General features: G+C 42.7%; 2 protein-coding genes across 2 annotated transcripts; both read left to right on the forward strand.

Annotated features, from left to right (window-relative positions):
* The first annotated feature begins 10,795 nt into the window (after positions 1 to 10,795).
* kbtbd8 (kelch repeat and BTB (POZ) domain containing 8) lies at positions 10,796 to 18,174 on the forward strand. The gene is made up of 5 exons (XM_047583406.1): positions 10,796 to 10,862; positions 13,272 to 13,479; positions 13,602 to 13,908; positions 14,040 to 14,859; positions 14,976 to 18,174. The coding sequence occupies exons 1-5, from the start codon at positions 10,847 to 10,849 to the stop codon at positions 15,437 to 15,439; spliced, it is 1,815 nt and encodes a 604-aa protein (XP_047439362.1). The 5' UTR covers positions 10,796 to 10,846; the 3' UTR covers positions 15,440 to 18,174.
* A 516-nt stretch (positions 18,175 to 18,690) lies between these two features.
* LOC125006902 (monocarboxylate transporter 2-like) lies at positions 18,691 to 35,871 on the forward strand. Its single transcript, XM_047583407.1, has 5 exons — positions 18,691 to 18,784; positions 19,793 to 20,013; positions 26,037 to 26,180; positions 28,976 to 29,764; positions 33,608 to 35,871. Exons 2-5 carry the CDS (start codon positions 19,797 to 19,799, stop codon positions 33,865 to 33,867), a joined length of 1,410 nt encoding a protein of 469 aa, XP_047439363.1. The 5' UTR covers positions 18,691 to 18,784; positions 19,793 to 19,796; the 3' UTR covers positions 33,868 to 35,871.
* Positions 35,872 to 72,089: the final 36,218 nt, after the last annotated feature.

A 72,089-nucleotide genomic window follows, 5' to 3' on the forward strand; every position in this document is an offset into this window, starting at 1 on the left:
ACCCGCTGAAAAGACACATATCACCACCTAGTGAGGAGGAGGACATTTTCCCGTCAGTTATTTGATTTTCTCCACTGCATGTAAACTGGGACAAGGACTATAGTCAGAAAGTCAAATTTTGAGCATAGCTTGATTAAGCTGTGCATGTAAACGCACTGTGTAACTGTGTCAGGCTGCATTCTGCTGGGGATGGTTGCTGATATCAAGGAGTGTTATTGCGATGAGGTGGGTGTACCTGGTCTGGTCTAGGTGTGTGGTACATGTCTAAGTAACAGTCGCACGAATGCCAGCGTATGTATTCAGGTCAACAATAAAGATTTCATTGTTTCAAAGCATTCGTTTTGACCCTGTTTTATTAGTTACATCATCAGGGACTAATCTGTGTCGACTTGACTTTTATCACATAATAGTTGACTTTCAATAATCTGAACTTGTAAACGCCCAATATACACACATACTTCATGCATAGGTGTGTTTAGGCACATACCTGCATAGTCTATATGCACCAAACGAAGCAGAGAGTTTATCTTTGGCGCATTCCTCCTGAGCCGTCACTGATCAGTTAGTAAACTGTGTCTGTTGGTCTAATTTTGCTCATTTAGGATGAAAAGATGATCTGGCTCTTTGACTGAAAAGGTCACTTTTGTCTTTTTTCCCCAGTTGCATATAAAACAAACCTTTTTATTTTTTTGTACCTAAAAACAATTGTCTTTTTGTCAGCGATAAACATCAGATAATTTCACTTGTTAAATAAAAGTAAAACATTGACTTCGATACAAAGCCCCAATGGGGAAAAGAAGTGTATAGAAAAACAATACACATAAACACTGACAGGCAAGAAACCACAAAAAAATCTGTTCAGGTCTGGTTTAAAGCTTACACTGCTTATTTACACTTACACAGCACAGACAGTCAGTGACTTTGAGCTAAATTAAAGACAACACAGACTTAAATCATCCAGAAAAATGATTAGCTTTTATTCGAATGCCTCCGCGCACTGAACAGACCCCGACACGTCATGTTCTGAAATGCAAACTTGACAGAGTGCATTTTAGCTTTTAACAGTCCCGAATAAAACAAACCTTATTTAAAATCAAATCACTGGGAGGACTTGTCATGATTTATTCATTAAAATATCGCCACAACGTTTATTACGATGGCACAGTTTAAAAACACAACTGTGCACTCGCAAAGTGCGCTCTTTTCTTTCATATTGAACATTAAACACAGACTGGAGGTGAAATAAATGAGTGCGCAGATGTTCAACAATCAGTATCCAGAAAATACACAGTGAGCGGAGTTTGCCGCGATTTATTTTTAGCATAAATAGCATGTGTTCCTTTTAAAACATGTCCCATAAAGAGCGCCAGCCAAGTTTATTTATCAAGCCCGCTTTTGGATATATCTCCTAGTTAAACAACCTTGCCCCTACAGTTTAACCAGCGCTGTTATGCTTTGCGCACTAATTCAGTGACTTGGCCCGCAGTCATGGGATTAAAAGAGATAAGCACTGGTGAATATTCCATTGCTTGGAATGGAGGTCCCCCATTTATCACCCACTGAGACCAGTGAATAATACATGGGCTTGTCCAGTCCACACACAGTAAAGCAAGGGCACTTGTGGTAAAAAAAGTATTGCCCTTGTCTAACTAGTTAGGCCTCCCCGAGGCTGATTCCGACAGGTCTATTTGGAACAGACTTGTTTGACCTCTCCCTATGTCTTCCCTTGGAGCCATGCGTGCAGCCGATCAATCACCAGATAATACACACACACACCCCCCCTGTTCATTTCTATGCATCTACACACTCCTCTTTTCCCCCTTCTTCTCTGGCTTTGCTCCTACCACTGTATTTATGTCTGTTTCCTATCAAACGTGAACTCCGTGGCTCCGAAACGTGAAGAGGTAACGCCTGGCGCACATGTGAGCCAGTGTCAATAAATCTCCACATCGCTCTGATTCGCCATGCATGGTCCTCCTCAGCAGCGCAGCATTGATCACACTAGAATGACTCTGATTGCCGTGCACTCCTCGGGCGAGGAGATGGGATTCATGAATCCAAATGCTTCAGCAGGTGGCAGGATGTAACGCCGCGCCCAACTGTGGCCCTTTTTCCGCATGGGATGGAATGACATAAGCACAGGTCTGAGGCAGCCGATCTTCAAGTGGGAAGGGGAGAAAAAGATGGAAGACCAGAAGCCTGTAACCATAGGGGGATACACAACAACACGACCACCGTCAGGGATCTGGTTTCATATTGTGTGGAAAACCTTCTCATAGAGTGCTGCAGCAGCTATGGGTGAGATGATTAAGTGCTAAAGTTGCATTTTCTCCTCTGAGCAGGCAGCCAGAGGCCAGAGAGGCTGCATGATTGCCTCTGTGTGCTACATTACATTGACATGATGGAGAATACTCTCCTGGGGCCTGAAATAATGTAAAAGGAAAGTGGGAGGGAGGCAAAAAAAAAGCCCATCCCAGCTTTTTGCGCCAAGACCTAAGAATTTTCTCCATGCAATCGGATTTGCCGATAGATCTCCCCGCGCCACCGCCTCCATACTGATGACAGACAGAGTATTCGCACATGGGTGCATGGCAGCACACGCCGGGGGAGTCCTTTAATCCGATTCCGTTATTAGAGCCCCGGTCCTACCCCCTGGGTGTCTAGAACCTGCAGGCCACTCCGGCTCTGGCTGACTCAGACGGAACGCAGCCACGCTGCGAACGCACAGGTCTGTGAAGAAGACCACAAGAGGACGATTTAGAGGGAGATAAAAAAGAGTCTTGTCAGAGTGGACAAAATGTGTGCAGTGCGCGTGTTTTTTTCCCTTAACTAATTAGGGAGAGGCTAAAAAAAGCCAAATTTTATAAAACCAAATCCATCAGGCGGACAAGTGGAACAAATGAGTCGACCTCGCAGTGGGAGGCAGCGTAGCCTTATTTGTTTGCTTTTACAACTTGAAGGGCAGACAATGCACGGTCACACAGGAGCGGCTTATTGGAACTGTCCCCGAAGTTTGGAGCCAACGCGAAACTCTGAGGCCTACTGGGCTCTGCGGTATTTGGCAGTCGGATCAAAGGAAGCGAGCTTTGATCCGAGTGTTATCAGCTCCGTTTCATTTCTTACACGGCACCAGCACAAGAAAAGAGGATATTTCCTTCTCGGGGTTCATCTCTGTTAAATGGAGTGTGTTCTTTCCATCTCTACGCCACGAAAGCATGAACGGTTAATTTCGCCAGAGGATGTGGACACCCGCTACGTTTGGATAAGACTGGACGATATTCAGGCAGCCTCCAAAAGACTTGAATATTTGTGTAATTTTAACTTTCCTCAAATGAACTCAGTGCTGAAGAATACCTAACCGTGGCTGAGCGGGGGTAATAAATTATAAATCTAAGCATTTATCTTGCCCCTTTGTTGCGAAAATAAAAAAGTAAAAAAAATGGTTTGACATTTGAAGCATTGACTTATTTGCTGTTTAGCTGAGAGTCAGATGAAAAGACTGATAACACTCTGGTCCACTAAATATGAAGCTACATTTATAGGACAAGCTCAGTACAGGGGCATGGATTCTGAGGGGAAAAAGGTAACAAACCTACCTAACAGCACAAGTAAAACTAACCAAGAGGTTATGCCAGGAAATGAGGACTCTAGGAAGTAAACAACTGGTGAAACAACTCATTTGGAACAAAATCCGATAAATGATGCACTCATTGTGTTTACCGTGTTCATGAAAGGAAAACATGTCCCATGTTACCAGAAATGGTAACATGGGACACTGAACTTCATTTGTCTGTGAGTGGTAAAGTTTTAAATTCTGCCAGAGGAAAATCTTGACATTTTGAAGCAGCTTATGCCTTTGCATTTCCTACATTGCCTCTTTGTTAGTTTGCTAAAGAGTTAGTCTCAACGGCTTCACAATGGTGTTCTTATCTTAAGCTCGCGAGTACAAACAGCAAGAAGGGTGAGCCATTCAAAGAGTGAACGGGGTGAGGTTGGGGCCATTCGGACCTTGCATTAACATCCGTCCTGGGCAACTCAAGCTTTAAGTACCTGTGCTAACACCTGACATTAAAATGCGTCTCCATGTGCTCCTTGATGCAGTACTTGAGGTCTGATCTGTTTTGTGCTCGGGATACAAATGAACGCCAACTCTAATTGATCTCTCTATCAGAACCATGGATGGAGCAGTTTACTCTGTGTCATGACTTGGGGAGATGATACGTATTTTGGACCAGGCTGTGAAGTCTCTCTCACAAAGCTCAGTTCATAACTCAACCCTGTAACCTCCCAGATCACCTCCAAATGTGGTCTGAAATCAATAAGTCATGGGTGTGTTCACACCTGTACTTGAAGCTAGCCATTTGCGATCAGATTGCCCCGGACGGATGTTAATGAAAGGTCTTAACAAGGCCTTGGTTGTAGGGATTTAAAGGTGCACAAAGGGACAATTGTTTTTATCCCGTTTTCCCACTGTTTACGCTAAACTCAGCTAAGCCGAGCTAAGCTAAAGTAAACTAAGCTGAGCTAAAATATGCTTATCTGCTGCTTTAGTTTTATTTGTAGCATATAAGAGAGGGTAATCAGAGCCATCTAAGTCTTCACAAGAAAGCAAATGTGTTTATTTCCTACACATTTAAAAGCACGAGCAAAAGAAACTTCCTCTCTTGTGCTTCCTTGCGAAATGTCCACAACAAAACCATAAAAATGGCAAAGCCTTGAGTTATTCCACCAAACAACAGCCATTAACAAACAACGCTGTCAGCAGTTTGAGTTGCTAGTGCAGGATTGTTAGGAAATTAAGGTGCTTTTGGGGGAGGCTCAGACCATCTGCTCATCAACTCCTCAGGTGGGGTGACTGGGAAGAGGGAAGGAGCGATAAAGGGACTTTTTAAACGTGGAGAAGGACCTCCAGGCCTGTATTTACAGCAGCCTCCCATTGTGCTCCTATTTGTCTCCTACTGAGTAGAGGGGTGGTGGAGCCCTTCATGACATCTGCAGGCATTCTCCCACAGGCCCCCAGAGGCACATAATAGCCCATTACCTCCGTCTCTGACAAAAACACATATTTAAACTATGCCCCCCCTCGCCTCATCTTCCTCATGCATTCCATCTCATCTCCTCTTCTTCTGCTCTGCAATTCAATCGCCCCATTGCCACAAATAAACCCTCTCTTTGCATTCACACATATCCCACAGTACATATAAATGTTAAAGTCTACAAAAGATGACTATATATACATTTACCTCACTTAGAACCTACTAATGACTGATATGCTTGGGATAAAATCACCGAACAGCAGTTTCTGAACCGGAAGGTAAGCACAACAGACGACGCTATCTATCACTATATATTCTCTTGAGACACTTCTCCTAATTTCATTGGCTGCAGCCCTTACAGTTTTGCAGGCTGAAACAGTGACATATTGTAAATGCACACTATAACAATAAATCTCTCTTTCAGAGTGCTGTGACCAGAAAATTCTGTGCAAGACGGGGGGAAAATAAAAAGTGCAGACATCAGATGATCAGTTTCAATGCATCAAAGAGGGACATCTGTGAGGGGGTAATCAGAAACCAGAGCTATCATCAAATAACAGCGACCCCAGGAAGCCTTTTTCTCTGATTCAACAGTAGCTAGGCCCAATTTCACAGGCCGCACTGAGGCTGAATGGGAAGAAATTGGAAAAAAAATGTGAAATCGATTGCTAAGATTGCAGTTGTACTTTTATTTGTCTCTTCGTCTGTCATTTTATAGTGTTACGCAGCTTTGGAGTGCATTTCCAGGCTGCACAGCACTGATGATGGCACTGCAATAAAGGTGCTACCTTCGTGTTTTCAACCGTCTTGTGCTGCATTCAGAAAGGACTGGTAAAAGAACAGGCCAGGTGGAATCGGTGTTGGAACGAGGTTGGCTTTTGATTACATTTTTTTTTTTTTTTTTTTTAGAAAATCTAGTACATAAACACTATTATCGTTGTCAATTTTATTGAAGTCATAAAACACTGATGGGAGGCCGTTGTGGCTAATTTGGTGCCGCCTGTTCTGTTTTTGCAAAGCAGTTAATAAAGCGAAAAAAATCCTTGTATAGAAGAAATACATATTATATTTTGTTCAGAGACAAGAACTCTGTGCTTATTTTAAGAGGTTAGCCCATTGGGAGATTTTTTTTTAATTAATACAAGATGATTTGATTGAATACAAGAATAATTTTTAGCTTTATTCTAAGACATAAGTTTATTTTTCACACATATGGGAAATTACCTTGTCACAGTAGCGCAGAATTAGGTTCGAAATATTTACGAAAAAAACAAACAAAAAAACAGTAAGAGACATATCAACTTTAAAAGACCATACAAAATATAAAAGAATATACAGCACTCTGACAGTCAGTATATAGAGGGTGGGCAGAGAATTTCAAAATCGCTATAAAAAATGGGAATATAATACAATTGCTAGGATAGTGAATGGGGAAATTGAGGTAATTGGTGCAAGATAGTCAGTGCAAAAAAGCAGATAATTGTGCAAAAGAATCTATAAAAAGGACAAAACACAAAGACAGTCTCAGTTGTGACTTAGTGTTATTGTTATTCTAGTAATGCTGTTTTTGCAGTGCATCTATATTTGGGGAGTCGCGCCTGATTACAGTATACAGAGTTCACCTAAACAACACTTAAAACAATACGAATGCTCCGATTTAAAAAACAGAAGTGCTTCTGAAAATGTGCAAATGAAGTTTCTAAATTGATGAAACTGTGACCAAGTTTAAGAGGCAGCTGAGGTACTACACAAAGTTGGAACTGCTTTAAAACTGAATGTACTAAAAGCTGTGTCAATGCATTACACAAAGCTGTGCATGAGTACTGAACTTTGCGGAAGTTAAAAAAAGATTTGAGGCGTCATTTCACAGGAGGTAATTGATTTGGATTATTTTTGTATTTAAACAACGAGATTATTAGACAGACATGTGTAAGTCTCCTTCAAACTCCAAAATAAAAGACTTCTAATTAAAATTAAATGATGGTACATTAATGCTTGGGGATTACATGGCAATCACAGCGTTCAATAAACAGCAATTAGTGTATTTCTCTCGACAGCGTGAGGTTGCAGGTGCCGCCACGTGAATGTCAAACGACCCACCGCAGCACAGGTAGAGCGCTCAATTTGCTGTGAATTATCAACTGCCTCTGCCAGCAAGGGCATCGCCTCATTATTGTTGACACCGCGCGAAGAGCCTGAAATACGCAATCAACGCCGTAATAGACGATTGAAATGAAATATTAAAGTTTGACTTAATTTGTAAATGAAAAATGCACATGTCCCCCAGCGACTATTAATATTTAACCGTGAATGTTCCCCCAGGATGTGGAGATTTATAACGCTTGCTTGTTTATGCTAGAACAAAATCTTTAGTCATAAGTCACTCGATAACACTATTGTATGTTTTTGAGTCCCTGAACACAACTGACAAATTAAATGGCCTGAAATTGGCTCTGTTATATATTAATGGAGACTTTTATCTTGTTGGGAGGTTGAATGTTTGTCAGTATTGTTAAGCTTGATGCAGGTTTAATGTAAAGACCCACTTGGTTAAATACAACAAATATTTCTTTAGTATCCAAGACAATGATCCTTTTTCCTTTTTCTTTCTTTTTTTGTGCTATCCCTGAGCTTAATTGTATTAATAATGTGCAACGTCTGGGCAAAATGTAGGCACGGCATCATTCTTTTACCAAACTATTTAAACCTTTAAACCATGGGTCTTCAACAGGGGGTCTGCGACCCCTAGGGGGCTGCAGTAGTACTGCAGAGGGGCTCACAAAATCTTTGGTTGATTAGACGTTTTTCATATATTTTTAAAATTTTCCCCTCAAATTTTGAATTTGTTTAAACACTACACATTAACATAAATCCAACATATTTTAGTAAAGGGATAAATGGAGGCAGAAGAGGTTTCCTTCATTCACCACTTCACTCATTCAATGATACCGGAGCTGTCTCAACAGTGCACTGTTTCACACAGAGCGCCACACTGGACCTGTCAATCTAAGCCTCGTGTACACGGTAGGACCCGCCCCTATCGCTGCTGAGCCAATCACGAGGCTGCATATTACACAAGATTTACTGTCCCTACTATATTTAGCTATGTTGAACGGGAAAGGTATGTATGTATCTTCTGTTGCACATTTTTGAAATCTGAACATGTATTATTTGAATAGCTTAATACTGAATGCAAAATGATAATAATAAAGTATATTTATAAATAGCACTAGGTCGAGTTTAATATAGAACACATATAGTAGGTAGGGGGTCACTGCTTAATCTCCCATCACCTGAAAAACGTTAAAGACCCCTGATTTAAACTACTATGCGTAGTAAAAATTAGTGGGGGTGTACACACAGATACACAGAGACACGCTACCTTATGAACCCTCTTTACTCAACGTCTCCTGCTTTGTTTCAATTTCCAATCCAAAGTACTGGAGTACACAAACACAGCAACAGAACATGTCTAAATATGTACAGGCAACACAAAATCCTGGTGGTTGCTGTTTTGTGTCGACAATATTTGATTTTCTGCCATCATCGGGCCTCAAAGGCATAGTGGAAACCGAAAAGAGGATGGAGGTCAACGGGTTGCACAGTACAGATAAACAAGGATGGCCTTTATGCTGCCTTCGGATGTGACCCGTGAGCTCGTGGTTACCACATGGGAAGCTGTATACGCAAAATGTTTAGTGATCAAGTGACAAAATTAGTGTTACATTACAGCGTAGCAAGCAACTGGGCAACTGATTGTAGGAAATACAAAGATTTAATAAAACGATGACACCAACAATAATGTCAACAGATTCCTCAGATTCATTATAACATTAAGAAGAAAACCCTTTTGAATTTAATTTTTTTTTTAAGTATATCACCAGTCCCTTCAATGATTTAGAAATTAAGAGAAGAATATTACAACACATAAAAAAAAAGATTTATTAATTAGCTCGAAAAACTAAGAAACTCAGCTTTTCAAACCAACATAATCCCTAAGGATATAAGGTTCATGGTTTGATAATATGACTTATATGAGTATATAAATATATAGCGAAAAAAAAAGTAAGAACTGTGATAAGAGACGTTCAATATGTTGAACAAAATGTGAAAAACTTTTTGGACATATCACCAAGGTTTTATTGCTGTTTCTATTAGACCCTTTTCATATTACATTTTAACCAACAAGTTAAAACACTAAGTCAATGCACAAGGCTACAGTCATCAAAAAAATGTATTAAATGGGAAGAAAGATTTGACTAAAAAAATACAATGACTAAAAAATGCAAATTTATCCTTGGAACAAAGCACCACATTTCATTTATGTGGGAAATTTAATTTCTTGACCTGTTGAACTCTGAGCCGTACTAGTGATAAAGTGTACGCACATTATCTGATTTTATTAGACTTTTATTTAACTTATGTAATAGCAGAGTATTAAAACAACATGGATTCCTTGTGCAATTCTGGTTTTAATGTCGATATTGATCATGTTCCCTGATTTATATTTTTTATATTTGAAATATAACATTAAGGGGCTTGGCCATCAAATAGTAAAGATTTGGACCATTGTTGCATATTGTCATAATCCTGTCGGTCTCTAACTGTTAAAAAACATACATCAAACATGCATCAAAATTTATACAAACATTATTACATTATCCAAGGTTGTCTTATCACTTATCTGCCACTGCGTACCATTCTTCAACTTTGACTTTAAAGTTTAATTCAGAAACGAAACTTTGAATTGGATTTTTGGGTGAGATTTCACCCAATAAAGGCAAAGCAGCCAAAAAAACAGAAAGTAAATACAATGGGGAGCTATTTCCAACTCTGCATTACAAATTAAATTCTGTCACATGTTTTACAGCAGATTTTATGATGTATCACGATGCATCACAAGGTGAGAAGGATGCTTAACCAGAAAGTGGTTTGATAGATGAAATTAAGTTAATTGAAAGTTGTTTCCTTCTTACTCTCTGGATATTGTTCTACAGCACTGAAGTTTGTAAATTGAACTGGAAAATAATCTAAGATACAAATGATATTCAGGCTAATCGTGTGTGTGGCAAACTGGTTCTTCCTTGTCGTCACGTGAGCGTCACGTGGTGTGAATGACATGCTTCGAATGTAAAGGTTTAGCACTAAAAGAATCGATGAGGGGACTTGATAAGCACGAAGGCTAATGATATTGGTAAAATGAACTAGTTAGTTGAATGAAGTCGAAATAAAATGTTGAGAAAAAAGTCAAAATGTAGAGAAAAAAAGTCAAAAGTTAAAACACAACACACTTCTGAGTGTAGACAACAGCGTGTGACACTATCCACACTACTGTTGTTACGCAACAGTATAATATATGATATAATATAATATAATATAATAAATATATCAGCAAGGTATAATCACAATACAATTGTATATTCTTAATTATTAATGAAGCCCAAATACTCTTCAGTAGGCTACCACCAGCTTAAATGTTGACTTTTTTCTCTAAATTATATTTAAACTAAAGTGCATGATTAAAAAAAATCTTCCTCCTCTCAGTTTTTTGTTCTCATGGGTGGCCCTAAAACTCTTCTGTATGAAACTGGGGTGTATGTGGCCCCCGAACTGAAATGAGTTTGACACCCCTGCGTTAGCATGTATAATTCAGCATTAACTTTTTTTTTTTTTTTTTACTGTTTCAGATAAGAGGGATGTGATTGGCTGTCAGATCCGTGCTCCTCTCCTGATTGGCTAATCCTTGTTTCCGGGGCTCCGCTGTGAACTCGCTGACGTTTCTCGGTCTGCTTCGAGACAGACCGGAGAGAATGGCTGCCAGTGGAGGTTAGCAAAAAAAAAAATCTTCATTGTTTCGTGTGCTCGTCAGACCTAAATAACGCTTTTTAAAGTTGTAATCTGCGCCTTTGGGTGTTCGCCGAGTGTTGCCGCGAGTGTTAATTGAAGAAGCCGTGACATGTTGCGTTCTCGGTGTGAGAGGTCAGGCTCTAAAACGACTCCTCAAAACTGTTGGTTGTCGCTAGCATTAGCTGTTAGCATTAGTGGCTAACTTCTTTTCGGCCGGTTAGCTCGCTAGTATCCACAGCTGATTGTGTAAACACTTGTTTATGACAAGAGACAAAGGTTTGGCAAGTTGCAGTGATAGATTCGGTTACCAATGAACAAATGCATCGGACATCGCCTTTCCGGACACGCTTCTGTATAATGCGAACGTTACACCTGCAAACATTTGAGGTTTTATCGCCTTTTACATCTCGTAAATGTTGTGTCAAAGAAAGCTTGCTAACATTAGCTCGGTGCTTAGCTGTCTGCTAAAAGTTAAGCTTGTATTGTGAAGAAGGTAACCCTACAGCGTTTCTGTTTTGTTTTGTTGTTTATGATAATTAAATAGAGGTTAAAATTGACCTTTATACAACCTCGCTGTTAAGTAGTCGCTTTCCTGTGAGTTTGTTTACCCAGACAGTTAAAATACAACCACCGGGCGATACGAGATATTAGCGAGCTAGCTACCACCTGGCGAGACTGTAGTTTTCTGTCCCCCCATTTGCGAGTCTTTGTCCTGTCAAAGAGTAAGCATTGCCCTACACGAAGTGTGTTTTTGGGAGGAAAAAAAGTTTTTTGTTGTTGCTCGGTAGAAGTTGTGAAAATGAAGCTGCTGGTCTGTTGTGCACACTTGAAACAATCTGTTTGCACTGTACTATGTACCGAATATTCAACTAATAACATTAGGTAGCCATTGCTTATTATTTACCTACTGTTTACCTACTAACTTCATTTAATTTATCATCCAGTTTATCGTCTGCCACTTCCTCTAGTGTAAATGATGTTGTTGCTCCCGTTGTTTATAGTCTACTTACATTTAATGCACCAAACCATCTGTATAATATGTTCAATCATTGTGTACACCCTGCTCACTCACCTGTACATATGGCCTCACCTGTACATAGGTTTCCATCTGTAAAAATTCTCCACATGCTTTAAAAACAACCTGCACTGTACCGCTTATATACCAAACTATTTATACCACATGTACTTACTGCTTGTTGCACTTTTGGTTAGATGCTAAACATGCATTTTGTTACTCTGTACCTGTACATGTGTAATGACAATAAAGTTGAATGTAATCTAATCTTATATATTTATATAAAGTTGGAGTGTCACTACTGTAACTTGTTGTGACACCTCTGATAAGAAACTTGTTTACTTTGCAGAAGCTACTGTAAGGGAACACTCTTGAATTCACAAGCTTATGTTATCTGTGTGACTCAATCCATGAGTAAGTAAACCACCTTTGTCTGAAGTCACAAACCAGCCGATGTAGACAAAATGACCAACATGGCAGTTTTTGTAGTTTTATACACACCTGGACCAAATGCACTCTATTGTAACACCTAAACCAACGTTAGTTTAATTTTAGAACTACCTCCAAATAGTGTACGCATCTCGCTTGAAGGGAGATTGGCTCAGTATGACCTTTACAGTATTTACTTAGAGTACATTAACAAACCCACATGGGGTGACCTGATGGCTCAGTGGTAAGGGCATACCACATGGGCTAAATGTGGTTCTTCGTAGCTCTTTCCCCGATTCAACTTCCAGCTGGCCAGGACCTTTACTGCCAGTCAGTTTCCTTCTCATGTCCCTGTAATTTCTTTCCATCTCTGCTGCATTATTGAAATATAGACACGGCCCTATAAAACAGGATAGCTATTTTGGTTTTATCTAGTCGTGATATAGATTTGCAATCACTTTTATCTCCTAAAACAGAGTTAAAACAAAGGCACTCCAAGTGGTTTCTTCAGTTCTTAATGATTGTTGGAGAGTTTAGGTCTTTATTTGGGAACATCTGTGGATGGTGTCTTCCTGAATCTCACATGGCTAAGGTCTGTTAATGGCCCAACACTCACCTGCAATTAGAGAAATTTGTATTTATTGAACTGGGTGGTATCCTTTAAGTCACAATGACACCTATCAACCACTTATAAGATTGTCTTTAACGTCCCAAAAAGTATTACCTCCATTAACACCTTGAGTCTGGAGTTTCTGGTCATAACCAGAGTTCCACTAATTGTGGGGGGAAAAAATACTCAATCCAAAATTAATGTATGAGTGTTTGCAGACTGAGAATCATCACAGACAGTCGCGATTATCTGCGTTTTTAAATAGTCAACTTTTATGCTGAGTCAAATGTTTCTCAATGTTCACATTGTGTTTTTTTCCCTCTTTGTTTTTCAGAGGTAGGGAAGCTGTTACAAGTACAAAATGGTACACCTCCAACCACCAACTACAATGGGGTAGACGCTGTACATGCCTGTAACATCCTTCAGCAGCTCAAAGCTTTGTATGATGAAGCACAGCTTACAGACATCGTCGTAGAAGTGGACCACGGCAAGACGTTCTCATGCCACCGAAATGTTCTTGCAGCAATCAGCCCGTATTTTAGGTAGGACACGTTGGTCCTGTTCAATGTATGCTTTTTTGTTTAGTTTCAGTCTCATTGGTCGATTGATAGATTTGATTTTCAGATCAAATGTGTGATGGTCGCTTTCTCATCTTCACCTCCAGGTCCATGTTCACCAGTGGCCTTACAGAGAGCAGTCAGCGTGAGGTCAGAATTGTCGGGGTGGAATCTGAATCCATGCACCTTGTCTTAGACTATGCTTACACATCCAGGGTCACGCTCTCTGAGTCCAATGTCCAGGCCCTATTCACTGCAGCCAGCATTTTCCAGATTCCTGCTCTACAGGATCAGTGTGCCCAGTTCATGATCAGCCGCCTGGACCCTCAGAACTGCATCGGTGTCTACATGTTCGCCGATGCATATGGTCACCAGGAGCTGAGGGAACGCTCACAGGATTATATCCGTAAAAAGGTCAGTTGGACACGAACGTTGAATTGGTTTCTTAAGTTATTTACACTGTAATGTACTAATTCTGGCTGACGCCTCCTTATTCCAATATTTTTGGCTGCTAAACGCTTAAATATTTCATGTTTTTCTCATAGTTCTTGTGTGTATCATGGGAGCAAGAGTTCCTCCAGATGACCAAGGAGCAGCTGGTCAGCATTTTGAACAACGACGACCTCAACGTGGAGAAGGAAGAGCATGTCTATGAGAGCATTGTCCGCTGGCTGGAGCATGACCTGTCTGGACGTGAAGCCCACCTCGCCGAGGTTTTTTCCCAGTGCATCCGTCTGCCTTTGCTGGATGAGGCCTTTTTCAATCGCATACCTGCCTCCTTTGCTTGTGCCCTGTCCCTGTCGAAAGACCCCGCCGAGGCCAAAGCTCGCCTCACGGGCACAAACGGTTGCCCGCAGCGCCTGGGTATGACTGCTTCTGAGATGGTCATCTGCTTTGACGCTGCTCATAAACACTCAGGTAAGAAGCAGACGGTGCCTTGCCTCGACACAGCCACTGGAAGGGTGTTCAAGCTCTGCAAACCACCCAACGATCTCCGGGAGGTGGGTATCCTGGTGTCCTCAGAGAACGACATCTACATCGCGGGTGGGTACCGGCCGAGCAACAGCGAAGTGTCCATAGACCATCGAGCAGAGAGCGACTTCTGGCAGTATGAACATGCGGGCAACAGATGGCTTCCACGCGCGCCTCTGCTGAGAGCGAGGATAGGGTGCAGACTTGTGCACTGCTGCGGGAAACTTTATTCACTTGGAGGGCGAGTTTATGAAGGCGACGGACGAAACGCATTAAAATCAGTCGAGTGTTACGACGCCCGGGACAACTGTTGGACGGCGGTCAGTCCCATGCCAGTGGCCATGGAGTTTCACAGTGCAGTGGAGTACAGGGACCGCATCTATGTCCTCCAAGGTATTTCTTTTTAATTCATAATGACCTGAAACTCTGTACAAAAAGCAACACCAACAATTAGAAGCAGTTGATCACACCTCTGACATTTTCCACTTTTTTTTTGTTTTTTTTTGCAGGTGAATATTTCTTCTGCTTCGATCCCCGAAAGGATTATTGGAGTCACCTGGCCCCGATGAGCGTCCCTCGGAGTCAGGGCCTGGCCGCCTTGTACAAGAACTGCATCTACTACATCGCCGGCATCTGCAGGAATCACCAGCGCACCTTCACGGTGGAGGTCTACGACATCGAGAAGAACACGTGGAGCCGCAAGAGGGATCTTCCGTTCGACCAAGCCACAAGCCCGTACATCAAGGCCATGCTGCTGCAGGGCAAGCTACACCTGTTTGTACGGGCCACGCAGGTCATGGTGGAGGAGCATGTGTTTCGCACCAGCCGCAAGAACTCCCTTTACCAGTACGACGACGAGGCAGACGTATGGACCAAAGTCTACGAGACACCCGATCGCCTCTGGGATTTGGGTCGCCATTTTGAATGTGTGGTGGCCAAACTTTACCCACAGTGTCTACAGAAAGTGCTTTGAGGTAGCTGATTTTTTTTTTTTTTTTGTTTTCTTTTCTTTTTGCAAACCCAGTCCACGAGGCGGAGAGGCGGAGAGGTGGAGGGAGTGACGCGGTCCCGCCTGCCTTGTGCCTGGTGTTACCTTGGGTTTGCGACCACACGGACCATTTTTGGTTAAGTCTTAAGTCGTTCAAACTTCGGTTTAACATGATCAAAATGGGGGTGCTTTTAAAGATTGCAGTATTTTTTTTTTTCCCAGACGGCACCAACTACACTGAGGTTTGTTAAAGAAAACCATACAATGAATCATAAGTGCAATTATCCTGTTTTTTTTTTGCTTGTTGTTGAGCCATGTTCTAATTCTGTTTTAGATACATAAATAGGTGGATTTTTACAAATGTTAAGCATGCGAACGAGGGCGTTTGCCAGGTTGCCCTCTGGTGATATGGATGCTATGTGTCAGCGTAAAGTAAAAATCTATATATCTATATATAAATATATAAATATATAAACTATATATTCATACGGGTAAGATGAGTACCATGGCTCATAGTAGGTTGCTGGCTCTGAGGTTTGTGAGTGTGAGTGTGTGTGCGCGTGTGTGTGTGTGTTTTTTTTTTCCTGTTCTGTGTTCATGCCTCTCTTCAGCTTATTTTACAGACACATTTTAATTTGAAGTGTGCTTGAGGATTTACATTACCTTAGTGTTTTAAAAGGTTGAAGCTCGTATCTTTTTATGGCCCTCTCTTCGTTCGCAAGCGTCAGTGTGTCAAAACAATACACTATGTGTGGCTTCCGAGCTATTTTTAAGTTTGGTTTGAGATTCCAGTTGAATGGGGGCTCACACCTCCCACTCTTTGAGTCGGCATCCATTTTGTGTCGCATGCGAAGAAATCTTAAGTGAAATCTTGGCATATTCGCTCTCCACATTGGAGAAATAAGGACGAAGTCAAATTTGTGGCAACACTAAGTGGCAAGTTCAGATCAACTAACAGGTTTACCTCAGACAATTCAGAGATATTTGATTAGGAGAAAAGGGACGTTTCAGGCCATTGGGTTGACGAAGCGACCGTGTGAAAGGCTCAGTTCAGCATTGAGCCCTGCGGTTGTTTTTTGACATCAGATCACGATTATTTGAAAAAGGTTGAAAGAGCCTTCCTCTTAAATGCCAAAAGAAAAAAAGCATTTGAGGTCTTGTTATAGTTGTTGTGGACATTGAAACTAATTTTGTGGTAGCAATAAATCATGGAACTGTGATTAGGCTATATATATATATTGCGTTGTATTACCTTTAGTAAAAGTGCATTAATAGTTTTGTGTGCTTGTGTCTGCTAGTGAAAATCACAGTAGTACCAATTATGATTGTTTGGCTGTTGCATGGGTGCAGGCGTGAAGTGATGCGTAATTTAGTGCAGGTCATTTGCGATGCCAACGTGCCTGTGGCTAGAAAAAAGGGGCATCAGAATCAAAAACTGTTCCTCCTGATGAAGAGTATCTGAAAAAAGTCTTACTCAGAGTTGCACTGAATCACTCTCCACTTCAGTGGTCCTTAACTGCAAACTTTACGAAGCACCCTCTCAAACAAGCGGACTATTTAAACGAGCGAGGGTGGCCTGCGTCGTGTGCTAATCCATTAAGCAGCCACGAATCCGTCTTTACACGCCATCACACGGAGGACACAAACTGTCGGTGCTGCTCTCTAATTTCTTTTTTTTTGTTGTTTTTTTTTTTTGACAATCTTGTATAGAAGACCACCACCACCGAGTGGCGTTCGCTGTCAAAGCGTGACATTTTCAGTGCCGTCAGCGTCCTCTCTTGCAGGTTCTTGTGTCATCTTTGCACTATACATCTCCTTTGTATTTCATCTTAAAGAGCGCCCCGCTATTTACGTTAAAAAAAGGGTTGTAGTAACCATATAGCAATCATCTAAGAGATTTACGTGGAAATTAACACGAGAAGAGTCACGCTCAGTAAGGACTTGAGGATATACTTTACTTCTCCAAGAGAAGATCCACTCTTGACTGACTTCAAGCTGATTTTTAATTGACCCGGCTTGAACAACGCTATGTCTACAGACGGCCATTTGAGAACCAGGAACGGAGAACTCTCAGGATTTCTACTGATACACAGTACTGTATTTAAAATGTTTAAAATGTTTTTTGTTATTTTTTTTTGTTATGTGTAATATACTGTACTATAGGTTTGCTGTACTTGCACAGTTTTCTATACTTCAGTTTCTTTTATAACTTGAAAAAAAAATAGATGTGATTTCTTTTTTGTTGTCTCCAGTGGCTGTTTTCGTTTCTTTCTTTATGTAATTATTTAGTTAAGGTAGAGTAATCCTGCTCTGTTGAGGGAAAAAAAATATGATTACCTGCACGAGTGATACCTTTTGATTTAATTTTTTTCCCTGTAGTACAGTAGTATTTCTTTGTAACATCTCAATGAAACTAAGCATTACAGATCAAGTAACTACCTTTGTTACGTCATGTTTCAAACACCAGTCACATAATACCACAAGCTAAAGAAAAGAGAAGCTTATTATTATTTTTTTTTTTCCGTGTTTGGTCATAGCTCATTCTGGTCATCCACATGCATTGCTTATGGGTGCTATTTCCATCATTATCTCTATCCATTTGTGTCCTCACTTTTACTTTGCTGGTTTGTCTGTTTTGGGTTTCGGGTTATAGTGGTTGTTGAGCTCAACTGTGAAATTCACATTGCACATAATTTGAAAATAAAACTATTAAAAGTGGAGTTTGTCGATGTTATATGATTGCTTTAAAACGCAGGCGTCAAACATGAGGACTGTGGGCCAAAAGCGGCCCAACAGAGGGTTTAATCTGGTCCACAGCGTGAATTTGCAAAGTGCGAAAATTACATAAAAGAGTTAAATGAAAATAACTGCTATACCTGTTTTAGTGAGAAAATCGGACAGAACACAACACTGAGACCCAGGGCTAAATTAGGAGAACATTCTCCTAATTGCTTTGCACTAAAACACATGGAAATAATCTGGAGTTGTTCTTATTTATAGGTTATTCCAACCTGCCTGATCAATTTAGACTTTTAAATGGGCCCTAAACTAAATTGAGTTTCACACCCTTGCTTTAAAAAAAAAAACAAAACAAAAAAAACCTGATCTGTCACACCGTTGTCACGCTTGAGAGGCAGTGTGGCCCTCAGGCTGGAAAACATGCAGATGACACGAAGTTCTTGTGATATTGAACCGGAGGGGGAGAAAAAAAAAAAAAAAAAAAACAGGCCATGTGTTCGTCACGTGACCAGGCGTCAAATAAAGACACAGGCTGTTCAAAGTTGCGTCAGTAACTTCCTACGAAGAGCTGCGAGGGCGCCTAAAAGAAAGGTGAGTTGTGCTCTGACTTATATTCAAACATGTCCACAAGGCTGTGCTTTTTAAAAGCGCTGATCATTGTCCACCGCGTTCTTTTCTTTATTGTTGTCCATGTGTCCGCCGGCCGTCAGACTCCTCGTGGAGGCGCTAAACAAAATAACTTTTGTTGTACTGGGAGAAGTAAAGTCGGATTTCTACCGCCTTGTCACACTTGCACAGCTCTACATAATTTTAGTGTAAAGCAGCACGCTGTTCAATAAGTTCACACGCCACACAGGACATGTAAAACTCGCCGCACATTATTAACGTATCCTGTATATAAAAGAGTTTTTATCTATGAATGGACGAGGCGAAGGCGGACTGCTCCGTTTGAGTCTATCAGCCAATCAGAAAATAGTATTTGTGTTGCCAGGCGAAATAGCAACACCGTAATCACGCCTTCCACAAATGCGCACTTATTTGTTTACTTACTTTGTTTTATACTGAAATTCGTTAATAAAACAGTATTTGGTTTTGGAATTTGTCCTTTATCACAATAAACTAAGTTTAACTCTAAGTTCAAACTGAAAACTGTTGCTTTTTGCTTGAGTTGTTTTACCGTATTAATTGTTGAATTATTTGTTGCACTTTTATTAGCAGCTCGACCCTTCATGTCAGAGACCATCACTTGTTATTTCAGTTCGGTAGCAAAATAAGTAGGAGCTGCTTCATTTCAATTTATTACTTTTTATCGTTCACCAAGTTACTTTACAGAACAACGGTGAAAACATAACCACCAGCAAATTTGCTTTTGTGTTTTAAAGTTCTTAATTCATTTCAGAAATGTTTTTTCTGTAAATTATATAACCTTGTTTTTACTTTGTAGGTCCCCCTCCCGCCCCCTGATTTAAAAAAAAAAAAAGAGGAGTCATTGCTCTTTGTTCAGACTGCATTTGTAAATAAAGAACTTTAAATTGCTTGCCTGGGTAAAAAGTTTAAAGAAACAACCCAGCCTCACCAATGTTTCTCCCTCTTGTCCAGGATCATGTCCCCGGCTCCAGCAGACGTGTCGGGCTACAAGCCACCTGATGGAGGTTGGGGCTGGATGGTGGTGTTGGGGGCCCACGTTTCCATTGGGTTCGCTTACTCCACCCCGAAAGCCCTTTCCATTTTCTTCAAAGACATCCAACAGGACTTGGAGGCCAGCTACAGTGAGATAGCGTGGATTTCCTCCATCATGCTGGCTGCCATGTATGCAGGCGGTGAGTTGATTCAGTCGGTGTTTGTGACATTGGCTCCATTTAAAAACAGCTTCTTCCCCTTTCTCATTTTTTTCTCCTACAGCCTATTAATGCAAATGTGTAATTAGCATTTACCATGCGCTGAAGTTCAAATTGAGCATCAAGGTGATTTAAGAAACTGCTTGTCCACTGGGATTCTCATGCACTGATATCTCTTGGGTTTGCAGAGAATGTTCTGAAAAAGACAACATGTTATTTGAGCAACATGTCTGTGGGTTAAAATTCCTTGTTTATCCCAGAGGTCAGACTAGAGTAGCCGGACTGTTCTGTGCTGATCAAAAGATATCAACAGTATCTAGGTTAACCCCTTGTCTGTGAAGGTTGTCAGTCATGCAGGTCATGCTGTATCCAAAAAACTGTTTAAAAAGCTATGAATGAAGTTGCACCAGTTTCTGGTTTATATATGATATGAACCATTTTCCTCAACTCACCTTTAGGTGTACATTAATGTTACCAGACCGTTGCTGAATAAATGTGAGCAAAAGAATAGAACGACCTATTTTTATGGTTGAGAAGATGTGCAAGAGTCACAACTTCAGTACAAAAGTTAAAATAAATAAATAAATAAATTTGCATTATCCACTTTAACTTAACTTTGGCTTTTGAGAGTCTGCACACAAATATCCCTTGTGGAACGAATGGCTCATATACACCACGCTGTTAAAGCCAGAGGAGGTTACTTTGAAGAAAGAAAAACTCAAATACCTGATAGTTGTAGTCTGATAAGTTGCTCTTCATATAATAATCACGTTTATTTTGATTCACAGCACAAGAAACTATGGTCTTTTATGTCCAAATGTGATCTAGCTTCCAAACTTGTGTAGTGTATGTGCGTTCAGAGCTGCAGAAGACCACTAGGAGTGCCACTCTTGTGAGCTAAAAACAGGGAACTGGGACTTACCAAAAAGATAAAACTGAAGATTAAAACTTTGCTTTATAAATCTTTATTTCTGCTGCTACATCCAGGAGGTAGCGTGAGAATTTCACCCAAACAAATTGAACATATATATATATAATATGTATGTAGCGTGTGTATGTGTAGCATTGTTTTTTGCAGTTATATTAATAAATCACCTGGGTATCATAAATATTATAACCTCAGATCCAGAGCTTGGTATTCAGTGTAGCACAATCTTATACCTTCAGGCCATCGCAGGTTCTGCAGTCAGCACCTCTAGATCAGAGCCCTTTATATCACTAAAGAATACATCTGTAATGGCTTGCAAACAATAGCCAACAGGTTAATCATCAACATAGCTGTTTTCTCCCTCTTGATCTTGTGTGTTGTTTTGTATTATGGAGCCTCCAGGCTCTGGCGCACCAAGTATACATTCAAGAACTAGCACTGATCAAACGCTCTTCAAATTGCCTCACGTCTTTTGCTAGAAGTTGAACACAACACACGGTACAGAGAATACCTAACAGCCAGACGAGCTGACTGCAGAGGGCATGTTTGAGGAGTCATCAATTGGCATCACGGCCGATATTAGAGAAGCAACCAGAAAAACCCTTCACTTTGCAGCATCTGCATGCTCCGAGTCTACAAAGAGGTCGACTGTTCTTTGTGTTGTGAACTCATTTGGGTAGACAGATAATTCATAAACTGTCTTCACATGACTGACTGCCCCCGCTGCCTAATAAGAAGAATGCTGCCGGCATGTATCACTCACCTGACTCGCATTTAAGAATCCTCACGGTTGAAAATCTACTCATTTAGTAATTTTGCCTTTTCTGTTCCATGCTCAGGTGAAGAGATGAAAGTAACTTCACTGGTGGCGTCACAGTGTCTATAATTAGACTTGTGCCTTAATTGATGGAGTCAGACTAGGCAACAATTGTCGCCATCGTGGAGCTAATTCTGTGTAGTGTTTTTTTTTGTTTGTTTTTTTTTCCTCCAGCATCCAGACCATGCACATTTAGTATTGAAAAACCCAGCATAGTTTGAAAATGTACTTAATTACTTTGTAGTTTTTCTCTAAAAGCGAAGTGAATTATCTTTTGACAGTATAATTATTGCGATTTCTCAAGGCTGCGTTCACACAGACAACAGCACTAGATGAAAAAGCGCAGACTGGTGTAGCTACTGCGTTGCTTCAGACCGCGCACCATAATCAGACAGAAATGTAACTATGCTTCATGGGGAGCAGACGGCAACAGCTGACTTCATGACAGCTCCTCCTCAAAAGTGAAGCCAAAGCATGTGGAGCTCCTCCTAGTGGCTGGCTGCAGTACAGGTCATAAGCTCCACCCTCCACATCCGGGGTGGGAAACTCATTTTCGTTGAGGGCCCACATTCAGATCAATTTGATCTCAAGTGGGCTGGACAAGTAACATTTTAGTATAATAACCTATAAATAAAGACAACGCAATATTTTTTCCTTTAGTTTTAGCTCAAAGATGTACATTATGAAAATGAACAACCTGAAATTTCTTAAAAAAAAAAAACAGGCCAGTTTTATTGAAAAGTTGCTCTTATTGACTTCTGATTTACACATTTGGCAAATTCACTCTACCGGCCAGATTGGATCCTCTGGCAGGCCGGTTTTGACACATGTTTGACACCCCTGCTCTACATGGTACTGGATGGGACTTGAGCCAAACTGAAAGGCTAAAATACACATCAAATAAAAAAACAAAGGTTGGTTTCTGTTATTTGAGGTAGTTAATATAATACTGATGCTGATAGTTATTTGACAGCTGCTCCGTCAAGTAGTCCCATACAATGGTGAGAGTGGGAAATGTTCATATTGTAATTTTAATTCTAAAAATGACAGATCATCGTTACCAACTCTCCTTAAGTCCTATTTACAGCACCTTTAACAAATCACAGGTTTGGCTAAGCAGAGGTCTTCATACAAAAGGTTTTAGGGAAAATGTTTTAGTTGGCTCTACACAGCCTGATCTTTATTAAATTCTGAGCTGTTTTCACACATGCACCACAACCTTGAACTTTCTGTTTATAGACCTTAGAAATGTTGTGTGAGGATGTAAACGTCCATATCAGCTGGAACGGGCATTAAACAGAATTTAACGTGCCAGCTTTCTATTATTATTATGTCTTTTCCAAGTCTTTGTAATGTCCGATTGTGTGAATAGAGCAGGTAATTATCAGGAGAATTCACAACATCAGAGCGTCCTTGCTGTTGTGCATCTGCTTCTGGCACACCCAGTTGACCCAAATGGCGCAAACTAAACAAAGTATTCCGTTAGTGAGAACTGACCGCCTCTGTAGCTCTTTCTTTATGTAACAGGTGAGAAAGGGCAACTGTAGACAACGATCAGACTTGATTGTTTGGACATTGTCAACGGTTTGTGTTACAAATCAGTTCTGGTGTTGTACTTTGTACTTGTGTGTTTCCTGCAGCTTGTTCTGACTGGATCTTTGATGACCTAGATCAGGATTTAGTTTTCCAGTGTAATCTCGCGCTGGCAGGATAGCGACACAAACTTCTTTGCTCACAAATTACACTTGGGTGTGAGCGACAGGCCTTTAAGAAGGCCTCTGTTGCGAATGCGTTCTTATGGTTACGTGTCTTGTTATCTAGTCCACCCAGAGGTTAGATTTGCAGATGGTGCCCTTGTAGTCTAGTGGCTGCATAAATATAGGATGGAAAGGATAATGTGGAGGGCACACAGACTTCCACAGAGCCAAACGTACCTGCTGTGATTATGAAATTTCCATTGCGTACATCTTTGAGTACCCATGTATAGTGTAGTGTTCTCCTAAATTAAGTGCTACAGACGATACTTGTCTACTACTTGGCCCTTTAAATACAACATACTGTTGATTGTTGAGTGATGGATTTTTGCATTGCACAATAGCAAGTTTGTTAAATAACAGGTATGAAAGTTGAGGTGCACAACTGAAATGCGCCCCCACGCCTCGGTCACACCCATGCCACATTACTGCCTTTGCAACAGGCAAACCAGACTTTTCCACATCTCGTGTCCCATTTCGTACTGTAGATGACTAAATAAAAGTCTTGAAAGGTTTATATGAGTTCATCGGTTGCTTCGTTCAAGGTTACAAGACAGCAGGGGTGCTTGACTCACCTGCACTCAATGCAGGGAGGCCTAACTGGTGAAATATTCCCCTACACTGTGGCTCAGGCACAGGGCTTTATCATATTGTCCTTGGCAAGGCTTCAGCAATGTCACCCAGTGGAGGCGAGAGACAGGGGGAATATATCAGAGGAAGGTTCAGCACACTGGGGTCTGACACCAGGGCCCCTTGGGAGAGACTTGACAGCCTTTGCAGAAAACCTCTGACTCAAGGAGTCCGAATGATAAACCTATAATGGAAATGGAAATGGTGGAAATACGAGAGATGCCCTATTGTGACACAGCTACAGTGAGAAATATGATATATGTTTGACCCCTGCTGGCCTCCTGGTTTGCTGCATTAAACACCGGGATGGGTACTTTTATTTTATGTACAGTTATTGAGGGAAATTATTTCTCTTTGCTTAAGTTCAGCAAAAGAAAAGAGGTTTTTACTCAAATTGTGAAATATTTATTCATCCGGCAGAAACGTAAACTGGGTTTAGTCTCTGAATTGTAAGGATTACATTTTCTTTGTATTGTAATAAATTCAGATCAGTGTTTTGGTTGGTGGTCAAGCAAAACAAGACATTTGAAAACTTTTCCACTGCAATGAGACACAGTGAGAATCAACAGTTCATGGGCTGCAACCAGTCAACCACAGCTCGATATATGTGGCGTAAAACCCAGTAATTATGTTATTAATTAAGTAGCGGAACCCTTTCCATCATGAATGTCTCTTTCACAACCGCGTCAATGACATCAACTTCACTACCACACTGGTAAACGAATTCACCATTTTGATTAAGTCAAAAATAGAAATGTCAAATCTTAGTTTGGCTTGGTGATACGACTAGGACTTAATGTATTTCTAAATTCTCCCTAGTGTGTTTTACCCATAGATTGACCATTTTTACATACTGACCTAATATTTGGATGTTATTTTAGGTGGATATTTCCAAAAAATATATTTTCAGTGTGTAGGCCTAGGCAGCCTGGCAATTTAGCAACTTATACCATGACTCTTTTGACTGGCACCTATCAACTCGGGCTCTTTTTCCTTTTCTTCTAGCCTCAAAAACTATAAGCGTGGCATGTTGATTCCCTTCATCTTTCCAAAACCGTCAGTCACAATCAGACACAGAGCATGACAAATTTTGTGTGCCCCCCCCTCCCCTACATTTTCAGTCCAAAACGTGCCTCGGCATAGTAAGTTTTCATGTTGATCTCCTGTCAAACATTTTTAATAAAATGTGATCGTGACAACCGTATACATTTATACTAAAAACCTTGACTTAAGTCCTCTCAGATTTAGTTTAAGATTAAATGAGTTCTGTCCTGATGATGTTCGCATGCACCGAGGCATTAATCATTACCCATGGTAAATATGAAAAGTGGGTGTTTGCCAAACATGTCATCCCCCTACTGTGCGCTGGGCTGCTTTCAGTTATCACCATCCATGCAGAGGCCCTCCCCACCGTTTTCCTTGAACAGCAATTATGGCAGTCTAAAAATATTGGCTCGAGTGCTGTTCAAGTCTACTCGATACACTCATTTTCATGTAGCATGTACATTCAAACATTTGGTCTTCATAACATTAAGAAAATAGACATTACAGCTTCCACAGTAATTGTAAGAGTGGAAAATGACTGTGTTTCCTAATCTGAGGGAGTGGTTGGACAGTGGAGTCGGCTTCCTATGAAGCCATGCTCTGTAGATTGAAAGACAAAATGGAAGACAAGGCGAGCTCTTAGGAGCTTTTTTTTTTTTTTTTTTGAAGTTACGCAAAGCAGACCATGGACTTAATGCAGCACCTCACATCTTTTATTTTGTGGTCTGAATCTTTTCTAAAGTAGATTCCCTAGAAGTGGTTTGTAGCTGACTGAGTTGAATTATTATAGAGTATAACATCATGTTCTCTGTCTTCCTCTTGTCTTTTACAGGACCGCTGAGCAGTATGTTGGTCAATCGTTATGGAAGCCGGCCAATAGTCATAACGGGCGGACTGATGTGTGGGGTTTCTATGGCAACTGCTTCTTTTGGGAACTCCATTGTTTATCTCTACTTTTGCATTGGCATCATTGGCGGTACAGTACTTTAATGTGTTTTTTTTCCTTTTGTTAAATATCATAATTTCTTGATAAACATTTGTGACATTGCTGCCTTAAAAGTTTTAGAAGTATTTCTATTTTTTATTGGCAACACTCTGGCTTTGGGAATCCATTGACAATTAAGTTTAACTGATACACTGATCAGCTACAATATTAAAACTACTGACCGGAGAAATACATAACATCGATCATCTTGTGACAGTTCAATGATGGGAATTTTTTTGACCTGGCATTTGTGTGGATGTTACTTAGATGTGTACCACCCACCCAGGCCAAACTAGAAACGCCCACACCATAGCAATGACACTCCTCGATGGCGACAGCCACGTTCAGCAGGACAGCCACACATACACAAAAACGGTTTAGGACCAACTCAAAAAAACATGAAGAACAGCCCAAGGTGTTGACCTGGGCTCCAAATTCACTAGATCCCAAACTGATCAAGTATCTGTGGGATAAACTGGAACAAGCCTGATCCACAGAGGCCCCTCCCCTCAACCCATAGGACCCAAAGGACACCCTCAGAAGGCCAATGTCCATTCTCTGATGAGACATAACTGTTTTAGGGAGAACTACACAATATTAGGCGGGTGGTTATAATGTTATGCCTGATCAGATGTCGTAGCCTTGTGTGTACTCCCCCCTGAAATGTCTCTGTGGCAGGAAAAGGATAGAAAATTCCTGCTTCCTCCCACACACTATCGACTTCAACGTCTTTTCCTTTTTTTCTGCTGTATTATATTTATTACCCTTCACTCCAACAGGCACTCAGTTTGAATGACCACTGTCTAAAACAAAGAACCTAAACATATTGGCACAGAAATCAAGTGTTGGTGCAGGGTAATCGCATAATTATAAACGCTCATAATGGCGTAGGCCACTCGTGTAGGCTACAAACTATGTGTAGATTTGTCTGGGAAGTGCAAAATGATCACTGCCCAAAACTAGGAGCAATCGTATGATATGGATCCCAAACTTGTTTATTTTTTGCTCTCTATTCCCTCGTTTAGAAGCTTGGGCATCTGGAGATTGGGAGCCTACATCTTTCCCTATCTTTTTAGAAATCTCTTGGTTCAGATCTCCACCCCCTAACTGAGCTGGTACGGTGTTTGCCAAGGCCCTGAGCGTCTGCCCCTGCTCCTGGCTGCAGTTAGAGCACCAAAGGGAGCAGGACCAGGACAGTAATTAAGATAGAGTCGTCTCTGATCCCAGAGAGCATGGTCTTCCGTGGCCCTCTGTACTGTCCCGTAGGCTCCAATCATGGTCATCACATGGGGGCTCTCTGCCACCCTGTGAGGCTCATTACCCTGCCAAGGGCTCCTGTGAAGGATTAATAGGTCCAACCATTGACTGGGCCATGTGTGGTGCCCAGAGGCATGTGTGGGCCCTTGCTCTGCTCTGCTCCCCTGTGCCCTGGCACACTGACACATAGGCATCAGGCAGTGTTACCTAGCAGGCATAGGCTTACACATTCACAACTAACTGACCGTGCAATAATATTAAAACCTAAGACATAACTATTTCATAGAAAAGCTTTCCATCCCCATGTAAAAATTTCCAGACTTACTCATACTTGTAGTAACAGGTTTGCTTCTGCTTCAACACACATGATATCTAATGTTAGATTAGTTGGGGCACCTGTTTGTCAAAGACAAGAAAAATCCTTGATCTTTGACTACACAGAGAAAAGTGGAGTAGGCCTGTTGTGGGTGTACTGTAGTGGGTGCATCCGTTTATCCAAGGCTGAAACGTCTGCATCAGACACCACATTGCATGTGGCTATTGTTTGTAAAAACTGAGCGAAAAATTTGCTGTAGTTTTTCTGTTTCCAGATGCCTCAACTTCTGTAATCTTGGTTGTGAAACAAAGCAGCAAGTGGACTTTATACCACATGCTTTTAGGCTACAACCTGTAAAGGCAGTGAGATAACATTGAAAAACGGATGACAATTCCTTTGACAAGAGATAAGTGTAGTTTCAATTTACCAAATGAATTAGATCGTCTAGAAGAAATTGTGTTGTTCTAGTGCAACTTTCAACCTTCTACACTAAAATGCCACAGTTGGACACTTGATCTTTAAAAGGCTAAAGATTTAATCAGCCGTTGAGAAATCCAAAATGCTATCATGACCCTTGCACAAGTTATCTTGGATAAGATAAAACAGTGATTATCTTTTTTTCAGTGTTTTGTTAGGGTACTTGTAGATACTACATTTGATTATATGAATTCCTGTTATTGCTGTGTTAAATGTCTCTGAAATGCGGGGTCTTCATTGAAACAACATTTTTACTAAAATACACTTTGAAATATAAATATGCCCCTGCTTGGACTTTTAAATGGAGAAAAAAAAAAACAACTAAAACCTCTCAGTGAGCTTTTCCAAGGATCCAGTGGAGAGGAATAAATTGACATTGGAAAGAGAGAATATGGTACCCTACCCATCAAGCTGTAGCCCTTCATCATCTTCAAAATAAGGTGCTATTAAATTAAAATGTTCTGGGTAGAAAGGCAAGAGAGTGAATGTATTACGAAGGCTGCCTAATTTATTTCTACTTGAATGGAGAAATTATTTCAGAAATAATTCCAGCATTCTGTAATGAGATTTTAGTCAGCCAAAGTGAAATGAGATGGAACTTTAATGAGTACCGAGCAGAATCTGTCTTAATTTAATTTAGTCGGTAGCCTTTGGAGTTTAGGTTCAGACGGGTTTTCCTACTTGGAGTATCTGGAATGTGACTGTGTGTGTGTTTTTTCCCAATCTTTCCTTTCAGGTTGTGGTCTCTCCTTAAACCTGAATGCATCTCTCACCATCATCAGTAAATATTTCCTATCCCGGCGTCCTTTAGCCAACGGGCTGGCCATGGCTGGTAGTCCAGTTTTTCTCTGTTTCCTGGCCCCTCTCAACCAATATCTACTGGAACATTTTGGCTGGAGGGGAAGTCTTCTTATCCTTGGAGGTCTGATGCTCAATTGTTGTGTAGCCGGGGCTCTGATGAGGCCTGTCAGTCCACTTTGTGAGCCACCGAAGAAAGTGGAAGCGACAAATAACTCTAAGACTAACAGAGGCTGTATGAAGAACGCAAAGAAGTTTTTTGAGACGTTCTTCAAGGATAGGGGTTTTGTCATCTACCTCATAGGAAATGTGATGTTCATCTTCGGTGCCTACGCCCCCATTGTGTTCCTGTCAGCCTATGCTATTAACCAGGGCGTAGATAGGTACTCGGCAGCCTATCTGCTGTCTATAATGGGCTTTGTGGACATGTTTGTTCGGCCTGGCACCGGCCTCATAGCCAACAGCAAGTGGATCAGGCCCAGAATTCAGTACTTCTTCAGCTTTGCCATGGTTTTCAACGGTGCCTGCCACTTACTGTGCCCTCTGGCAAACAGCTACACCTTCCTGGTGGTCTACGCAATATTTTTCGGCATTGGGTTTGGCATGGTTTTCGCCTTGATATTCGAGTGCCTCATGGACCTGATGGGAAGTCAGCGCTTCCCCAGTGCCGTTGGGCTGGTCACCATCATAGAGTGCTTCCCCATGCTGCTGGGACCACCTGCTGCAGGTAACGTACCATACAAATGACTCACTCACAAACACTACACACATAAGTTTGGTTTGTAGTCATGTGTAGATAGAGCGTACCTGCAGTGCAACCTGACGCTCAGCTCCTCAGAAATGCAACAAGGTCTCATGGTGGTACATACCACAGCATCTGTTGGTCCAAAACGTGTTTCCTTGTTCAACATCTTCTCTTTGTTGCAATGATTTTCAGATAAAGTAACAGTAGCAAACAAAGAAAGTAACACAGCTGACTAATTGCCAGTTTGCGTTTTAGTGGTATAACTGCAGACCAATGTCGACACACCAGGTATAAATGCTGACTCTAAGGCATAGACTTTTCATAGGCTGATTGTGGGACTATAACCTAAGCTTCCAAATGACTGACTTAAACAACAGCACTCAATAAACACCTTTCAGTGTTATCTACCGAAGGATTGTTGAATGCTCACTTAAGACTGCCTTACTCCGCTCCTCTCTACAAGTAAAGGCCAAGTGAAAATTGTATTCCTACAAATATACAAACGCACTAAGAGGAGAAAACCCTATTGTTACAAAAGAATAAATAACAAGTTTGAAACAAGCTGCTCGGCAAACAATACATCACACTGAATTATGCACGTGTGTGTGTGTGTTTATCTCTGTCTCATTTAAAGTCTGCGCATTATGTTGCACTAGAGCTTAGTTGTTTGAAAGAGGCTTGTTGACAACTGACTTGTCATTGATGCGTAGGGGTGTTTATGATACATGAGAGGCTCACAGAAAGTAGTCATTTGCCAGAGGGATTTTCTTGCTGTAAAGAAACCACACAGCTCTCATTTTAGCCCTTTAAATATGACCCTGTAAATAAAGATACTGGCATTTACAAACAAAGATAAAATTGGAATTGCTGCACAATGTGATGCACGCATAATCAGTCTCACTTCATGTCAGAATATGAGCCCTGTAATGGTCCAAAACAGTGTCTGTGCAAACAACTGAACAGTCCTACAACTAATCAGAGCTTCACTCTTCTGATCATCACCCCTAAGTCCACTAAACTTTTTGAATCAAAAAGAACAACTTTCTGCCATAAAGGTTTTGTGAGCAGGGTAAATCAGGCTCGTTTCCTGGTTGCGTGTATGAGTCGAGAAGTAAAACACATGGCAGTTCATTCTCATTCAAACCAGTCACACTGAATCGTTTGATGTGCAGGTGGCAAGCAGGAGATGAGATAGGGACCGGGATTGAAGGCTTATTGAAGGCACGTCATATTGAGTAGATATAGGATAATGAAAACCTCACACATAAATAATGGTTTTACAGAAGTTACGTGTGTGTCACTGGATGTAGTGTGATGACTCTGAACAATACTGAAAGGTGCCCAGCAATTAATCGTCAAACTTAAAACTGTCATGCGCTTACCTAAACATCTGAACAGCGTCCTCATGTTTAACATATGGCCTTTTCTGTATGAAAAATAAGATCTAATTGAAATGTGCCATATTGTCATTCAAAGGACTGATGTAAATGAGGCCTTTATATGTACAGAGATGTCCTCTTACATGGAGTAGCATACGTTTTCTATATTAAACTCAGCCTAGTGCTATTTATAAATATACACTAGTATCATTTTGCGTTCAATACTAAGCTATCCAAGCTATTCTTTTTTTCAGATTGACAGATATTCAGATTGACAGGTCTGTGCTAGTATGGTGCTCTGTGTGAAACTGTGCGCTGTTGAGGCTGCTCCTGTATCACTGAATGAAAGATATCAACTTCTGCCTCCATTTATTCCTTTACCAAAAAATGTAGGATTCATGTCAGTGTGTATAAAGAAATTTAATAAAAGTGCACCCTGAGGAACTCCCCTCTAAATCTCCAACATTAAAGAGTATGTGGTATGAATAGTGTTGTGCAGGTACACACACACACATTTATGTTTTCAACTATAAGGACGATACAGGCAGTTCTTTATCGGCTGTCAGATACAGAATAAACTATTTTATTCCTTAATTTGTTCACTAGTCGGCTTCAGTTTTAACATTCACGGACCTTTCCAGTGTCCTAAATAAATAAAGTTGAAGATGTACAGTAGTGTATCTTCACTTTATTAGCCGTGGGTATTGTCAAGCTGACAAACTTTTCGTTTGCCTGCAGCCTGACTTTTAATGAGGTGAAATGTTACAGCCCCCCCACAGTTTTTCCTGTAGCGACCCCGTTCTGAGGCGCTCATTTAATAAGGTAAATAAGTGCCTCCCTGCATGTCTAACATTCTCCTCCAGAGGGCACAATCGTTATGCCCCCCCACCACCCCTCTATCTGCTTGTTACTGCTCCCCCAAACCTCCGGGTCATTCCAATTAGGAGGAAGTGAGGTAAGTGGGTGTAATTAGCCTTTTGCTTTAGGTGTTTAATGACGCTCAGTTCAAACTCTCGTCATTAAAGTCCTGTACCTGGGCCATAATTAAGCTGTGAATATATTTAAAAAAAAAAAAAAAAAAAAAAGAAAAAAAAAAAAGAGGTGACTATGCCAGATGGACTTAATTACTGCTCAGCCAATCAAGGGCTGTCTTAATGAGGGTGATGGTCATTGGAGTAAAGACACCAGATGAGTGCTATCAATCAGATAACACAGCCTGCGTTGAGACGCTTGAAATTGATCCAACAAAGTGCAAAATGGCCCGTCCTGGTATAGTACAGTACAATGAATGCACATGATCAAACATTATTATCATCATTATTCGTCATAAAGATGTGAAGGAGACCTACCAAGAAAACTCTTGTAATGGCCTTTTAATTAAACATTGTCTTTGATGGGTTTTGATTTAAAAAGATTGTTTTTATAGTTGGATTAAACCAGTTTACTTAGAATTTGAGAAGCTGACATTGTAATAGAAAGAACTCACCAGATACTAACTGGTATCAGATGTTGGAAAGACCTTAAAATTATGATTTTTAAGGACCACAAAGAGCATAATGCTGCTCAAAATAGTTGATTCCATACAGCTTTAAAATGGTATAAAGGTAGGATTGTAATACAGTGAGATGGACAGTCATACATGCCGATACCGAGCGACGGAGCGTGACATTCGCCCACTGAACTATGTCCGGAGGGAGAGGAGGGTTGCAGCGAGGGCCGCTTAAGACTCTAAAAACCTGGAGGCTTAAATCTGATCTAAACCACATTTGTCACTTTTCTGCAGACTTGGGCTTGATATTTATGGCTCTGAGAATGGGCCTCTCTTCTGATTCGTTTTGGTAGCAGCCATCCAAATTGCCTTCCCAGAGATGCGGGAGAGCCAGGAAGGGTGTAATGGCCCGCTGTCATTTCCGAAATGGCTCTTCTCAAACTGGCCTGCGTTCGCTCTCTCTCGCGCACACACACACACACGCACACACAGAGTGTAAGCCAAATCTGAGTCTGATCTTGAGCTTCACCTTCAAACTTGTAAAGGAATCAAGATAGTGCCGCTATACCACTTGTTATTGTGTACAACAGCTGAATATCTCTCTGGCCTAATAGCATAATTGGCCACGTCATTTTTGGACTGACTGTAACTGTCAGTAGAAATACCAATGTGCTTCCTAAAATGTTCAAATATGACTTAGGGCAGGGGTCTTCAATGTTTTTCAGGCCAAGGAGATTAAGTAGGGACCCCCTCAATATGTTGGATTCATGTTAATGTGCATTTAAATATTTACATTTTGGGGGGAAATTTTGAAAAATATACGAAAAACATCTAATCACCCAAAGATGTGAAAACCTGTGACTTAGGGAATTATCCTATTAGGCTAACGATGTGGATTTCTGTTTTTATACATTCACTTTTGGTTAAAATACCATTTCTTCTCCCTTCTCGACACAGGGTTACTGGTGGACATTTATGACGACTACAAGTACCTCTTCTTGATGTGCGGCTCCGTGATCACGACCGGCGGGGTCTTTCTCTTCGTGATGAACATCTACAACTACCACATGCTGGAAAGAGAAAAGAAAGCAAAAGACAGAGAGCAGGACCTAAAAGCCACAGAGAACCAGGACCAGGTGAGCATCGTAGAGGCGGAGATGGAACCAACCGAGAAGGAGGCGATGAACGGACTCCATAAGGCGGACGCACCAAATTAAATGTGATTGCTCAATTTAGCGCGGCTGTTATGGGAACCCATTCGTAGGAGTGTTTGCGGGCGTTAATGCCGCTAACTCCTCTGCTGCTCGCGCACTCGTTTTTAATTTATTCATTCATTCAGTCCGTCAGCAATCATTTTGATATTTGATTAACTGTCAAGTCGTTTAAACGGCAAACAAGACACAAGAGTCTGCAGCCGTGCAAGCAGTTTTTTCTGGCTGTGGAGCAGCAGTGAGCTGATGGGCAATGACGGCATGCTGACAATAACCATTCTAAACATGTAGCTCTTTAGCGTGCATACGTTTGCTAATTAGCGGTATGCAGAGCTGAGGTAGATGTTTACCTCCTTAAGTATATTAAAATTGAAATCCAAACCAAAATTTTGACCTGAAGACAGAGCTTTATGACCAATTCACAAGCAAAACCAAAAAACGTTGGAACATTTCATCTAGTGTGGATATGAATGAAATGCCTGTACATGTGTGATTGTTACAGTTGGTAAAGGTCAGAGTCATCGCAACAAATTTTACTAACTGCTGAGATGTTTACCCTTAAAAAAAAAAAAAAAAAAAAAAAATGACGTGAAACTGCTGCTGTTGTTGCTGCACGAAAAGTCTGTGAATCTTCAAAATCTATGGGTGTCATCCTCTGGGGAAAATGAACGTCCAAAGGATAGTGTCGTGACTATTAACCTGAGAGATTTAAGATTTTAGATTCAGGACCAAATAGTTTCAAGTCACCCTTTTTGTTAGCAGTCACTGTAATATGTGCAGATGACAAACTGAACCAGGGTACCGTCATGTACTGCTGAACAATGGATGTTGCTTTTCTATGTTACATCTTTGTCCGTGATGTTTTACTGTGATTGACCGTAAGTGTCTGTCTTTAGGTCTTTGAGCAAACTCTCAGACAATCCTGAAAGCAGAGATGGATGAATCTTCCAGATCTTTAACTTGAAGTACTATAATGAAAAAATACACAATCACAAGTCCTACATGTAAAAAAACATACATGTCGAAGTAAAAAAGTTATTATTTGTATTGAGCTATGATTATAACTGTTCTGACTGGTAAATTATTATTAATAGTTAAGTATCGGTGTGCAACAGCATGTTACTGCTATAGCTGCTGCAGACGGAGCTAGTTTCAGCTACTTTATTTACAGTTTAATAAACATTTTTTATAAAAAAACAAAAAAAAAACGGTTGGAAACCACTGGTTTCATCCTTGTCAATGTGAGCTTGTTACATCATCCACTGTGTAAAATTAACTAAGACTGTGAAATACATGTGATGAAGATGAAAGTACAATATTTCTCTATGAAATGTAGTGGAGTGAAGTGCCTGAGATGTGCACTGCCCCAACATGTGTATTACACTCTCTCTCGGTCAATAACACACACGTCTGCTTTTCTTTGTTGTGATTCCTAACTAAGCGTAAGAAACATTAATTCATGTTGTGGTTATGTACATAACCTCAGGGTGCGTTTTGCACTTTTTTCAGTGTTTACATTTGAGTTTCTGCTGGTGCAGTCGTGTATTTCAAGTGTAGCTAGATGTGTTCTCCTCTCTTCAGTTAGCGTGAGTTACCTGACACTTGATGAACAGAAAGTAACAAAACATGTTACTATAGTGTCATACTGATCTTTCTATAATCTACGGCCAATAATACTGTATTTTTTTTTTCGTGTCAGTATGTATTAGAAATTTTTTGAAACTCAAACTGTATAAACTGATTCCACAGTAACGAATACATTTCATCTTGACATTTATAATGGTGAGAATGAACTTGTAAACGCCGTTAATTGGTTTGATGTGGTCTGTGTGTGTGTTGACGTGAGTTAGTGTCTTACGGTCTAAAATCCAACTATTATCAGGTTCATAGTCGAAGGTGATGGCAGCTTCTTAGATTCTTTGTTCCAGAAAATGTAGAATTTCCGTCGAACCTCTGACTTCTTACACATTCTGTACCATGTGAATAAAATTGACTTGTATCACAACAAGATATGTTTGTCATGTCAGACCTATTTGTTATTTGTTCTTCAGGTAACAAACTGTCCCAATTTAATGTCCTCCGTCACTTACTGTCGTATCCGGGATGCCTTTTTTTCCCAATTCCATGTTCACCTGGTGAGCTATAGATGACACTCAGAAATGCCATCAAATCCAGGTGCAGATCTTCCTCAACACTGGATGGCTGTGTCCAATTTTTCACAACAATTAGAAGACCGGGGAGCAAGTTTGGAAATGTCAGCAGCTTAAGGGCGTGAGCGCCTAATGAAGCAAGGCCCGGATGTTCCGGGCTAGTGCTCCGAGCTGCAGGCAGCCTCGCACACATCAGCAAATCAGCGGGCCAATAAATTACAAATGCACAGGCATACACGCACTTTTTTTTTTTCCTCTTTCCTTTTTACTATCACCTGTCCCTTTGCTCAGTATTATGCAAGGTCTTCGGACGTGACAAGGTGGAAGGGTACCCCAGAGACGAGGCTGTGAGCCCTGCGACCAGGAATCTGTTTGTCATTATTATATTCCCTCTCACCTCCTGTTCCTCTCTGAACTGCTGACCCTCCTCTACATGCTGCCCTTCCTACGATGTTTGTTCCCGTGGACCTCCATGACCGCTGTCCTCCATGCTCAATGGTTGGGGGGAGGAGGAAAAAAAAAAAAAAAGGCATGTGGGTCTCCGGAGGGTCTTAGAGGTGTTCGGGTGATTTGGCAATGCTGGTTGAAAAATCCTGTGGAGGGAAACAATCGTCAACCATTAATAATAATAATGTAGTTTAATAATCTCCTTTAGAAGTCGGAAGTTAATGCAATGTTATGTGGTTATCCTCTAAATGAACCGAGCCCCCTCCGCCCTTCCTTAAATCCCTTAAACTTTCGTTTAAAGGTGGTCTACTGCAAAACCTAATTTAACTGCAATATATCATAAAACGCACTAAGTGGCACCTGTAAATTAAAAAGTAAACTCCTAAATGGGAAGAGGAGCCGTGACAGAGTGCCTGTTTCTCACTCATCTTTCAATGAGGACTACAATTAGAATGTCTCACCGAGTGCCGGATCTAATTGACGGCTCTCAGCTGACTGTCGGCTCTTGTTAAACGCGTAGCCGGCTTGGGAGCGCGCAGTTGTAAGTGGGTATCACTCTTCATAGAAGCATCCCGCCCTCTACGTAAACGGGACCGTGGCGCGGACTGGAGACCGGCGTCTGGATGTTGATTATCAGCCCTTCTCCTGACCTTTTGGGTCCGTGCGAATCAGATCTCCGTTGTTTACAATAGGGGACTGACCTGATGAATCCGGAGTGGTCTTGCACAAGCGAAGAGTCGGAGACGAGCGCGGGAGAGAAGGAATGTGCTCCCGGAGGGCTCAAAGAGCACTGGCATCTATCAACAGAAGAAATTGAACGGGATGTTTCGGAGCAGCGGAGATTAGATAGACCCGGGGTGTTGAGCAAGCACAGGCTACCAATGTGACGCTTCCCTTCGCTGGAGTGAGATCAAACTTGGAGAACACAGTGAAGCAAGAGTCCGCAGACACACACACGCAGAATAAATCTATGTATATATATACATACACACACATACTGAGCAGCATATAGTGGCCCTTAGGTCTGAAGGAGAGATGTGGGCCGTCGTTATTTGCTCAGGGAGCACACTGAGGGATAACGCGGGATAACACAGGAGATGTGCTATTTCCACATTAGCCTCGTCTTCATTAGACCTCGTAGATGTCAGGTATCATGTGATTTGTGCCGGAGGTGTCATTATTAACATCCGAGAAAAGGTTCATCAAAGTGGGCTTATGCAGCAGGTTCCATCAAGCACCACTCCAAATGTCACTGCATGTTCCTGTGAGAAAGGGAAGCTGCTATTTTGTTTTCCATGATCTGTACGTTTGATGCGCGCCCCCAAAACTATGCTCTGAATGTAAGGACGTTAAGGCTCAAAGCAGGTCCCGGGTTTCCAAAAGTAACATGATCACATAATAATTCCTTCATCCATTAATCTCATCTGACTTTAAACAAAACCTTCCTGCAGGGACATCACCTCTAAAGCCTTCATATACAGTACATCGTTTATATATATACAGGCTATACCTGCATGTATAACACACTGATGTGTGTATATTAGAAATTAATCTTTTGTACTTATTCACTATTTTGGTGCTGATTACATTATAATATTCCTTTGCGATTGTTATCCATGTTATCCTCGTGCTTAACCACTAATGACTGGCATTTTAGTCTTAATTATTTTGTGTATTTGTTATGTCTGCCTGTTTACTCAATCTTATTTTTTCTCTTTTAATGGTTTAAGGTGGGAAAATGTTTGCTGACCCTAGCGTGCAAAATTTTATTTCACTAAAATTCAGCTTTTTATAATTTGCGTTGCTTGTCATTGTTAATTATTAATAATCAGAAAAGGGAGGCGCCTCTGATCGCAGAGTGCTCTCTGATTATGTCTGATTATCATATGTGGGAAAAAAAGAAACTAACAAATGAAGACAGAAAAGTAAGAAAGATGCATTTTCACTACAGAAGCATGGGAGCTTTGGAGAAGCATGATATGTTTGTGACTGCTCGAGTACACAATCATTCTCCCACAAAGCTCATGAAATCAATTTCCTTAGCTTGTCTCTTTTCTGACTTTGAATCAATGACCTCATTTTGAAAGCATGTAAGTGTTGGTTAGTGTTGGTGCAGCGTCACAGAACTGTAAATGGCGTTGTGGTTTAGTTGCTGTGACCGAGATGAGGACTGCAGCCTCAATACATGGGGCGGGCGCACCCTGCCATTTCATTTCTTAAAAATAAGCTCAGGTTCAACTTGTGCCACAACAATTCAAAGAAACTGAAAAGTTTATTGGAAATTGTTTGTTTTGAGCACCAACAACTACGATAAGAATGACCTGTTGCCCTATGCCCTGTACTCCACGCCGAGCAACGAGGAATAAAAGCTAACTCGGCTTTAAAACTAAAATATCCTCCAAAGAGAGTGTATGTTTGCTCCTGCCACTTCGTCGTTTAACATCCGACAGAACTGCACCTCGATCCAGATCTCCATCTGAGTTACTACTGACTTCCTCCTCCAAAAAGCCCCAACGCTAGTCCGCCCAACGTTTACTGAGACAGTTGTTTTTAGCAGCAGCAGCATTAATGAAAACGTTGAGGTTTGAGTTAAACTTTAGTTATTCTGTGTTAGATGGCGAGGTAGACAAATATTGGAGAAATATAAATAAATATTTGTCCTGTATATTTTATCATCATCATAATCAACTAACTAAAGGCAAAATTATAGTTATTCAAGGATCATGACATGTCAAGAAAAAAGTATCTGCGATACTAGCCCTGTATTAACTTGGTATCAGATCGACACCAAAATTCCCAGTATCGCCCACCTCTGATGGAAACATAGTCCTACTAGAAGAACAACAGAGCGTGGATAGGCATGCAAAAGAAAGAAAGAAAGAAAGAAAGAAAGAAAGAAAGAAAGAAAAAGTAATCACCCTTCAGTGGACAAATATACTTTATCTTCATGAGTCTTTAGATCACAATGGAAATGCAGAAAACCAATAGCGTCAAGGAAACTAGTTCTATGAAGAACTTCTAGGGAAACATTGGCAAGAAAGAAAGAAAGGAAGAAAGGAAGGAAGGTAATGTATTTGAAGTTATTCCCATGTACCATGAATGTATCTGCACCAGTGTCTATTTCTATCCTGTAGCCTTCCTAGAAAACAACAGCATTTCACTCCATGGCTTGTAACCAGCTCTTCACTGTGGCTCGGGGCTTAACAGATAACTGGAGAATGAACAAGATGTCCTCCAACGATAAGCCCGAGTATAAAACAAAGCAAATGCCGTTTGCCACCTCTGAGCCCAACCATAGGTGTTGATGTTCTGACTTTTTATTTCATTTGAGCAAAAATGTCCACACTAAAATAGACGTACGTGGTGTAGAGCTATATTTGTAGCCGTTGCATCGATGAAGGGCTTGTTTGGAGGAACGGGGTTCGACTTGACACTCATTGTCTGGTCAAATGGGGAAACGCTCCCACAAAATGTGGAGGAGCCGGCGCAAATTAAAAAATAAAAGTGTAGGAAAGGGGTGAGAAAAAGTAAAAGAAGGGGGCGTTTGCTACTTGGGGAGGTTTAGCGAACCTCTATCCATCCATCATCCCTGTCTCCGTCCCGTCCAGTGAGCAGGGGAGGTAATGAAAGTAATTTAACGTACATCTATAATTAATATGCTCTCTTTGGGCGGTGTGGTTGGGCCGAACGGGTGATGGAGTGTGTTTATTATGTGTGTGTGAGGGAGCTGGCATGACGGGGCACGGGGCCACTGACATGGTAATTCACTAGCCGTCGCTCCTGCAGTGTTGAGGTCAGCCTGGTGCAGCTATATGGGGCACCGCCGGCTTCGGCTCTCCCATAGGTACGCATGGAAAGTGGGTTTTTGTTCTTTCTTGTCTCCTCTCTTTTTCTTTCCTCTCCGAGCCTCCTCAAGAAAGAAAGAAGGCACAGCACGTAGCGGCGCCCCGGGCCAGTGTCCTCCCTCTATGTGTCCCCTCTCTTTCTCTCCCTCTCTGTCGTTTCTTTCTCTTGCCTTGCAGTCCACTACTCCCTCTGTTATCTCTGTTATTCCTCTCTAGTTAGTTAGTAAACTCCCCATCTCACTGTCTGACTCCACCGCTCTCTCTTTATGGCCCCTAATATTCTCTACCCCTCCAAGAGAACTCAGCGAATGCTCTTCAGGAATCTTTTTCTTCTTCTTCTTCTTTTTTTTAAAGTCAGCCTGCTTTGCACAAACACAGTTCAAACTCGACTGCCCTCAGTGCTGTCTCCTTTTGAAACTCCCTGCTCTTTGAATACCATCTGTTTGAAGAGAATGCCCTCTGCATTTCTTTTACGCAGTCACTCAAGCGCGCTCTCAAGACTTTCTCGCGTTCATACACAAACACACTGGCCTATTAGGCGCACGCAGAAGCACACACCACACCCACATTCGCACACTTGGACTTGGACCAAAACACACATGCAAATATAGTACATTCGATTCCAGCAATGTCAGTGCTCTCCGTGGTGTGAATTTCTCCTCCACTTTCAACTACCTCATTTGATTTCTCCCCTTCTCTCTCTCTCAGCGGGCTACACTTACATGCGCGGCCGCACTCCGGCCACTGGCCATCCTCCAGTAAAGGTCTCATTCAGGTTAAACTGCTTACATGCAACTCTTACAGCCTACAGTGGATTGTTCTTGATGTTGCCTTGAACAAAGCAGTTAAATGTGTGGTTCAATTAAATTACAAAAAAAAAAAAAAAATCCCTTTAAGAGTGGCTACAGATAACCTTGGCTTTATTTGCCCATGAAATTGTCTTTCTAGACAATATCTCAATGCCATGATCATTAGTGAGCAGGCTGCTGAAGCTGGTTATTATAATTTTATTTCATTTTATTTATTTAGTTATTTTTTTATAGAAAGTAAGATAACAAGAGCTGCCTCTCTGGGTACAAAGGTTGTCAAGAGACAGTCTGAGGCTGGATTAGAGATGCAGCCATTAGTTTTGTTTAATGTTTTAGTTGAAAAGTGACATCATTTCAGACTTAAGTATATTAACGCCTGTGTGAGCAGTACCACAAACAAACAAAAGAGTCGTTACAGACTGGATATACAACCACACACTACAAATATAAATATAACAAATACTCATTTAAGACATGTTAACCTCCTGAGACCCTGCGTCCACATATGGGGACATTAAGTTTTTGGTTTTATTGCAGCTTATTCTGCTTCATTTAAACCCATTGTCCTCGTTAGTGGATGAGGAACATCTTATTAACGTTTCTAGTTTGATATGACCTGCAAATTTAACAAACTTTGTCAGTAGTATTGACCTACAACCTCGCTAATTAGCAAGTACTCGGTTGAGGACATTCATTGTTCGCAATTCTGGTTTTCCTCAGCCATATTCAGGTATTAAAATACACAGTTTTTAGATTTTGTCACACATTCATGAGTTAATTATAATATAAATATTGTCTTTTTTCCAAAAACTACTATTTTCTGTTGGAAGATGATCCTTATTTTTTTTATACTTTTTAGGTCCTACTGATCCCAAATACCTTGGAGAAATTAAAAATGCATACCAAACAAAAGCTCGGGTCTCAGTAGGTTAATGGCGCAGACGAAAAATTGAAAACACATTCTCTCCTTTTTTAATACTGTACGCTGATTTTTTTTTTGTTACTGTCAGTCAATACAACAAAACCGAGAAACCTTGAGTCAATAATATTGAACTCTCCCACTCTTTGTGTAGCATTCAGGCTCAAGTCCCTCTCCAACTGGATGGAAAAAGTTTTTAAAAATACATTTAATTTTGGCATATAAACTAAGATCCATGTCTGTGTACGTAATGGTAATTATTTGACTAAACTCATGAAACTAACTGAATACTTATAGAGAAGGATCAGTAATCCTTCTGCTAGTCTTCTCACAAATATTGTAATATCTCCATCTTAAGCATTTCCTGTGTAGCGTGAGTGATGATGGTATACACTTCTGTTAAAATCCACTTTACCAAAAAAAGGTAAGTTTTCAGCGTTCCCTCCCTTGTCCACTGTCCTTCCCCCGGCATGTGCTTAAAGGCTTTGTCAACAGATGTGGACAGGGTCACGGGGTGTGTGGACTTTTGCGAGCAGGGTGCCCGCTCGTCTGATTTTAATGGGCAGCATATGGAGGTGGTGAGTGATGAGTGGGACTCGGCCGGTGACAGGTGCTGAGTCGTCTGTTGCGCTGACCCCCGTCGCACGCCGGACCAAACCAGAGGACACCTTCATTCAGCAGGTCTGACCCGAGCCAGACACGCAAAAAAAGGACACGCGCAAATCTCCCTCTAGCAAGTGTTGCTTTCTGCATTCACTGACTTCAAACCTGACAGAAAAGCACTCAAACGCTTGCGTTAAATATGTTAATAGAAACCTACGGAGAACTTACTGTACACACAATGTTATAGAGGGTATACACGTGACGTCACAGCTAGCGAAGTCTCCATGGTGACGGCCACCGAGCGGTAAAAAGTGACAGTTGAACATGGAGATTAGCCACATTAGTTTGAATCATAGGCTTCAATAGCATCTAAAATGTTTAAAAAATGTGAAAAGCTGTTTTTCGATTTTCTGTACTAACAAATTTGAAAAGCAGTCGGAGATATATATATATATATTTTACAGATATCTCCGACTGCCGTAGAAAAGTGAAGTAAATGGATCGCTCAGTATCACTCAGAAACAACTGGAATCCAGGAACAGGAACTTGGTGTTGTTCTCATTTAGTGTCAAGTAATATTAATTTATGCTATATTTTTTGATGAACTCATACTTTACTTGTTAAGTTATGTTCTGGAGGGCTGTCAGATAGGTTTGTCGATGTTGTTGTTTTGGCGTAGTTACAGCCGATAGTAACTGTTTCGCTTCCAACAATAAGTACCTACAAAATAATTAACGGAATATTTGTGATCCTCGTCATCATTTTAACGTCGCTGCAGAATTGCATGGTCAACGTTACTTCTCAGTAAACCTCTTAGTTTTAGCATCTTTTATCTAGCTACATTTATCATAATGAAATTATCTCAAACTAACTTAAAGTAACTAAAACTCACCCACGTTTCCAAATCCATACTAGTTCACATGGATCATTGTGGAGTCTAATTGTCTTTAATTTGATTTAATAATCCACATTTTCCCCGGTGTCGCTGTATTTACTGATGCCGCTCAGGGGGGCGTGGCCCCAGGCGGCAGTGACGTCAATGCGTACCCTCTATTGCGCTGAAAAGTTCTAGAAGCAGTGCACAAAGTTTGAGTATGACCTCAGATGTAGACATTTACTGGAGACCAACACATGCATTTACACCTTCCAGACAGACTCAGAGCTTTGAGACAGAAGGTGAGTGTAGAGGTAAGCACAGAGCACATTATCTTCTGTCCTGCCTGAGTACAGTCGCATTAGATCCTGTGTCATCAGGAGGAAACCTGATGGACCTATAAACCTATTTGACGCCATGTGAGCACCGCAAGAAAAACTGCTTGATTGTTTTCTATTGATCCAGTTGATTGTGTTGTAGCATGTGGTGTCATTGATGCCGTTTCGCAAGAACGCGGTGCAACCTGCTGCTTTCAGGGACACCGCAGCCTTTTTAGGGTTGATTCAAGGTTTATATGACAGCTTTCGTTTTTGAGAGGTGTGTCTTTAATGTTGAAGGAGCCCTTTCCCACTTCTGAACGAAATCAAACAGCAATCAGTGTTGAAAAAAAAAACAACAACTGTTAAACAGCTCAAGCACGAGGAAGCAAGTTGTTCTAAAACTGTCAAACTGAAAGTTTTCACAAAAGCTGTGAAAACAAGTCTGCGTGTTGCAAGTCAATACCTCTATTCTGCGGGAGATGATTTTGCCGGTAATTGGGTTTTTTTGATGTGGTGACCTTGCAATTTCCTCCTTGCCCCTCCCCTCCTTCTCCTCCTTCCCCGTGATTCAGAGATGGGAGATGCAGTTTGACGCAGGGCCCAGAAGATGTAGCTGGATTCTATGGCAACTGGCGCCTGCAATAAGGTCGCATAGGAGGTGTTTAATTAGTGGGCCACAGCCGTCCCTGCGGAGGAGCTTTTTATTACCTCAATATGTCATAGAGTGCATCATCCAGCAGCCGCACACGGACACGCACGCAGGCACGTGCACGCGCACAAAAACAGAAAAGTGGCGAAAGGATAGGAGGACGTGAAAACATGGAAATGTTTGAGTGCCGCTGAGAAAGTGAATGAGACAGACAGGATGAGAAAAGAGGAAGAGCGTGGAAAAAAATCAGTCCCAAAAAACTGGCAAGAACGGGAAGAGGACAAGCAGAAAGTAGGAGAGCGAGAAAGGCGGCCGCTGTGGCGAGGCTGCGTTGTCGCCCAGCGGAGAATTCATTCCTCTCATTACTAGCTTGCTGAGATTTTTTTTTTTTTTTTTTTAGGTGCTTAGCCAGCTTATTGCTGGGTCACTTTGGCCAGCGGAAACTGAGTGGCATCTGTTCAGTCCTGACTGTATGTGCGCCACCGAGCCAGTTGGATGTATCAGTTTACCGGGGGGCGTGGGGCGCCAGGGCCATTAACACATGCCAGCTCCGTGAATGGCTACGCCGCCTCGACACGGGTGCCAGTACATCATTAACCGAGGCGGAGGATGAGTGTGAGGCGGGAGCGCACATGCACAAGTGCTGTTTGCTTTGGAAATGGTCTCTGATAGCCGTTTGCACATGAGTTAGATCTCTCTCTCTCCTCTTTTTTTTTTTTTTTTAATGTTGAAAAAACACAGCGGGCAGAGTGTGGACAGTCAAATTAAACTGAGACATGAAAGCGTGGCGCTCTCATTAGGAGGCCGTGGAGGCCAGGCCGTAAATGCCTGGTCAGTTTAACGTGCTTCCACGTCGTCGTGCTTCTCGCGACGCCGTGTTCTCAGCTCTGAGATATTAGCGCGCACATCTGGGCCTCGCCCGTCTCCTCCCCAACACGCAGTGAGCTTGAAGTGGCTTCCTCAGCCTGAAATCAAAAGCGGCTCTTCGAGGAGAGTCCATCCAGGGGGGTCTTAGAGAGATACGAGCGTAGACGTGGATGAAAGTGAACCCCTGTTTGTCCTTCTCCACGCTTAAGTTCATTAGAAGTGTGCTCCACGGGCACGTTGTTAACAGGAATACAGGAATGCGCTGTTACCTCTCCCCCGTTGACCTTTTTCCGCTGGCGGCGGGGTGTTAAACTGTGGGCTACTTTGTGTGTGGCCCACATTGGAGCTGGGTGATTGATTACATTTTTATAAGAGCAATGTAGAACCTGAGCCAGTAATTGGCACGGCGCTTTGTGTTTTTTCTTTCTTTCTTTTTGTTCTTATTATTATTTCTACTCCTCAGCGTGCTTGATCTATGTTCCCTCTCACTCACATGGCGGATGATTTAAGAAAGCAATTTTGAAGCCACTGCCGAGGAGTCACGGTGCGTAAGGAGCCGAGGCGATAGAGGCGTGTTGGCCAGGAGAGGTCAGTGTTGCTCCATTGATGAAAGGGGACAGCTTTACTCGCTCTCTGTCTTCGGCTTCTGTCAGTTTCCTCTCATCCTGTCCTCTCAGTCCCACTTTGTCTCAATCATCTGACTCGTGCTTCAGAACTGGCCACACATAATCAGAACTGCGGCATTCGTTCAGTATCTTCTTTCCTCAAACTCCCACAAGCAGAACTCTGAACAACAATCATTTGACTCCACTGGATCTAATGGCTCCACCAACAATGAGGCTTTAAATGAGGAAATCCAATGAGCAGCCTTGTAGGGGAGAAATTAATAGAGTTGTGTGTGAGAGATACTAACAGGGTATTGACACAGATTAAGACACACACATGGGAGGGAAGAGATTAAAATTCCACCATCAAAGGATCCGTCCCATCCTCTATTGATTGGTGAGTGTGTTGTTGTCAACGTTTAGATTTGATTACCGCGGACACGCAGGGCCGAGGCTGAAACACAAGGCCGGTAATGGCCGCAGTGGCGCTTCGTGCATATCAAATATAGCGCGAATCCTGCCGGAGTAATTAATATAGCAACTGTGGTTATGAATTTCCTGGCATAAACAACCAATCGGATTTGCATGGCTCGCACGGCGGTAATTAAGATGAAGCATCGGGGAAAAAAAACGTTACATGAATGTTTTCTGCTAATCCTCCCCTCTGTGTTCCTTTCTCCCTCCGAGGACCGCTCCTTTAGACACAGCTTTCTTAAATGTTTGCGTGGAGAAGGAGGCGTTGACATTTCGCCTTTCCATTGTCATGCAGCTCAGAGGAGACACGTTGGGGGTAATTTCACAGCTGTAACGCAGGCCACGCCGAGTTATTTCTTGCGGTTGTACTTATTCTTCCTCAGGAACGAAAAAAAAAGGCCTGAGCAAAATGCTTTTCACATGTTTCAGATGGGTGTCTCGCTGAGCTTCTTTTCTTTTAATTAAACCACCCCTGTCCCATTAGGCGCTGGGGCGTGTTTTCACCGCGTGCTATCGGACAAAACCTCCGGGGCTTTTGTGGCGGCTTCTCAAAAAGCTGTCGGAGCAGGTTGGGATCGGCAGGCTGTCGGAAGGTGCGGGCGGATGCTGACCTTGTGGTGGGTAAGCCACACCACGCGCTGCTATTTTGGGCCCATCAAGTCCAGATGTGTTGATTATTGTGGTTACGGGGGCCCCAGCTCATATGTAGAACATGTGCAAGGTAGAGCTTATGCAAGCTTTAATTCTGACTTTGAAAGCAAGAGTTTAGTTCTTTGAATTTAAACCAAATCAACAGCCACATACTTATGGTGGGGGAAGTGAAAAAAGCTTATCTCTGCACAGTACAGTTTGTGCAATTTAGGTGAACAGACCCTTTAAAAGTACTAAATTGATGTCTCGTTTTTGCTGCATGAAAGAATAGCCTCCTGGGTTGGGCACCTCTGAAGAGATCAAGTGTCCCTGATGTCCCGAAACCATAATTGGCCCGCATCATCCCCTGCATAATCCTACGCTAAAGCCATATTTAAAAATCACACATAAAATATTATAGCGTGTTGAGCGTGTGTGTGTGTGTGTGTGACTAAAAGATAGAGAGCGTGCGCGTGGATTTCCCATGGTGAGTTTGTGTACGTGCCCGGCGGTGGGACGATGCGTCTTTGTCCTTCCTCCGCTCCCCCTGCAGATGAGATGACTGATTCCGGAGTGTGGGGGCTCTTCCCTCACTCCATGTCATTTCCAGGCCAGAAGGCCCCCGGGGACCCTCCACGACGTTCGCTACCCAGCAGCCCCCAGAGCCCTCCGGGCCTGCGACACACATAACACATTGGCTCTGTCACCGCCACAGCTTATTTTAGAGCGGCCTCCTTGGCTGCTGGGAGAACTTTAACTTTATGTAAATCATATTAATAAATTTGCAGGAGTTAGGGGAGGAGGAGGAGGAGGAGGATGTGTGTGTTGGATGGAGGGAGGGAGGGAGGGAGGGAGGGGGGGCGTCGCTCTGAGGATTTCAGCACACGTGCCAGCACCAGAAGGTGAGCGGGACGGTGACAGAAAGTCAGCAGATGAAGGAGGAGGAAAGATGGCATACAGCGCGGTCCGGTGCGTTGGTGCGAGAATCAAAGAGTGAAGGAAGGTCAGGTTGAAAATAATTTCAGGCAACCTGCAGGTGGGCATTTTTACGGCTGATTATTTGGCAGGTGAGAGTCAAAGCCGAGCGACAGGCAACAGACGCGATACATTGGCCGCGGTAGCCGAGACTAAAATGTTGTTAAATCTGTCGCGAAATGACAAAAACAGAGCGTCGTATTAGAATATACACCTGATTCTTGCCAGTGCGCCAGGTTAACCCATGGATCGCATCCAAATACGGTGTGTGTCGCATGTTCCTGTTTATCCTCTGACGGGACTGCGTTCAGTTCAGTTGGCTACGGCAAACCAAGACGGCAACAGTGTTTCTATTTGTTCAATTGAGTCCCCGCTGCTGGCTTCTAATGGGCCTTTCCACTGAGCTCATTTTCTCTATTTCATCTAACACCTGCCTCCCTGTCACAGAGATGGAGAGAGTACGAGAGAGACAGAGACGTGTCCCATTAAAGGGTACCTCATCTACTCCCACTGAATAATGGGCGCACGCAAACAAAGAAAAAGTATAGGTAGAATGCAAATCAATGAGACGTCTTCTAATCATTTCAATAATTATTTTTTGTTGATTTCTGTGCTGCTGCTGCTGCCGCCAGGGAGTGTGCACATTTATTACAAGTCATATTCATCAGAGGGGAGAAACAAATGACAAACGCAATCGAGACGAAGCGGGAGAAGAGAAAGAGGCGTTTAGATGTGTCGAAACTCACCCTGAACGCCGCTCAGGACGGCGCCATTGATTGTTGCGAAGGAGCTACTAATGCGATCGATGCAACGCGCTGATTAGCACGTTCGCAGGAAGTGAAGCTCATCATCTTCCTCTGTCACCTCGCCTGACGTCCACGTCAGGGGAGTCTGGAAAGGAGAAGCTGGGGCAGTGGATAGCTCTCAGCTTCAACTCCTATTTACTCACAAAAATGAACAGGCGAACACAGGATGTTGCACAATACCACAGTATGATGTGCTGTGCATGAGCCAAGCAGGAAACTGGTTCACGGTTTATGTCGCATTTATATTCATTTCTATGTAGACATGATTATTAGTGGATCCCATAGCATGTTATTGGACTTTTATTAAAGGATGGCATATTCTGGATTTTAAGTCCCCACATTCCGACCACTCCATCTGTTGTATTCAGACAAATGGAAAACGTTTAAAAAAAGATAAATATGCATATGCATGAAAATCCCACTACACGAAAACAGCAGGACGCTTTGATTCTCAGCCAGCGGATCTCAGCCGCGCATACGTATTCATTAGCCACAAATGAATACCAAATGAATACCTATTTCCTTTTAAAAAAAAGGGGTATGGAGGCAGGCAGGCAGTCTGTGATGATGTTGTGATACGATATGAAACAGAAGGACGAACCTTTTGGATCTCAAACGAAGAAACATTCTGGTCGCAATTAAACTGCGGTTAAGATTATATTTAACCACTTCGACAAACGCTTTGCGGCCCTGGTGGCGGTCTGCAACCCTCTAGATGTCTGTTAGAAGCTAACAAAATGCAGCTATGCATAGAAACACACACATTAGCTTAGCAACGATATATGAAGCGACAAATGTCAAAAATGTGTGTTTATTGAGGTTTATTCCTCCAATTCCTCCCGTGTTCATCTCTTCAGAGCACTCACGTGATTGATTCTCATCTTTTTGATTCGCCGATATGGGAAGACGCTTTGTCCCTATTATTTTTCTATTTCAGAGTTAATCTGTCTCCTTCTGTTACAGTATGCTTTGTTGCTGTACTAACCCAGTGTGCTGCTCCATAGATACACGCACACACACACACACACACACACACACACACACATACAGATGCTCTCCAGTGTGTGGCTCTTAATTACAGGCAGCCTTTGGCGGGACAGGAGTGACGGCAGGCAGAGCGAGGAGGCGCTGGGGTGTGCGTGTGCGCACCCAGAGGGTCACTGCCACAGCGCTCTCACAGTTTACCGGCGACCACAGACGAATACTGATCGCGTTGTGCACTCTGGAGGCTCACTGCGGGGAGACAGAGAAAATGGAGCCGCCAATAAAATTAATTAGCCTCTGTCAGCTTTTACGGTGCCGTTTAAGCCGCAGATATTCAAATGACAACTGTGTTTGCATGTGCGTTTTATGCCGCTGTAAAAACCAAACATCGCTTTCAATGGAGAACTTTTTTATTTTTATTTTTATGTTTCTTGGCTTCCGGGCAAACGAGCATCCGTTTAATTTGGATATACTCATGTTGCGGTTTACCTTATTTTGCCTCACACCACAGAGGGGAGAAGTGTATTTATTCCCTGGCAGTAGCGAGCAGTCTCGCAGCCCATGTGTTGATTACAGGGCCCAGCACACATACATATGTTCCCTGTCTGTCTGGCTCAACAAGATACAGGCTGGTGGTTACATGCTTTACTAATCATTCCAACAGCACATGCTCTCCGGGGACGCAAGCCAAACTCGGTAATTCAGCGCGCTCTTTGTCAACACAACGGTATCAACAGCCTCAGAAGATGTGATAGTAACAGGAGAGGAGGACAAACACAGCAGTCTGCCGCTTGCCATCTTTTTCCTGCCTCGGCAAAGACATGAAACGCTTGTATTAGTCAGTCATTGTGAAGCGTTTCAACAGTTCTTTTCGCCGCCCCTTGATCTGCTGATGTTTTCACATTCATCTCTCGGTGGATGAAAGACATTTAAGCCATAGCTACACACTGTGACGCAGTTCTTCAACAGGGGGTCCGCAACCCCTAGGGGGTCCGCGGGGTACTGCAGGAGCGGTCGCAAAATATTTGGTTGTTTAGACATTTTTCATAAATGCATGTTTACAGCAGTTGCACGGGCCACCCTACTGTTGCACATTTGAAATTTGAACCTGTATAATTTGAATAGCTTTATACTGAATGCAAAATGATAATAATAAATTATATTTATAAACAGCACTAGGCAGAGGTTAATATAGAACACATATAGTAGGTAGGGGCTCCCTACTTAATCTTTCCATCAGTTTGGGGGTCCTTGGCCTAAAAAACACTGAAGACTCCTGCACTAAGACAAATAAAAAGAAGGAATAGCATCACAGTTGGAAATGCGAAATGAGTCACTGATAACCAAACAGCAAATTAGTGGCCAAATTTATTCTCTCTCATGAATCTGATGAAGCATTCCACACAAAAGTGCTAATCAATAAAAGAAAAACTGACAAACTAAACATCGTAAGAGCTCTGGATCTTTTTTTAAGCTTTTTATTTTCATTTTATAAAGCTCGGTGGAGTCCTGATATTGGGTACGGATGGAGTCTTTTGTTACTAATGTTTTAAAAACCTGAGGGTTTTCCATTCTCATGATTTTTGTAGTTAAATTTTTACTATAATTTATTCCTTTATGAAAATATATATCCGACAATGTGTATAAACTGTGCACGCCACAGCTAACCATCATTCCTGCTCAAGTGCACAAATCCCTTAGTGGTACTTCTCTCATTTTTTAAACCTTGTACTATTTAGGCTTATCAGCGAGACAGGGAGGGATTATGTGTGGAAGGATGAGGAAGTCTCTCAGACTTAGAAATAGTTCTAGTCTATGAATAAAACTAATGATAGTCTAATATAATATGAAATAATCCCTCAGGGTTGAGAGCATCACTCGCCCTGATAGAAAAATATAGCTGCATTTCTGTTGTTGGAATACTGGAGTGTCCTCACACTTTTGTGAGAATTTGCGGAAGCGGTGCGAGAATCCTTACGCGAGTATAAAATTTGCTCTCCGCATAAAGCTCTTTGTCTCTTTGGCGTAAAGCTGGAGCGGCGCGGCATTCGATCATCTTCACCCTGTCAGCGCAAAGACAAAGAGCTGCCTTCGAGCAAGCGGAGCTGGTCATAGGTGAGTCACACACACCGACACACACAGATACACACACAGATACAGACCTATGCGCTGTGGCACACACACACACTGACCGCTCCCACGCGCACGCATGGACGCCGCTAGAGACGGCGTTGGCTGGAGGAGTAGCTGGCTGCTGGAGGAGTGCCCTTGGCTTGATCTTCAGGCCGGCGTTAATGGACACAGAGGCTACACACCGCGCTCTTTCCGCACATGCACACACTTTCAACATGTTTCACTAACCTTTGTCGTCCCTCTGACCCCCCACCTAGGGGCTCCTGCTGTCCTGTCACACTGCTCTGGACTCAGCCCGAGTCTCCTGCTGGGCAGCTGGGGGGGGGGGGGGGGGGGGGGGGGGAGAGCACTGGACAAACAGCTGGTGGTTATCAATTGTGTGCATCATTCCATTTCTCCCTCTTTCATTTGTTTATTCAATCAGTCTGTTTCTTTCCAAGGGTGGAATAGAAACCTGCAGGACTGAGGGGGAAACACACACACGCAGCCTTCTCCTCAAGCGACCCAGTGGCTTGTTTGTTTGTTCAGGCTGCATAATTCATAAAGCCTCCAGGGGGGAGGTCATGTGATCACATGTTACCCGCTGGTGGCAGCTTGAATGACCAACGCAGTGCTGAAGGGGGGTTGTGGTACTGGTGGTTCGTGAGGTCCAGATGTGAGAAGGGCCGCCTGCCACACCTCACACTCCTTGACATGTTTTCTTCTGCCTCATTCGTTTCCACACCGCCGATGGGGATTCTCATGTCCTTCCTGCAAAGCCTTCTGGGAAATGTGTGGGGTTTTTTTTAGTGTGTGTTTGTGTCTCACTCAACCTCAGGCCGAGATGTCGTTTTAACATTTAGGACGTGCAGCTTCTTTCAGAACTCACCGTCCTGACCAGGCACACAAAATTGGGCTGTGCACTCAAACAGCATCACAATATTGAGGCGCAAACATCGGCGTGCTTTGAACATTCAGTTTAAACATTCAAAGACGGTCTGCACCACATTTCTTACCTCATAGACACGACAATACGGCACTCATGTTGACATCTGTCATTAATCTTAATTTGCTGTCGGCTTATTGATGCTCTATCTATCTGTCTAACTTTATCAATCTATCTATCTATATGTTGTATGCACAGTGAATCACCAAGCCATAGCACACATACACTCCTGCATTAGTTAGATGTCTGACCCTGAGGAGAAGCACACAACTTATTATTAAAGAAATTTAAATATTAAATGAAATAAAAAAATGTCTAGTCAACCCCCTGTTGAAGACCTATGCTCAGGTCTTCTTTGCAAACAGTTTGGAAAGGGCAGACATGTAGGCAGCTGAGGAGCAAACAGAACAAGCTGAGAAGTTTAGAAAGCAAGTCAGTGTAACTAGTTATGTAGCTTGGCATGAGGACAGTTTGGGCATAGAAGGCTTTTAGGACCGTTATCACACCTAAAACACACCCATAACCAATAGTTCCTCATGGGATGTTGACTGGTCAGGCACAAACGCATTACTCCAAGATTCATAAAAATGGATTTTAGTTCTGAATAATTTTAAGTCAGTTTCCTATGTGGGAAAACTTGGACACATAGACACAGAAGCAATGCAGTTGAAAATTTGGCAGAAGTCGCTTGAAAGTTGCGTGTGCATCTCCAGTCTAAAACCATTTTTTAAAGACTTTTAATTAACTGACATTAAGTTTTTATGTTCCTTTTTATGCACCTTTTTGAAATGACTCCCGTGCTTAGTTTAAGCAAATACTTCAATATACTGTCTTGGAAAGCAAAACAAAACAAAACAAAATATAGTTATTCTGTCAGTGTGCATGGTTTTCCACAACATGAGAATGAGTCAGTCAAAGAACAATTGAGACCAAGTGCACTAATAACGCTCAAAGATTTAAAAAGCCTTGGAATGGCAAACTAGTGAAACTGTGAGCAATCAACATACATCTACTAATATGATGAATGAACGTAACAATCCATAGACCCATGAAATCATTTTTTATGGGCTTATTTCTGGACAGTCTGGAAGAAAAAGTGCTCTTGCCTTCATTGTTGCTGCATTTATGTTTATTTCCCCCTTTCAGAAATGAATGTGGCAGGTTCTAGCTGTTAAAACAATGACTAAAAATTTGACAAAAATAAAACAAATAAACTAAATTCATGTAATAATAATGTGAACACTCGTGAAACACTGTGAGAGAAACTGAACCTCAATGGACAAGGCAAGAAATGCTCCTGGAATAAGTGTGTGCATTTAAATAACTTGTCAAAAATAGCAATTAGCATGCCTGTTAACGCCAGATTTCCAAATGAACTGCATTTCATCAAGAGTGCAGATAGAAACTCTGCAGTTGTGCCTCCATGCCGGGACTAAAGCGCTGCCCAACTGTGCTGCAGAGATACGAGCTGAGGTCTTAGGAAGTGTCTCCTGAAGGGGAATTTCGTTTTGTTGTTTTTGGGAGGGAAGGGGGATTACTGACTGCTCAATAAACCCCGCTCAGAGGAGAGGAATGGGCAGCATGAGACGAGGAGCAGAGTCCGGATTAATTGGGGAGAGCCCTCACCGGGTGTCCTCGTTGGTCTTTTTGGCTTTTCCAGGACTTTTTTTCTTCTGCTCACTTCTTGGCACTACCCCTCAGTATTTACTTTTTGCTGTGTTTATTGTTTTTGTAATCTTTGTAATATTCTACATGGTTCGTATTTCTCTGCTCAGCTTAAAGAGGTCTGCTTCTGCTGATCCTAATCTGTGCCAAAGTCTGTGGTGCTTGCGGGGGGGAAAGCGTGCGTAGTCCTGCATTACCATCTTTATCTTCATTTACAAATTTAGCAACTGGAAATATAATATAGTACAAACCATAAAAGAAAGAGAAATGTGCTGGTTTGTATTTCTACTCTTGTATGCATAAGGTTCACCTATATCAGTCATCGAATGGACATACAGTAAGCCGTGTGTGTGTGTGTGTGTGTGTGTGTTGTACATATTCACCTCCTCCTTTCCTTGCAGTGGTAATTCCTGGCTGAAGAGGAGCCTGTCCAGAGCCGTGGGACTTGCCCTCTGCACCCTCCTCCTGTTCCTGCTTTGATTTCCAATATGTCCTCCCATCTCCACAGATGGATGCAGAGGAAATATTTTCTCGGCCGACGTGGCTAGCGAGGCCCCTGGGCCCCCGAAGCTGATAGGGGGCAGAAATTGGAGAGTAATGTAATAGAATATTTGATTGGGCTCTGATGGGCAGGACACTGGGAAGTCAGCCATAGTAATGTGTATGGGCTTGGCAGGAAAAGGTGCATTTGTTTCCTCCCCCTCTTCTCCTCCTGTTTCTTGTCTCGGTCCTCCTGCAGGTGCTGATATAATATTTGTTACTTGGGCATTGCAGCCTACAGGCCCTGACAAAAGATGCTAACAATCTCAACCAGGTTCCAAGGATGAGACAATCAGTATGTTCAGGGTTCAGAAAATGCTTGGCAAGAGTTTGAAGAGCAGTGTTTTTTTTTTTCCTTCTGGTATTTCAAAAGCCAAATACTCAGAAGCAAAAGATGATCTGCTCAGGTCTGAGCTGCAGTCATTAGCATGTCTGGCTAGCCACATAACCTTAGCATTATGTCCATCACCACTCTGCCACTTGGTGGCACTCATGGAAGTAAAAATGCCAATGAGCAAGTACCGAAAACTCGAGTCCCAAGAGACCTCCATGCTGAAATATTCAAATTTACTCTGTTAGACAAATCAGATATAAATACATCTCCTGTCTGGTAAGAGCTATTTCAATTGCATTTAGACCTGTTGTCCTTATAAGTGGACACAATATACATCTGCGCTGATTTGTGCTGATTCATTCTTCAGTCAATCTACGGTTCAGACTTATTTTTGAACTTTTCTAGTTTGATATGATGCGCAAATTTAACATGTTCTGTCAATAGTAATAAGCTACAGCACTGCTAATTAGCAGGTACGAGGACGTTGGAAATTAATTGTTTGCTGTTACATATTGGAGACTTTTTTTGTAATATACAGAGAAATAGTCTCCGTGTCCACATATGAGGACATTCTTAGTCCCTATTAGTCCCAAAAAGTGCCTGTACGCTCCACCTCTCAATATTTTGAATTCATTTGGGGTCAGGCTTCTCCAAGACAGTCACCACAAAGAGCTTCAGACATGCTCTCTGGGGAACGTATTAATGCTGTCGCAGAGGCACCGCCCATCTTTATATACAGTCCATGTCCAGTCACCACACAGCCATTGCATCGGAGGCTGGTCCTTCGCGCTACGACGGTGTAGAATCTGTCCTGCTAATTTGAAGGAGAAGTTAAATTTTGTTGTTTCATCCTTATTTATTTATTTATTATTAGGGTAAAAGGTAAAGGATATTGCTGAAAGTACAAATTCTAAATGTCTTTACTTTATCCTTTAAGAGTTTCTGAATTTTGAGAGATGTTTGCTACATTATCATTGCGCGTGAATCCAAATGTACAGGGGCGGAGAGCTTGGCAACAGTAACTAAGGGAGTTGGGCCTAGTGAATGCAAAAATAAAAAAGCAAACTTTTTTTTGTCCTCATCTGTTTCCATCCTCTGAAACAAAGTGAGACGAACGTTAGAAAGAACCAGCAGCTTGAGTTTGAAATAAAAAAGAAGAAGCATTTGTGTTCAGGACACCCATAATAAAATAAAATAATAAAAAACGCCACCCGCACCCGGACAGGTGCCCAGAACCTCCTCTATCAGCAGCAGTAGACGTGGCTAATCATATCTCTCTGAAACTACCAGACGCTGTTAGCTCTCAGGTGGGTACCTGTTAATTACCAGGTGCAACTTTGCCCACCTGGTAAGCCGCCATGGGACACCGAGACGTCTGAAATGAGGGTGGAAGGGAATGAGGGAATGAGGGAATGAGGGATGTTTAAATGGAACAAACAGATGGGACTGGCACAGAGAAGCGTGGTCAAGCAAACCTGATGACTCATCTGAATGTCACAGTACGATGCTCCTAATTCCATTGTTAAGCCACTGTCTTGTCTTCACTCCTCACTGAGTTTGGCTTTCGATTCCATCACCTCCCCCCCGTAAACATCCCTATCTTGCAGCTCTGCCATCCCGGGCTACTGCGGTGACTGTCATTATGCAGCCTCAGCCGCGCGGTGCCCTGAAGAGAGGAGCAATCACGCTGGTGGAGGATTTTAAATTTCACAATCGCACTGTGGAGGGGAATGGGACATCGGGGGCTTTGGACAAGGTGTTAATTGAGGAGATGATACACCACCCATGTGTGTTCCACGGCGAGCACTCGTGTAAATTGCTGATGCAGCGGCTTCAAACGAGGTTGTGAAGGGAGGCGTTGGCTCGCTGCTTTCCTCGTCTTGCTGATAGAATCTGAATGAGACCCCGGTTATGCTACAAAATTCGCCTTAATTGCACTTGAATGTGGAAAACAGCCAGCTCTGCGTGGGTGTAATACGCCGCGGCCTTCCAAAGGCGCAATTGTTTTTCATTGCACAGGCATTTCAAGCTTCGATTTTCCACCGCTTCAAAGCACAGAGCGGCGCGGGGCAGTTTGAGAGGCGAGACCTGCCAGGGGTTGGGGCGTTGGATGGCGGAGGGCCCGGTTCCAACGTCCGCCTGGCGATTGGGGCTGTCAGATACGCTGGTCAGGGGAAATCAGAGCAGAGCTGAAGACTACTCCTCCAGTCATCAATCACCTGCCTGTAGCCAGCGTGGGAGCCAATCCGCCCAGGCCTCGGGCCAGAGGATTCATCAGAGGGGACAATGTCTGACATCCAGAAAAATGAGCTCAACCCTCCACATGTCAGGGCAAATCAGAGCCCAATGTCACCGGCTCGCTCAGCGTGAGAGGTCTACATTCGGAAGGGATAAAAGAGACAGAAAATGCGCATCCATACAGCGTCTTCTTCTCCTTTCAGTTTGCATTTTGACAGCTGGCCCCGTAAGCCTCCGCGAACATGTGCGTACGTGTGTGTGTGTGTGTGTGTGCCTGTCTCTCACTCAGACCTCCACCAGTCTCACCCTCTCGTCCAGGTTGAGGAGATGAAGGGGAAAGTCATCAGGCTGAAAATGATTAATGCTCCTTTTTGTTCATCCTGGCATCTGGAGCACATCTGCCCCTCTGGGACCAGGACAGATATGGTACCTGCTTCAGGGATTAAGCTGCCCTTTGCCCCCCCTCCTGAGACTGCAGGTAAGGGGATCCTTCCCCGCATCCAGCACTTTGCCTCCTCAAAACCACCCCCCAGGGTAACGCAGCCTGGGCCCACCTTGGAGCTCAGCACATTAGGCTGAGATGATATTTATGATGTGGAAATGGTCTGCTATTTATTCAGCGTACAGAGGATGTGGAGATGATTCATCGTAGTCCCTCGGACCCCCCACACCCCCACCCACCCATCCTTCTCCATCTCCTTCTTTCTCTTTCTTCCTTGCTATTTTTTTTTCTCCCACAAATCTTTTTCTATTCAGATCTCGTCTCCTCCTCTCTATCTTATTCCCTGGCTCATCTGTCAGGATTTCCCTTCTCCATTTTTTTGAAATGTTCCCTCTGCTCTTAAAATTCTCCAGATTTATTTTATTTAGACTGACTGAGCTGACTCACGGGTGGTCCTGTGACAAAGCCCCGGCTGCTTTATTTAGGAAAGGGAAAGTGAAAATGTCTGTTGAATTTCAATGTTCAGTTCAGCTCCATTTATATGACGCCAAAGACGATCAAAACCTGAAACCCCAAGCATTTAGATGACGTGAGGTGGCAAAGAAAAACCCCTTTTTAACAGCCTTGAGCGCAACCCATCTCACACGGGGGACCCATCTGCCTGAGAGCGGCCGGGTAGAGTGACAGAAAAAAAAGGAGGTGAGACAGAAGAGAAAGGAGGAGAGGAGGAGGAGGGAGAACCAAGCAGATACTTCTATACAGGCAAACGGCTAAAGCTTACAGGCAGCGCATTCATGTTACACAAACGCTATTATATAATAATTAATGCATCAATTATAGAACTTCTGACATCTGCGGATAGTATCTGCAGCATTGTTTTTGTAGATGAATAACACATAGTTTTCCAAAGCTGGAAAAATCACGGTGCAGATTACGAAATAAAGAAGACTCAACAAGAGGTGTCTGCACAAACAATCCACTTTCTGAATCAGATTTCTTCTTCTAATCTTAACAGATTAAAAGAAATGCCTGGGGGTGTGCCCAGTGAGACAATTTAAAAAATCTGTTTCTAATATCTAATATTTCTCACACGGTAAAATTTTGATCTTGATTTGCAAACCCTTGAAGACCTAAAAATCTGCCTGTGCATCAAAAACAATTTGTGGTACTCGAATTACGGTAATTCACAGATGGACAAAATTCAAAGTGTGGCTAAACACTGGGAAGTTGTGCTTTCTGGAAAAAAAAAAGGTGCCATTATGGTAATCATGGCATCGGTTGGAGGTTGGGCTGAATTTTGTCAGTAGCACAAACTACAGTGAGTTACGGTAATTCAAATACCGCATGTTTCAACATGAAGATAAAAGGTCTCTCCTTTGAGTAATTGTACGAGTATATTTAAATATGTTATCTTTACTTCATCATATTCATCAGGCTGTTTTGTTACTGATGTAACATGATATTATAGAGGCTCATGCTCCTCATCATACACCAATGACATGTCAGTCAAGAAGAGAAAGGAGGGTTAAGTTTTCTAGGGGGAGCAAAGGTAAAGTCTCTCCATGCAGCGTGAAGTCACCATTCAGTGTTTTCAAGGAAGTCCCCTTATGGAGTTTATATCACCATAGCTCATATTTTGGACACATCCACATCCGAGTATTCATGGCTATAGATAGATTTCTTTTTAAAATGATAAAAATACATAGAAACATAACACCAAAGCCAAAGGCAGGAGGACACACGGGACACCAATAACACATCGATACTCCCAATACCACATTCATGTCGGGGATCTGTGACCACTCCGGAGAGTATTTTTTAGTCCGTCTGACACACACACACACACACACACAAACGCGCACACACAACCCAGGAGGCTAAGAGAAAAGAGAAATGCCGAGGGGAGGAGTGTGCGCGAGTGTGACAGTGGATCAATAGTTGTGTTTGTGGCGGAGCTCCCACAGGAGCGGAGCAGTATATGAAAAGCCACTGCTGATGGCTGAAGGTCCTCTCAGAACATTCCCTGTGTGTTTAGCCCAGAGCCAAGGTTAACCCCAGCCACAAAGACGCCACAAAACCTCATCCTGCCTCCCCGGGGCTACGTGCACTCACACAGGCGAGGGCCCGCAGGAGCAGGTGCGTGCGCCTCGTGGCAAACAGAGCGGCGAAGCCCCGAATATGGTCACGGCTGCAGGTCTGGGACGGAGGCCGCCTAATGTGTTTTAGCACAACATTGATATGTAATTACATTAAAGATGACATTGTGCTTCGTGATAGCCGCGCAGAGGCCGATTACACAACATGACAGCTACATTAGCACATTTCCATACAGGGTTAATACTCCTGTTGTGAACAGACTAATGAATTTCATTGAAGGCCTACTGTAATAGCGAGCCAAAGCAGAATTAACCTCAGTGATTTATCCAGACTTAATTTCCATCTTAACACCTCTTTATTGCTTTTACTAGCATTAAACGGCCCCTCCGGGAGAGAGAGGCAATAACCATGGGGCCATAACACTGCTAAATCACGCATTTAAAGCAGTACAATGTGTATGTGGAAGTTTCACGGCACCCAGGGTGACTGCCTGGGCAACCACACAAATAAATGCTACATCGCTTTTTGTGGTTGAAGCATAATATGAGTGAGGGGTGGGGGGGAAGGTTCCTCTCCTAAGGCTCATTTTCCTCCCAAATTATATCTTTCTCAACAGATTTTCCGCAGACAAAGGATCGGCGTTGTTGTTGATTACAGAGATGGAGGGAAATGGGAAGCTTGTCATGCTCTCGGCAGTAATGATAGGATACTCTGTCAAGCAGCTCTCAAGGTGTCTACAATCCTTCTCCTCAGCCGTCCTCCTCGCCGTCGCGGGCCGTAACTAGCTGCGATGAGCCCCGACAGGCCGTCATCGCCACAGAGGACTGATGGAATACTAATTAGCGTGCCACCACTTGAATTATTCATGCATCTTAATTAGGGGAGAGGTTTCCCATTAGGCTTTTAGATGTGACTGAAGAGTTTGGCTCCTATTTTGTGCGAGAGCTGGCGCGTATGTAAACAGAGCAGCAGGCATGGGCCGTGGCGTTCGGTGCATGCTGTACATACGTTGCAGGAAAAAAAAAATGAAACTTCAAATGAATGCGGAAAAAAAAAATAAAAATGCATGGGTTTACAGCTACGTACAGACTTATTCTAAAACTACCGCTTTTGTAAAGCTGAGCAAAAAAAAATAAAAATATCGCCGCAACTTTTCCGTCTTTGAAGTGCATGAATAATAAATAACAGCTGCTTCTCTGCAAGGCTGCGCAGAAAACACACGCGTCCTGCTGCCCTGCTATAGGGTTCAATAATTAACTAATGTGCTACAGCTAAGGCTGCAGAGAGGAGCAACCGGTGCATGGTATTCCGGTCCGTCTCTCCTCGCTTTCCTTTTGTGCTGAGGCACCAAGCCGGCCCGAGCCAAAGCCACATCCATCTGCTGCAGTTTAGCAGGGAAATTAGGCACTCAATGTAGCATATTTGTTTAAGTAATTGGAAAGTAATTAATAACCTGAAAATATAATAATGTGCTCAGCAGCAGCTCTTCTTCTGCAAACCATTCAGGGGGAATGTAGTGGCTGCTGCCAAGTGTGTGCGTGTCTTGTCAGCATATTACAGTGCAGCTGCTTTATGCACATTGAGGAGTGAGATAAAGAGGACCGACAGCAGAAGAAGAAGGGAGCGAGCGGAGAAATCAAATGGGGATTCAGAGGTGAAGAGCTGACGAGGAGCTGCGCGAGGCGTCGCGAGGCTGGGTGCTCATTGGCCGCCCGTTTTGGCTGCAGACACTGCGGCTCTGGCTCCCATAACCGCGCAGCAAGGACGGCGGTGAAATCGGAGCCCGAGGATTAGGCCTACATCAAACCGGGCCTCTAATTACGCTGTTCGGAGATTGGTTTTTATAAATATTTGATGAAATGTCATCTGCTGCTCTGAGGCGGTGGTGGGAGGGCGAGAAAATGGGCTCGGCTTTCACACTCTCACACGCTCATTTTTTCTCCAACGCAGAAGTTGGAGCTGATCATTTCTGTATTTATTTCAGTCTTCATAATCAAAGTCTGACCTTGTCTGTTAACGGTTAAACCTGCTAACGGCCAAAGCTGCATGGGGAAATTACCATTTGGTCAACATACATTGATCCGCCACAACATTAAAACTACTGACAGGTGAAGTAAATAACACTATGACCATCTTGTGATAATACAATGTTCTTCCTGGAAACTTTTGGACCTGGCATTCATGAGGATGTTACTGAGGATGTACCACCCACCTAGACTAGACCAGACACCCATCAGATATAGTTCATGGGGCTCCACATGTCTGATACACAGCACTCCAGGCTATAATGCCCTACTTTATAACAGCCTAGGTATTAACATGTTTACAGGTAAGTAGAGATACGCATCCATATCAAATTTCCCTATTCATGACAAGCTTTTTAAAACCTAAAGTTATGCATAAATATGGGCGTGTGTGGGGTGGGTCTTCTCAGGTCGCTGAATTTCACATTATAAAAGGACGCAGAAAAAAAAAGTGATCTCAGAGACTTTTGACCATAGTATGATTGTTGGTGCCAGACGGGCTATTTCTGAAACTGCAGCTCTCCTGGTATTTTCACTGTAACAGTCTCTGGAGTGGTGCGAAAAACAAACGCACACACACAAAAAAAACTTCAGTGTGAAGCAATTCTGAAAATGGAAACGCCTTGTTGATGAGACAGCACGGAGTCGAATGGCCTGACTGGAGCTGGCAAAAAAATAAAAAATACAAAAAAACGATAACTCCAACAACTACTCTTTACACCTGTGGTGAGCAGAATAGCAGTGCAGACAGAATTGGATGCCGAGGTGGATGGGCTACGGCAGCAGAAGACCATGACAGGTCCACCTCACGTCAGACAGCAACAAGAAAGTGGTCTCATGAATCTGAGGCTTTGTGCTGAGGCTGCAGATGGTGGACTCGACTGGTGAATTTGAACAGCATGAGTCCATGAACCTGACCACCAACAGTCCAGGCTGCTGGTGATGGTGGTGTAATGAAGTGGGGGAAAGTTTTCTTGGTTAACACCAGTCAGTGCGTTTACATGCACGGCTTAACCGAGCTATGCTCGAAATACAGCTTTCTGAATGAGGTCCTTGCCCCAGTTTACATACAATGTAAAAAATCAAATAACTGACAGGAACATGTCCTCCTCCTCCACGCTAGGTGGCGATATGTGTCTTTTATAGCAGGTTAATATGGCCCCCTTTCTGCTTAACTTATTACGTCATATAATAAACAACCAGAGTCTAATGCAGCAGACCGACATTACAAACAACCACCGGATAGATAATAGTTCAGCTTTTTTAATCTCCAATGTAATATGCGCACTACTTACTGTGCAGATAAGAAGGCACTATCCCTTAAGTGTTTCTTCTACCGGCTCCGTTTACCTTCTTCTTCTGTAACCGGCTTTCTTGGGTGTTTTTGTTGCGAGGTCATACACCAGTGCAGCGATTGGAGTGTGCGCACATGCGTTGTCCAGTTAAACTCTGGTTAAGCTGTATACATGCCGGAGAAAAATGATTTCCAATTGCATCATCTGGGTGTCTTAGTCGGATAAGGAGAACTCCAATGTTAGTCAGAGTAACGTTTTTACATGTGCTTAAGTTGTCCAGTTAAAGTCCGATAAAGGCAATCATTTTTTTTCACATGCATATAAATGTACTGACTGAGTCATGGTTCAAATTTAATATCTTATTAGAGTATATTTCTGACTGCGTTGAGCCTTTTACAGGCACAATTTAACTCTCTTTAACCGGCTACCTCCAGTACGATGAAGTCTCATATTTAAGATGCAACTTTTGAGCTAAGCAAAAGTTGCTTAAATTGGTTTCAAGAACATGAACGACAGTGAGCTTGGTTGACTTCAGTGTCCTCTGTCACAACACACGAATCCAGTAGAACATATTTGGTAAGTATTTTCATGCAGCATTTACTGCAGGAACGCGTACCTGAAAAATGATGCGGCAATCAGGTCAAAGAGAAGAATCTGTTGCTGAATCCATGAGATGAATAACTAGTAAACAGCTGGCCCAGTATGAGCGCAGTACTAGCTCACTGTTGCTAATAAAGTGCTCAGTGACTGTAAATGTGTTTTAAGTGTTCGTTTCTTCGCTCTGGTTTAATTTTTTTTTTTTTTTTAGAATCCATAAAGCTGCATAAACACCATCTCCTTCAAATAGATCTCCTCTTCCTCCGTCTCCCTTTGTCTTCCACACACACACACACGCGCACTCATCTCCCCGAGCGACCGCCTAAGCAGCTGCTGCGCGGGGCTCTTCGCTGACTACGTTATTGAACTCTGCCTGCACAGTTTGCCAGGTGCCCTTGAAAGTGCGCATCAAGGCCGATGGATCCAGGTGGAGGGAGACGGGAGGGATCTCCCAGCTCGCTGCCACCGCTTTGTAGCTCCACCAAGACGGCAAATTGACAGCTGTTTCGCTGCTTGAGAAGGGACGTTTGGAAAATTCTATTTTCCTGCTCTCGGATGAAACACAGTGAAATGACTCATGAAGAACAGTGGGTGATGCTGACATGTTGATGCATTGCTTGTGTGGCCCGGATATCTACGGTATTCACTGATTGGTCTCAATGACAATATCTCGGCGGTCAAAACAAGTGAGTTGTTGCCGTCTAATCAAAGAGTTAAAAGTGTTTCTGGAACACGACTGATTTGTTGTGTGTTGCTGCACGCTGGCTTTCTCCTTCTCTTCTGGCTCCTGCCTTCATTCTCTCTGGCAACATACAAATAGTCTGTTTTCAAAACCTAGCCGTACACAGAGCATTAGACAAACTAACCCTAGCCCTGCTAATCACAGCAGCGGGGGGTTAATGGTTTGAATTATGGGCAGCAGTGCTAACTCAAAGCTGTGAAAACTAAACAGTAGGTGAAGATAACTTTAAGGGCTCATAAAAAAGTACTTATATTGCAATCTTTCATTCGTTTGACTTTTACTATTTTAGTTTTAGATCTCATGCCATGCGTTTTCCACTACATTCTGATGCTGAAGGCGTCTCACGCAGTGTTTCCAGTCCATCTTCAGCCTTGGCTTGAAGGGCGTGTGTTTTTTCTGAGCCCCCCACTCCGAGTAGCAAGACCGTGGATCGGTAGTCTGGTGTTGACACGGTACATGGAGCTGCAATGCTCCGGTGCAAAACAAAATTAATTATCTAACAGTTTGTCATCATTAAGTTCACTAAGTTCGGCAGCCTAATCCTAAGTCAAAAAAAAAAAAACAATATGGCAAATAAGTTCATCTGGTATCCTTCATGAAAATTGTGTGTTTGACCCGTTCATCCACCTCAACCTCCTCCTTATATGGATTTGTTGGAAGCCTTACTGTTAGACGAGTTACTTTCCTACCGGAAAACGCCTCCTACTACTAGCTCCTATCGTGCTATGGTATACACTCATTAATGCACACATGTTAGCGTAGAAAGCTATACAGCTATAGCCACAGTAACTGTCAGGAAGCGTCCGTATTGATAATGGGACAGTTGCTAAGGAAACACTGCTATGTTCAACTTGGAGCATCCTTACTGTTGGAATGTTGCCGCCATCTTAAATTTAAAGGACTATGTGATGAAGAACCTTTTCATCACTGACGCATAAAGATTGAATGTATCTTATTGTGGGTTTTGGATGCGTTCTCTCTCTCAGCTGCTACTGACTAGCGCCTGTTGTGAAAAGAGCTGATTGAAAAGTTTGTAGCACTTTAGAGGTGCAATCTGTTCGTATATATTTTGAAATCTTGTGTTGAATAATGTTTCTCACCTTCGCTTTGTCGTCAGATGTTCATCCTGAAAGAGTTCCCTGGAGGCCAGAACACCTTTTTAAAGGCTCCGTCGCAAATGTGTGTAGACTGTAAATAATTGTACTTATGGCTTTATATACTGATGGATATATAAAGCTTTTTAAAGGAGACTAATAAAACAACTGTTTTTCAATACATGAATTTGTTTATATATGTGATTTGCCAGGATATTGTGTGGTGGATCTGAGGAGGGAGCTCACCTGTACAGTGGTAGGGCTTAAACTGAGCCTAGAAAAGTGAGCCTGTGCACACAGACAAAGGGAGTGACTGATTGGTGAGGCTGCAGCCCTTACCTCAGGCAACCAAAGTGCAATTTTTTCCCCCATTTTGCTGTGTTTTATAAGTCCATTTGACATTTTACTGGTGAAATAAGCACTTGGTTGGTCTGACGCTCATCTGAGTCTCCAGGTTCCATTCTAACAGACTACTATGTTATTTTAACGATGAGATGGTTGAAAAACCTGACAGCTACAGTCTAACATTTTAACTTTATCCTCACCTGGTCACATTCCTGCACACTCATACCTGTGATTCTCTCAAATATGAGCTTCCTCTGACCTGGTATAAAATTCTAATCCCCCACATTGATCCAGACAGGAGCATCGAAGGCAGCAGAGCAGACAAACATGTATACTTTATTATAAAGGCTCCGTCACAGTATGTGCAGTCTCACAGAGAGTCGCTATAGACTTATACTGAAGAAATGTACGTGCGTGGGGACAGATGAGCGTCCATTCATATCGACCTCGGTAGCTTCGTGGCTTGACACACACACATAAATGACCCTCCGCAAACACAGCGCATTCAAACAAGAAAATATATTTCCATGCGTCTGTGCCACATGACCTTGTCGGCCTACCGGAGCTCATTACAGAGCTCGGCGAGCGCAATCAGGCAGCAGTGGAAAGCAGACATGACCCTCAGATTGTTGGAGCCAACATGAAAGCACTCAGCTATCAGGAAGAGAGAGAGAAGGGAGGGGGGGGGGGGGGGGGGGCACTGGAAGAACCGGCTAACGGAGCCTGTCCGCAGACTCCAACGAGAACTGTACCGGTTTGCATAATTTAAGGTTAATGAGGAAACAACAGCAGATGAATTCTCCCCCGTTTTATCCCGCCTGGCTTTGCTCTACCAGGGCGCTTTTCATTAAAAAGGCATCAGAAGCGGCGCTTTAATGATCTGTGAACTCATCAAAGTTTTACCTCATTTAATATTACATCACGTACACACTGGCGAGAAGGTGCATTTCCGTTTTTCAAAGAGGTGCTCGGTCTTATTTAGCAGCGGCGGATCAGTGGGGCAAACGCGCGCTAATGCTTCCAGCCAATATTCAGCCGTTTCATCCGGTAGAGCTCGCATGCTGCGAGATTACGTACATACATTAGCGCCGATAAGTTTCCTCTAATGAGTTGATGGCAGGAGATAAATGTAAGAGGGGCCCTCTATGGAAGAGGTGTTAAAGGTTAAAAGCGGAGCACAGAGCGGTCATTAACGCAGCAGAAATACAACATATTACGTAAAGTAATGATGCAAATGAGGCCAGTATGGAAAGGAACTGCCATGTGCATTGCCGGTGATTCACCAAATGGCATGTTGGTGTGTTTGTTGCACAAAAATACACACAACCTTGCCTGTTAATGAGCATTTCGGAGGCAGAGGCCCCCTTTGGCCCTCTATCTCTCAGTTGTCCTCACTGAGGTAATTGAAGATAGGGACGCATCGCTCTTCTCTCCCAACAGCCACGCCCCACCAACCACCCCTCCCCCCCTCCCCCAACGTGCCTAATCACACCCCCATTTGCATGGAGAGCACCGAGAATCAGCCTCAATAACGGCGCACTGCCTTGAAAGATGAGTTTTTAATCTGGGTGCGGAGATGAGTTTCTGACCCGCACCTGTTTGTTTCCGTAGTTTCTTTTTCCTGTCGTACAAAAGTGACCCGCGGGTAAATTTGCGGAGGCAGGATGGCTGCTCGCCTCCCTAAGTACTGTCATTGTGCATTTATTAATATCCCCCATATCTGACATGGCGGAGAGAATGGTTCTCGGTGATAAAGGGCACTTGTCGTGGTGGGTGAGGCTGCCTAACAGGCAATCAGATGGGCTGACAGCGAGTGTCAGCCGGGTTGGGAGTGTGCGCCTGTTTTGTGTGCCGGCACTGAGGAGCGCTGCAGTCTTTGGGAGAGGGGTGGGTATTTATTCTTCTCCCATTGCCCTCTATTGACCCATGTAATGGAGAATTTTACAAGGGGAAGTGTTTGAAATATCCTTTGGATGTAGGTAATGTGTTCATCTAAAGTGGGCCCTGCTTCCATTCCTATCCTTTTACCCTCTCGTTCTCTCACACTTCACTGTTGGAGACGTGCATATACTCTATATACCAAAGGCAATATCCGAAACATTTCCTTCTTTTTTTTTCTTTTTTTTTTTTAGCTGATTGGTTGATTAATGACAGGAAGTTAATGTCAGGGATGGTTTTCATTTTTTTTTTTTTTACAGTAATTTTGCAATAGAACAAATCCAACTATTAAATGCTGTAAACACTCAATTCTGAGGATGGTTGAGTTCAGAAGAAAACAGAGTGAAATCCTCATCCACACACAAAGCTATTTGCATTTCAACTCCACGCCTCCACTTCCTCCCACTGGGCCCACCGAGGCTAGATTTGTGGGGATACGGGCAGCGCCGTCGTGCGAGTCTGAAGCCAGAGTCGGATCAGTGCTGCCCAAGAGCGGAGCCATGTTATCAAAAGTCTTCTGCTGGACCTCCCACACTGATACTATTTGGGCATGTACACGTTTCATGGATTATCTGCAGCCCTGAGATAGACTGGTGACCTGAACCCAGCCTCTCACTCCCGCTCGGGTGTCAAAGATGCAGCCCACGTGCCAAAGACGGTCAAATACTTTATACTTTCACGATTGGTTTCCAATACAAAGGATGTGACCATATTTGGACCCGACAGACTTCTGCAGGAGAAAAAGAGCTTCACAACGGTACCTCGTATGTCGGGGCAAAGACGAGCCTGTTTAGAAAGCTGACTTTTAGCGAATTTAGGAAGAAATTAGAGGCACAAAACAGACAAAATTTAGTGAAATGAACGCCTAAATGTGCAGTTTGAGTTTGGAACTAGTTTGATAGAAGACATGTTAATGAAGCAAAATAACAAAAAATCTCAAAATTGATCAGTAGGTGAAAAAACTGTGTTTTTGCCTGCCGTGTCTCACCTTAAAATATTTTAATGACATACTTTTTTGCACTAAAACAAAGGGAAAAATTTGGAGTTGTCGTTATTTATAAGTTATTTGTTTAACTCAGAACACAGGTTCACTTCACTTATACTTGTACATATTGTTATATATATATATATATATTTCCTATATTTTTTTTATTCTTATTGTCTCTTACTTATTCTGATTGCTCTTTGCTCTAAACACTGGTACACTTTGGGTTGGAGCTGCTGTAACGAAAAGTAATTTCCCCCTGGGATCAATAAAGTTATTCTGATTCTAATCCTGATTCTGATTGTGCTCTTACGTTGCTGCTCTTATCCAGACTGCATGACTCCTGAACTAAAATTAGTTTTTACATACCCCTGCTCCAGAGGAAAAGTTGGAACCGATAACAAAAGACTGAACGAACGAGGGATGTTTACCAGATGATTGTCACCCTTTCAACGCTTATTGTATCTCACGGCACTATACCAGTCTGTGGAGTTATTCTTCCAGATAAACCCATGGGCCCAAGGTCGAACTGAACGGTGCAAGCTCCCGCTAATGAACGTGTCCCACAGTGTAAACACGCCGAGGCTGTGTGCTCATCAAACCCCACGGCAGGTAAACAAAAGTAAGACAAAGTTTACAATTAGTCGACGTATTCAGGTCCCGCAAATTGTGCTAAGCTAACACCGGCTTGTGTTTTATTCGGAAGAGCAATTCGCTCGCAACCCTGAATACAAACAATCCTTGGAGCGTATTTTGCTACACAAACAGCGCATCGCTCCTACCCACAGAAAACAAACAAATGTGAGACACACACACACAAATGTGCACACGTTTGATGTTTTTGTAGATCCGGACACCACCGCCGTCGTCAGGCCTATTTTGGGGGAGGGGGGCTGAAGCTTCCCTAAAATATTCTTAAGCCCCCCTAAATAATTAAAAAATACAAAATAAAAATAATTTTTACAAAAAAAAGTGTTGACAAGTTCAATGTAAAGTGGCCAGAATATGATTTTAAATAAATAAATTATATATGTTCACTTAAATATGATCATAAATCTATCCATTTCCCTTCACTTCATAGTGTCAGCTATGCCCCTAGGGGGGTCGTGGAGGTACTGCAGGAGGGTCGCAAAATTGTTGGTTGATTAGACATTTTTTGCATATTTTTTTAATTTTCCCCCACAGATTTAAATTTCCTTAAATTCACATTAACTTGAATCCAACATATTTTAGTAAAAGGATATCGTAGTATTGAATGCAAAATGATAATAATAATGTATATTTATAAATAGCACTAGGCCGAGAATAATAAAGAATACACATATAGTAGGTAGGGGGTCCCTACTTAATCTCACCATCTGTTTGTGGGTCCTTGGCCTGAAAATCATTGAAGACTCCTGCACTAGTTTATATAGAGTGCGCTCACATCACTGAACACAAACCTGCTCTTCTCAGTGGTTTGCCGTAGAGGTGGAAGCAAACAATTACTGTATTGAGAGCGAAAGTCATGGCGTTAGCCTCTATGTTGATCACTTATTGTTACTGCAGGAACCTGTGTTTGTTGTTGCAACGTGAAACAAAATAATAATAAATAAATTCTCAGTCTTTGTTAGCTGTTTGTCAAATTTCGTTCATCCTGTGCATCTCCTGGGGGCTAAGCCTCCCCTGTCCTTAAAACCTAGTGACGCCCCTACTGGACACACATCTACAGTACACTGACAAAAAAAAGAAAGCACAAACACAACACCTCTGATTACCCAGCGCTTCAAAATGCATAACTAACCGCGCATGCCAGACTTCATCCCCATGTTTACTGCGTCTGTTTAGAGCTGGATGTGTGAGAGTACTTCAGCGGGGCAGCAGCCTTCATCTTGCCATCGCTGCTTTTCTCCTTATTGTTGCCAAAATCACAGGCGACAGGCCACTTTTCCCCATGGCCCGGCACAACCCACCCCCTCCCCCTCCCTCCCCGTCACTTCACACTCACACTGCAGGCAGAGCCATTTGACGGCGATAGCACCCGACACACACAGGTTTCATATATTCAGCCCGAGTATGAGACGACAGCGGCGGAAAGCTACCGTTATCGCTATTAACTGTCAAAGTCACCTTCACCCCGAGGCACTGCCCACGCCACACACACACACACACACACGCACACACACACAAGACAAACACACTGACACGCCGCAACCGAGCACGCGTCAAAAAGTTGAAGGATCAAGTCGTCTGGAGTGGGTGCTTGCCATTCTGAAGAGCTGGGATCAAAACCAGCGTGCGCACACACACACACACACAGAACGGAGGATAAAACCAACGAAGAAGCAACAAAAAACTCTCCGAATTTCTGCAAAGTGATGTCGTCACCGTCGGCCCCCTTCAGGATGGCACGCCACCCTTATTTTCACCCAGGCAGACGGCCTCGAATCACGGCCCGGTGGGACGGCGGCGCGCTCGAGCGTGTCACTCGAGCACCTGCCGAGCGCTCCACCAGGATAACTCGGGAGCCTAATTATCATGCAATTTTGAAGCGGCATTCTGTTGCCTCTGCCACCGTTTTAATTAGGGGGCGTCGGCTTTCAGAGGTCACACCAAATGAGCTTTTAACTACTGTCGTTCCAGGAGTGGATTTCTTTTCCACCCCCCGAAGGCCGCTCTGCCGGTGCGGCTTTTGCGGGCGACAGGATCGCGGGCAGCTCGCCAGAAATTATGAAATTGGAGCCAATCAAGCAGATGAGTGCCAAGAAACAAATGTATATATACATATATACTGTATATATTAAAAAAACTGCAGCATGTGTGTATTCAGCCCCAAGTTGCCCCTTTCCGTAGACCCTATTGGAACTGTGTTTTTTGTCTTAAAAGAAAGTTTGCCCA

Source organism: Mugil cephalus, chromosome 4 (assembly GCF_022458985.1).
Source record: "Mugil cephalus isolate CIBA_MC_2020 chromosome 4, CIBA_Mcephalus_1.1, whole genome shotgun sequence".
Classification (NCBI taxonomy): domain Eukaryota; kingdom Metazoa; phylum Chordata; class Actinopteri; order Mugiliformes; family Mugilidae; genus Mugil; species Mugil cephalus.

Coding starts and splice junctions, on each gene's coding strand:
- kbtbd8 (XM_047583406.1), top strand. Junction 13,480..13,601: donor GCAATCAGCCCGTATTTTAG/GTAGGACACGTT, acceptor CTTCACCTCCAG/GTCCATGTTCACCAGTGGCC. Junction 13,909..14,039: donor AGGATTATATCCGTAAAAAG/GTCAGTTGGACA, acceptor TTTTTCTCATAG/TTCTTGTGTGTATCATGGGA.
- LOC125006902 (XM_047583407.1), top strand. CDS start 19,797: ATGTCCCCGGCTCCAGCAGACGTGTCGGGCTACAAGCCACCTGATGGA. Junction 20,014..26,036: donor GGCTGCCATGTATGCAGGCG/GTGAGTTGATTC, acceptor TGTCTTTTACAG/GACCGCTGAGCAGTATGTTG. Junction 26,181..28,975: donor TTGCATTGGCATCATTGGCG/GTACAGTACTTT, acceptor CTTTCCTTTCAG/GTTGTGGTCTCTCCTTAAAC.